This window comes from Cibotium barometz, chromosome 31 (assembly GCF_041138505.1).
Source record: "Cibotium barometz isolate CiBa-2024 chromosome 31, ASM4113850v1, whole genome shotgun sequence".
Classification (NCBI taxonomy): Eukaryota; Viridiplantae; Streptophyta; class Polypodiopsida; order Cyatheales; family Cibotiaceae; genus Cibotium; species Cibotium barometz.
This window is the reverse complement of record NC_141076.1, coordinates 45,782,024-45,854,112: the sequence shown is the minus strand read 5'-3', so window position 1 is coordinate 45,854,112 and position 72,089 is coordinate 45,782,024. Positions and strand designations below refer to the sequence as shown.

The 72,089-nt window shown below is 42.7% G+C and overlaps 1 protein-coding gene across 4 annotated transcripts; it reads left to right on the top strand.

Annotated features, from left to right (window-relative positions):
* The first annotated feature begins 24,063 nt into the window (after positions 1–24,063).
* Positions 24,064–71,417, top strand: LOC147620929 (putative methyl-CpG-binding domain protein 12). 4 transcript variants are annotated; one of them, XR_015270029.1, is made up of 4 exons: positions 24,064–25,507; positions 69,398–69,661; positions 69,756–69,809; positions 69,987–70,069. XR_015270029.1 is itself a non-coding variant. In XM_086825202.1 (4 exons), the coding sequence occupies exons 2-4, from the start codon at positions 24,996–24,998 to the stop codon at positions 70,156–70,158; spliced, it is 738 nt and encodes a 245-aa protein (XP_086681328.1). In that variant the 5' UTR covers positions 24,066–24,412; positions 24,524–24,995; the 3' UTR covers positions 70,159–71,417. The 4 variants fall into 4 exon arrangements, 2 of the variants coding, with proteins under 2 accessions (XP_086681327.1, XP_086681328.1); XM_086825202.1 differs by lacking the exon at positions 69,398–69,661 and having other exon boundaries at positions 24,066–24,412; positions 24,524–25,507; positions 69,987–71,417; XR_015270030.1 differs by lacking the exon at positions 69,987–70,069 and having other exon boundaries at positions 69,756–69,971.
* Positions 71,418–72,089: the final 672 nt, after the last annotated feature.

The window sequence follows — 72,089 nt, the reverse complement described above, 5'->3', positions numbered from 1 at the left end:
AATTACATATGTAAACCGCATATCTCTATCTAACACAATGGATTTGGGCAAGCTATGTAATCTAAACACATTGGCAATAGCGGAGCTTCAACTTTGTTCATGTAGGAACAAAATGTGCCATCTTAAATAATCTATCTAGAATGACAAAGATAGCATTATAGTCTTTCTTGGTTCTGGGTAATCCCATAATGAAATCCATAAAAATACTCTACCATTTTCTCTCTAGAATAGGCAATGGATGTAACAATCCCAGCAACTTCACACGCTCGAATTCAATAACCTGACATGGTAAACAATGTCACATGTATGTTTCTTTAACTGTGGCCCCATCAATAGAAACGTTTAATAAGCTCAATTGTTTTCTTAATTCCTGAGTGTCCCAACACATGGACGATCATGACATTCTCATGCCACTTATATCCTCAGATCTGGAAAGCATATTTTGCCATTCCTCTTGAGAATTCCATTCTCAATAATAAATCTACGTTTACTAGACAATAAATCAGACGGGGCTGATTCCTCATCTACGTGGCTAGCCTTATTCCATAACGATTGAACATACGGAATAGTCTTTTAAGCTTCATGTATTCTATGAATTATCTCATTCTCGACTATAGTGAAACTCATATGATACATTATACAAGACAATGCATCGGTAACAACATTCTCTTTTCCTTGTCGATACAAGATTTTCATACGAAACTCTTGCATCGATTTGGCCCATCTTGCTTTGACGACCTCTTAAATCCGACTGGTTACAAAAAAATACTTCAGTGTATCATGATCTATTTATACCTTAAACTCAGCTCCATACAAGTAATGCCTCCACATCTTGAGTGCATGTATAATTGCATACAATTCAAGCTCATGTGTGGGCCACTTGCATCGCAAACTATTGAGTTTCTTACTCTAAAAAGCCATTGGTTGGCCTTCTTGGCTCAACACAACTCCTATGGCAATGCTACTAGCATTTGTCTAACGACAAAAGGTACTGATGTGATGACCAATCCACGACTTTAACATAGGTGTGGTTTTGCAACCGCCTGCTTTACTTTATCAAAACTTTGCTATTGAATGTCGGTCTAGGCATAAACAATGGTAACTTGCAAAAAGTCAATCAATGGAACTGCTATTTTAGAATAGAAAATAATAAACTTTCTATAAAAACCACATAGTCCTAAGAAAGATATGAGTGCAGTAATGTCCTATGGAATAGGCCAAGCCAAGATTATTGCTACTTCTTTGGATCCATCTTTACGCTTAGCGTCAATATAATGTGGCCCAAATATTCAAGTTTCTCTTGGCATAGGAAACCCTTTTGTTTATTGGCATATAACACATTTTCCCTAAGTATGCCAAACATAGTAAACAAGTGTGGTTCATGCTCCAGTAAAAATTTACTATAAACCAAAATACTATCAATAAAATCCATCATAAATTTACCCATGAATGGCATAAATACATCATTCATTAACATCATAAATGTGGCTGGTGCATTAGTAAGTCCAAATGGCATTACAATGTACTTATAAATGACCAACACGAGTACAAAACGTAGTCTTAGATACATCTTCATCTTTAATATGAATCTGATGATATCCACTTTTTAAATCTATCTTACTAAAGACTTTATCTCCACTTTTTAAATCTATCTTACTAAAGACTTTATCTCCACTTAGAGCATCTATCAAATCATCGATCCTTGGCATTGGATATCAATGTTTTATAGTAAGTTTATTTAAGGCTCTATAATCTATACACATTCAATAAGAACCATCTTTCTTCTTAACGAGCAACTGGAGAAGCAAACGGTGAGAAACTTAGGTGAATGATTTCTTTCGCTAGGTACTCCTCAATTGCCTTCAACAACTCATTCTCCTCGACCAAACTCATACGGTACAAAGGTCTATTGATGCTTCACATTTTTGCACGGAGGCAAAGAAGAGGGCAGGTCAAATTTGAAAACATTAGAAATTTGTGTCAGAACTTTCTATTACAAAGATTTTGTGACATTACAAGTTGAAGTTCCACTTTCATGCCTTCTTGTTCTTCTTAGGCACAATCACTATAAAAAATAGCCATGCGTTACTGGTGGGCTTCTAAGATAAACCCCACTTCCTCATCTTGTGTGGTGTTTATGAATGATAAGGGAAATGAGTTCTTAAATGGTATGGGCATTGAGCTTCCTTACCTTATGTGATGTTTATGAATGATAAACGATTTTCTAGAGGTGCCAAGATATGAAAATTTCCCTTAAATCCTTTCAAATATGTATTTTTATATATACAAAGGCGAGTTGTTGGGGAATATCATTTCACAAAGGCAAGTTGTTGGGGCATATTGTTTCACAAAAGGGTATTTGTATAACCTTGAAAAAGGTAATTCATAACATGATTGCTCCTACTGGCCTAACACAATTGAGATCATATGTTGGATATGTAAGTTTATACATAACATTTATACATAATTTTTCCAAGATAGCTACATGTGTTTGAGCTAACAAAGCAAGATCTAAATTTCTTATGGGGACTAGCCAACAAAGAAGCCTTCCAAACCTTTAAGGAGTTAGCTATAGATGATCCTATTTTGAGGGAGCCAAGATGGGGCTAAGTTTAGGAATTATCATAGCATAGCCCAAGAGGAATGTAGAATTTCTAATGTATTTTACTAATAGGAGGTTCTTGGTAGCTAATAAGTCATACATGACCAAAAGTGAGAAAAGCGCTCATAATGGTATATAGTGTGGATAAGTTTAGGCACGACCTATGATGAAATTTCTTCTTGTTCTGTATAGATCATTAAACATTACTACATATGATCAATATGGTGGTGGTTCAAGGGTAGTTGATGAGATGGATGTTCTACTTTATAAACTCAAGAAAGCCCATTTTGGAGTAGACTACTTCTCTCCATCAATCTCATCAAACCTAAAAGAAAAACAAGTATTAAAACCAACTTTTTGATGCCAAGCTATTGTAGTAGTGGGGAAAATGGACTCCAAGTGGTAGGAGGTAATGGAACACCTATCCAAGTTACCAAGCTAAAGTCATAGAGGTATACCCATCCATTAGGGAGTTGCCAAGATAAATCATAGAGGTATGCCTATCCATTATTGGGGAGTTACCAAGCTCAAGTCATATAGGTATACCTATCCATTATTGGGGAGTTATTACGCTAAAGTCATAGTGCCATAGTGCTCTACTATCTCAAAGTAGACATGCTACTCTAGAGGTGTTAATCTAAAGGTGTGTATTAGGCAAGGAATGATCCTTAGTAGCAAGGCTCAATGTATACGGTCACTAGAGCCAAGCAAATTTCAAGGCATGTGCTGCAAAGGAGGGTTATGGTGGAGCATCATCCATGAAGATGCCTTGAACTTCTACAATAAGTGTGACCACTAGTACCAAAGATTATACCAAGTGACATAATGCCATTACATCCAATTCAAGCTTTTGAATAATTCCATGAAGTGGGATTAGAATTTATGAGCTCTTTTAAGAAGATTAATCCTAGAAAAAATTAATGCAATGTGGTGGTGAGCACAGATTATGTGATGAAGTGGGGGTTGGATTTTATGAACTCTTTTAAGAAGGTTAATCCTAGAAAAAATAAATTCAATGTGATGTGGGCACATATTATGTGATGAAGTGTTAAGAAGAATGCAGGGGAGAGGGTGAGCTTAAGCTCCTTTGCAAGAAATCTTCTTTACACCCACACACAAGATAGTGAGCTTAAGCTCCTTATACAATAAATCTTCTTTACATTCTCACAAGATGGTGAGCTTAAGATCCTTATACAATAAATCTTCTTTACATTCTCACAAATAAGAGGGTGAGCTTAAGCTCCTTGGAAGAAATTTTCTTCACACTCACACATAAGATTAGACAATCACACAAGAGAGAGATGGATGGCTAAATTTTCTTCTATCTTCTTCACTTCTCTATAACCATAGCATGAAGATAAGATTACTATAAGGAAAAGTAGTCTACCCTAAAACAACATATAAGGTCCATTGTGTGAACCCCACTATATGAGTTGGTACTATAACTATTCCATAACTTTACTAAACTAAAGTGGCTATCATACAACATATAGACCACTGCTGGTGGCACATTAACCATAATATCACCAATTGTGCTATGTGGAGATGTCATCTTGGCATACATCCTAGCATGTAATCCATATACACACTAGTTGAGCTTGATATCTAAACACTCCCTCTCAATCTCAACTCCATATTCTTCACTCCAAGTAAGCTTCTAAACATGTGATGTAGCCATGGACGTAGGCTAATTATGGGTCGAGATACTTTTTCCCACCTTAGGAGGTTTTTTCCTCAAGCATGTGTACACACTCTTATGTGTGTACCTGACCTCATCATGTCACTTCACTTATACTTCGCTCATTCTTATCAATCTATTTTGAGTGTTGTCCTTCTCTCTATCTCTACTTGCTTGTTGCGTATATGTGTGTGTGTTGCTAACTTTATCTCCACTCCAACAATTGGTATTAGAGTAGGTTCTCTTGGCTCTCAACCCATTTTTATCATCTTCTCCTTGAGTTTCTCTTTTAAATATCTCAAATTGTCGCCCTTAGTGAGCGGGCCCTCCCCTCATTTAACTCCTCTCTCTCTCTCTCTACATCGCTTTTAGTAAGGGGGCCCTCCCCTCACTTAAGGCCAATGCCCCCCCCTCTCTCTCTCTCTCTCTCTCTCTCTCTCTCTCTCTCTCATTCTCGTGCCCGTGCCCATGCCTCTCTCTCTCTCTCTCTCTCTCTCTCTCCAACACCTCTCTTTCTTTTTGTTCATTCTTTTTCTCAAACTCTAAAATTTTTCAAACCCTAAACTTTATTTTCTTTATATTTTTTCTCTCTATTTTTAGCTCTTTCTCTATTTAAGCTTTCTCTCTATTTATAGCTTTCTTTCTATTTAGATCTTTTCTTCTTTTGTTTATATCTCCCTAGTTTCTTTCTTCTTTTTTTTCATTCTATTTGTTTGGTCTCTTTCTCTCCTCTTCCAATCTCCTTTCGAGCTCCTCTTGTTTACATGGTGCCTTCTCAACTTGAACGAGGGACACAAGTGTTCTTAATGTTCAATGGCACCAAAGTAGCTACTGGGACCGTTTTGCACGTCAACCCTTTTGTGGATACTGTCCATGGAATTCCTTTGCTCGTTGGTCATATTGGCATGTTGATTGAGGATGTCAAAGTGGAAGAAGTACCTCTTCCTTTTCCTCTAAAAGATGGTGATATGATCACATTAAATCAAACCATAGGCTATATCATTGTATGGCCAAAAAATAATTGCGTAAGACTTATTATATCTCTCGCGCTTTTGCAATTATGCTCTCTTTTAGTGGTGATTCTAAAAATTGTTTGTAGCAAATGATTGCGTTAGTGGTTTTATATCTCTCTCCCACCTTTGCAATTATGCTCTTTTTTTGTGATTTTGTTGAGAGTAATTTATAGCACGCGATTGAGTAATTTGTCTTGTATATGTTGATGTGTTTAGATTGATCCAAACACATCAAAGGAAACCCCACATCCAAAGCATGCACAACGCTTAAAGAGCACACCTGCCACATAAGCAAGCCAAGAAGTGACAAGTACGAAGAAGAGGAGGAAACTAGTGCAAGAAGATGATGAAGATTATTCTCCTCCTCGAAGAAATCCACCATGCTCTTTCAAAAAATGTACTTCTTCAAAATCCATGAAAGAAACAAAGTAAGTAGGAGAGGTGGAGGAGGGAACTAAAAAAGAAGGTGATAATAAAGACCACTTCATGGTGACACATGCAACTCATTTGCAACTAGAAATCCTACAGAACATCCTAAATAAAGATAATTATTATCCACTTTTTACCAAATCTCACATAAGGTATTTGTATGGCTCCCAAGAACAACCTGTGTGTGTATGCATTGTAGGTGCAAAAATCCACTCCTTTGCCACCTATTCTGTGCATACTTGTGCCTAACCCCTCTACAAGAAGACTGCAGTTTAGTTGGCAAAAAGGGAATTCTATACAAATGGCTATATTACCGAATTGATACAGGTTTATTTGTTCTATCTTCTCATCCCATAATCCTGTTATAGAAGTGACATAACATGATATTAGTACATGGGATGACATATGGCGAATGAGAAACGAGGAGTTCAAGAATGTGATCAAAGGCACGGAGTGGGAATTTATGAGCAACAAGATGTTTTATGTGTGAGATGGCAATCATCGCCTTGCAACATGGATGGAAGAGATTAGTAAATGTTAGTCATCTTAAATTGCTTACTTTTTCTACATGGTGTTAAGTTTTTTAAAACAAATTTGGGACTAATTAGATTCACACTGATGGTAGCATTCAAGAATGTTGTATCAGGAATCTTCTGACACTTGCAATATATGATTAACATTTACATATTATCAACTAATGTTGTAACATGTGAATAATAGGATGAGTACCTCACAACCACATGCGATATTGAACCCCTAGTAGATAGCTTGCTTGCATACGAGTTCGAAGAGAAATGGAGAACTGCATTTTATAAAGGTGAAAGAAAGTGGAGGCATGCTATAAGGCGGCTGGTGGTGATTGCAAACCCTACACAAGGGGAAGGTTTCTTTGAGTAAGAAAGCCTACACTCTTCCCTTTGTGTATTTGGTAGGCAACGACATTTTATGGTTTTAATATTGTGGTTTAATTTTGGTGTTGTGTTGTAGACGACTAGTGCAAGTTAATTGGGACGAGAAACCAAATTGTTTGACAAAGGATAGGCTATACAGCTTGGCATCTAGCTCATTGCCAAATGACCAAAAAGTATAGATTTTAGATATTTTGATTGATGGGAGTCCGTAGAGGCTGAATGCATAAATCCCTAAAAGTAAGTAATAACTACTTTCCCTTTCTTCTTGATATATACAAAGCACTGTATTTTGTTTGAATAACAATTTCAATGGCAACGCAACAAATTCAAGTTTATTTAAGGATTGACTTCGAAGAGGCTATATGGCATGAGATTGGAGCACAGAGTGTGGCCGTCCTTGCAAAAATATTAGAAGTACAAGATAATTTTTTCCAAATACATTTCAAGAGGACCTTGCCAGTCTTAAGAGACTATATTTTGGGAAGCTATTTGAGGAAATGGTGGGATCCCTGAAGAAACAAGACATTGTAGCTTCAAACCTTGTTGTCGTCGTCAAGGCTACCAAGCATGCTATGTTCAGGTGCGTAACATTCTACAAAGCTTATCGTCGTCAAGGCTACCAAGCATGCTATGTTCAGGTGCGTAACATTCTACAAAGCTTACTTACTACTTAATTGCGCTCTTATATTCGTAAACTGAATGGAAATAATAATGTGTAGATGGATTTGTAAGTGCCATGTGGAGAGATATATTGCAGATGTGCTTGCAATCTTAAAAGATTGGCGTAATCCATAACATGAGAGCACTATGTATACACAGTCGCTTCGAGACCTTTGGGATGCAGGGATATACAAGAGATTCCCATTGTTCCTTAACTTTCCAAGTGGCAAATTTCCCAAGAGCAAGAAAGAGATGTATACTCGAGCTTGTAAATCGAAGCAATCAACCATGGTATGAACTATACAATTAGATATTTCAGTTCTTTTTTAATATTGTTTCTTATATCTTTTTGAATCGTGATTTCTATTGTGAAACCTACAATCACAATTTCAAGGCAAGGGCAAAGGTCTTATGAAAGATGAAGGGGATGATGAAGATGGAGAGGATGATGATGAGATGAAGGGACAAAAGTGCCAAAGAAGGATGCAACAAAGGAAAAGAAAAAAGGAAAGGCATTAGAGGAAGAGGACAACTCTGATATCTCTACATCAGAATACGACAAAAGCAATTCTGATGATAGCAATCGCAAGATCGAGGTAACCCCAAAAGTTGAAGAAGTGGGTCATGCAGCAACACAGGCATGGCACTCTTTTACTTGTGGTTCATTGGTTTTATTGTTACATTATTTAAATACTAACATAGATGATTAAGTTATGGATCCAGATAAGCTTGTAAGAGGTGAAGCACCAAATGCACCATTGTGACATAATAATCCTCCTAGCCTGGGTGTTTTGACCCTAATCTAAATGAATTTGCTACGTATGATTTTACTCATTGTTTGGTAATAATAATGTAATGTATATGTATGGTGCATGCTTTTACAAAATGTACACTTTGTAGGAGTGTCTTATCGTATAGCCTCTACAGTAGTCCTTGGCATTCCGAGTGAACATCGCTAATTCCTCTACTATTATAGAATCCTCGGTGTGCTAACAAGTGTAATAATCAATTGTGACCACATGTGAAAGGATTGTAAAGGTGTGTCTTTTATATCCTGTAAATGACAATTAATGTGTAACTCTTCTCAACATGGTATGGCAAGACATGATTCTACAAAGTTGAGGTTATTTGTTGGGGATCCTTTGAAGATAGGTCATGCAATTTGAACTCCTTCATCGAGACCTTAAGTGTTGTTGTGTATATGTCATTCTTACATTTTTTTATGTATGCCACATAGATGGAGAGGAGCCTTTATTGCTTCAGATTTACCAGACCATCCTAGACGACAATGGCTCTATTATTGTTATCGGTACTATGTATTAAGTGGCAACCATTATAGTGCAGGTTGAGCAATCTAGCTTCTCCTTAGACACCCTCGTGAATGTGCAATGTACAACGCAGATTGGAAAGGAGTTTGGACAAGAGGTGAGCAACACTAACCATAGAGGTTGTCATTGAACATCACTTTTTGCTACAAAAAATCATCTCATACTCTTGTGTAGATACATACCCTCGTCGTCTCGTTACTACCTTCACGAGCATAGTTGGAGTAAACCATACACAACCTTTCTCACCTGATTATGTCTTTGATCCTTGCAACATGATGCACTGGGGTAGAAGCCTAGATAGGATAACATGGTGAGGTATGGAACAAACATTTTTGTGCTCCAAAATAGGGGGTGTTACGTTTTTGTGGAATTAAGAGAAATGTTTTCTTTGCAAGTGGATGTCAGCATGAATATGACTTTTGGGATATCTTATTGAAGTGTCATGTAAAAAAAGGGCAAGTGATAATAGAGCTTTATGTAGGATATAGAGATTGTGCTATGGTAGCACAAAAATTAGGATTGAACATTTTTTGTATTGATCCCGAAGAGGATATTATGGAGGGTGTCTTGATGAAGATTTCATTCTAGTGCAATAAACATATTTGTTTGTGAATATTCAAGCAACTGGGTTTAACAATTGTTTATGATTATGTCATGATCTTATTTTTCATATGAAAAAAGAAAGAAAGAGGACAAGAGCAACGCATGGGGGGGTTTTGCAAAATGATATCATTGACAATTGAAATGTTGTTTATATGCACCATGTCTTACAAAGAACCCCATCCGGCCCATAGGTTAGCCACCACCCAACCACTGGAATTGGTAGAACCAGACAATTTCTCACCCGCCCATAATTGAATGCCTTTCTTACCTTTTGCTTTCGAATACAGATACGCACACACTCCTCTTTAAACTTTAACTTATAAAACAATCCACTAACAAATAGTTATTGATTACAGATGTCATAACTCAAAATTTCCATCCAATCCTTGTTTCTTAAAAAAACCAGTATCACTTTGGACTCTTCGTTGAGGCCAGCTGGTCAGCAAACGAGATCCAGTAACAGAATACAATAATCATTGGTCCATCATACGATATCTTCCACCCACGACATACGCATATCTTCCACGACATACGATATCTTCCACGACATACGCATGGGTGTCCTAAGCACCGCAAGCCCATGCATCGCCTGGTCAAAACCCTCCAGGATCCTCCTTAGGTGTCCTGGCACTTCACTCAGGGCCCGCTTCGTCGGCCCTCGTCCATACTGGAAGCGTACCATTTTAACCGTACCGAGGCTGGTCAAGACCTGGATAGGCTTTGCCGCGTGAGCTGTCCTTTGAACACTCCCCGCCAGCTTTGCAACCGAACTTCCCTTAGAAAAACACATATACCAAATGCTCCCTCCAGTATTCTGGCATAAGACAATCCTTTAAGAAAACAGGATTTCTCTGCAAATTTTCAGTTTGATTTTCTTTTGAATACAATGAGTATATCTTAAATCAGTATCCCCAAAACTTCATAATTGTAATACTGAATTTCAAAATAGAATTTCTCAAATTTCATGAGTGTATTTTCCTCAAATTTCGTAACCTTGATCCTCAGATCAATTTGAAGGGTCTTAACGTAGTTTCAGATTTGGTGGGAGATTTGAGTGTATTTTCCTGAACTGGTCATATCTTTTTTCCTCGAAACTGACGAAAGAGTTTGGTCTTGGTCATAGTCTGATTCAGGGTACGAGTCTGATAAGCTTCTTCTTTATCTATTTTTCTCAAAAAGGGGTATGATATTTCAGTTACTATTGTACTGAATTTCATTCATTGAATATTCACTTAACTGATTTCTAATTTAATCACGAATTTTGATGAGGAATAAATTAATCATTCATCTGAATATTTTGACTTTGATAGATTTCTTGAATTTTCTCTTTACAATCCGAGTGAATATAAAACGATAGGAATTCCTCTCTCAGAGTATTTACTTATTCACTTTATCAATTACTCGTAGAATTTAAACATAAAATTAAGGAGAATCTAATTTTGATATAAACACTCTTTATGCATAAAATCCAACTTCAATGGAAATAACACTTTTATATAAAAGAAAAATCCTTTTATGCAAAAACAAAATAGGAATAACTCTTTTAAAATAAAAAGAATTTCTTTATACATCGTTTTATGCATAGAAAGTAAATTCAATAAAAATAACACTTTTATAATTAAAAAATTTCTATTATGCATCTTTCCATGCATAGAAATTGAATTCAATGAAAATAACACTTTATAATAAAAAAATTTCTATTATGCATCTTTCCATGCATAGAAATTGAATTCAATGAAAATAACACTTTTATAATAAAAATTTTCTATTATGCATCTTTCCATGCATAGAAATTGAATTCAATGAAAACACACTTTTATAATAAAAAATTTGCTCTTATGCATCTTTCCATGCATAGAAATTTAATTCAATGAAAATAACACTTTTATAGTTAAAAAAATTCTAATATGCATCTTTCTATGCATAGAATTTAAATTCAATAAAAATAACACTTTTATAATAATAAAAATTTCCAATATGCATCTTTCTATGCATAGAATTTAAATTCAATAAAAACAACACTTTTATAATTAAAAAAATTTCAATATGCATCTTTTTATGTATAGAAATTAATTTTAATAATTAATATCAATGATATCCATGCATATTCATAGGTGAATATGTACATGGAGTAAATAAAAATATTTCTTTTAGAATGCACAAACAGTGGGAATTACTCTTTTAGAATAACATAAAGATAAACTTTATTTTCCACAAAATTTAAGAAAATTTTTGCCATAACCTCCTTTGTATGGCTGACCTTTTCTCAATTTTTACATTCTAATATCAATTTAAAATTAATCCCAATTTGAAGTAAAGTACTCTAATCTACTCAATTTTCACTTTCTAAAGAGAGTAAACAATAAGAAAAGTTTAAATCAATTTATTGGTTAGTCATTTTAGGATAAAGAAAGGCTGAATTCTTAAGGAAGAGAAGAGGGTGGCCTTTTCATCAAGGCATGACATCAAGATTCACTTCAATCAACTAAAAAAAGCAAAGAAATCAGAAAACCATAGATTAAAAATTAAAAAGTAGAATTTTTAGCTTACATGGAGTTTTGTGAGCTTTCCTTTTTTTGAGGGATTGAGGGTTCTGCTCTTGTTTGGATCAAGAGTGTGGCCACCAATTCTTTTGGAGAGGATTTAGTCAAAAACAATTGAATTATCAAGTGAATTCAATGTATTTGGCTCTGGGAAGGAGTAGAGTAACAGTGCATAAACACTATTAAGCGTTTACGAAGGGGGGAGGCTTCTATTTATAGGAAAAAGTGAGCCTCAAACCAAGCAAACTGATTCTAGAATTTTCCAGATCAGTTTGGTCAAATTTTGACCATTTTTGGGTCAGTTCAGCTTACTTTTTGGAACTAGGCTTGAAATAGGAGAGAGGAGAGATAAAATATCTCATTTTATTGATTTAAAATAGAGAGCAATGATGAGAAAAAAGGTGCCTCCTTCATGAGGGGGAATCCCCACTATGAGGTGTCAAAAATCAGTTTTTTAACTATTTTCTTTGGTCCTTAGTCCACTCTTCATCTTATGTGAGTATTTACTCATTTTTAGGGGGTTTTTCTTTATTTCATCAATTTATCTTCTCCCTACATTTGGATTAATCTAATTGGTCCCTCAGAACCTTAATCCAAAATTTTCAGAAAATCTGGACCCTTAGGCTAATGTCTTTTGAGTAGATTATAATTTATTTCTAATGCACCTTAGGAAATTCTTTTTAAACTTCTATTTCGGGGGGATTTAGTTTTATAAGAAATGATATTTTTCCTTTCAAAGATATCTAAAAACATAGTTACCTCTCTTTAGAACATTTTCTCTCTCTAGGCCAAAATAGGTAGAAACAAGATCTTTTATTATTCTGAAAAGGGGATTGATTACAAGGGAAGAAACTGGACATCTTGAGGGGCTGGGGAGAAATCTTACAAAAGAGAAGGATAGAAAGAGTGAGAGAGAGGGGGAGAGAGAGAGGGAGCGAGAGCAAAGAGAAGGGTAGAAAGAGAGAGAGGAGGAGAATAGAGAGAGTGAGTAATTTAAGTGTGATATTATATTCTTATTAATGTAATTTAAGTGTTATAATAATTTCTTAATTAATTATAGATGTCAATCCTTCATAGATCCAAGTTTTTGACTAAAACACACCAACAAACCTACACACCTAGATAATTGCATTTTATGCTTGGCATCAAGATCTACTAGTTAATTAATATGATGTTTTTTCTTCTTCTTTTGCTAAACCATAGATTTAGCTCAAGATTGATATGGTCTTTTTGATATGTATTATCTCATAGGTTTTTTTTCCATTCTGTAAATGTTAATATAACTCTCTCTCTCTCTCTCTCTCTCTCTCTCACACACACACACACACACACACACACATGTATGCACACATGCACATGGAGACACATACATGTACGCAGACACACACACACACATACACACACACACACACACACACACGATTCCATGAAGACAATCTAAGGTAGATTTAAGTGGGTTGTTCACTTGTTTATTAATAAGAAGACACATACATGCACGCAGACACACACACACACACACACACACACACACGATTCCATGAAGACGATCTAAGGTAGATTTAAGTGGGTTGTTCACTTGTTTATTAATAAGAAGACACATACATGCACGCGCGCACGCACACACACACACACACACACACACACACACACACACACACACGATTCCATGAAGATAATCTAAGGTAGATTTAAGTGGGTTGTTCACTTGTTTATTAATAAGAAGAACATATATTCTTACCACTTAAAGAGAAGATACCATGATATGCAATGTAGATAATGATTCTATCTCTCTTATTTTTTAAGTATACTTGAAAATCTATTGAAACTAATGGTTGCTCCTTGTAAACATGAAAATTTACTTTAAATGAACCAAACAATGGTGGGTACTTTATCTAAATAAAAAATAAAAATTCAACCATGGATCTAGAGTAGCAGGTTACGGGTTGACAGTGAGTCAAGCAATGACTTTTCCTATATGGAATCTATGTGTATGCATGATTAGGTTTGGTTTTCTAGATCAAAGTGGATCAAGATGTGGTTTTGTGAGGATGTAACACTAGGAAACTCTTCCTATAGATTGTTTGATAGTGTACTTTTAGGTCTCGTAGGCCATTTGGCCTTTGCACACACGATAATACTTATAATAATAATAACTCTCTCTCTCTCTCTCTCTCTCTCTCTCTCTCTCTCTCTCTCTCTCTCTCCATTCATACATCTATCCATATTTAAATACACACACTTGCATGCACAAACACTTGTATAGACAATACTCAATAAAGAACATACATACCGTCATAAGGCCAGATGAATTTGAACTTACAAATAATTTTAAAAGAAAGAAGAGAATCACCAAAAACAAACAAACAAACTTTTTTTCAAGATTAATAAAGACACCTAAGAAAAAAAATAGTAATAATAACTTGCAAAAATAGACAAATCTATAACTAAATCACACACGCCCACATACACACAAACAAATTCTTTATTGACTCACAATAGCTAAGGGCATTGTAACAAGTATTGCATTAATAGATACAGGGTCAAGTCATAACTTGATCTCATATGATACTTCCGTAAAATGCAAAAAGGCATGATACATGTCAACATGGCTTCCGTAACCCTTGTGGACGAAGGGGATCTAAACATTCAGCCAGCACGACTTAAGTTGGGACTCACAATAGCTAAGGGCGTTGCAACAAGTATTGCATTAATAGATACAGGGTCAAGTCATAACTTGATCTCATATGATACTTGGGTAGCCTTAGAAAAACCACACCTTGAACCCACGGATGTGCAAGTTTGTAGTGTGCACCTGACAACCACAAAGGCCGAGGGGTATTTAAATGATGTTAATATTTCCATCAGTAATAATTCCTTGGTCGGAAAGGTGTTTGTGATGCCTGCAGGTACAATGGAGGAAGAGATGATCCTAGGACGATCTTGGATCTATGCCAACAAATGCAATAATGCAGAGACAACACCTCAGAAAACAAAACCCGCACCCACTCTGCAGAGAGCTTGCCTACACAATACCCAACATACAAGGGTACACATAAATGGGTGCTCAAGAATCAACTTAAGGTCAACCAGATCGGAAGCTCACAACAATGAGTAATGTAAGGATTGAGGAGAAAACACAATTCAAAAGTCTATTATTGCCAACACCTACCAAGTGGCAGAACAAGCATTCGAAAAGGCCTCATGAATTTCATAAGCAATGGGTCCGAAAGGACCTACTGCGAGCATAAGGCTACTATCAAGGCAATGGAGCAAAATATGGGTACCCAAACCCAATTCCATGGCCAAAACCACAAACGGTTCGAATCACCAACCAAAGAGATGTGATGGCTTACAACATCAACTTCCCGATCGAGCTAGCACCACACCTACTCTTGTGTGGAGGAGAAAGAGAAATCAACCAACTGAATTAAGAATGACCAAGGCAACAATAGTACCCACTCTGACTTCAAAATTGAACAAGAAATCTGAAGACAAAAGCAAGGAGTTCCAAATGGAAGCCATCCACAACCAGACACAGCAACCAAATTGTTCACTTGGGTAGAAGGAACAATAAAGAGCTCCCACATAGAGCTTAAACGACTACAAGCAACCCAAAAGTACCCAGGTGAACCCTTGGTTTTCATGGTGATAACAGAAGGTATAAGGTAAGCGATGCTAAAACGACTACAAGCAACCCAAAAGTACCCAGGTGAACCCTTGGTTTTCATGGTGATAACAGAAGGTATAAGGTAAGCGATGCTGCATCATCATATGCATGATTGATTGTTTGAGCACAGTAAATTCGTTCGTCGGCACTCCACATGAAATTGTAGAAAAAATGGTTCACGTCGTGAACCACACTACAGCCGTTCACGCCGTTTATTAGCGTTTCACGTCGTGAAAGAGTTTTGAGGAGTTTCATGCCATGAAACGGTAAATTTTCGATAGCCAATTATACAGTGACACATGGCATTCTTCATTAAACATAGCCGCCCTATCTGATAGTTACGTTATAAAATCAAATTTTCTTCTTTTTCGTGGTCATTTTGCATCGTGTGTGAGCTGTGTTCATTCATTGCGCATCTTCGAAACTCTTTCATCGTACAACCACCCAACCGATCCCTTTCGAGGTGGGAGATTAACTTCTTTCTTTTCTTTTCTTTCCTTTTTTCTCTTTTTTATGATATCAATCAATTGTATGACTGAATTCCTATCCTCTTGCGTTTGATATCAATCAATTGTATGAATGAATTCCTATCTTGTTGCGTTTGATATCAATCAATTCCTATTGTCTTGCAATATATGTAAAAATCCATCCTTATAAACCATACACCATAAGCATGCATAAACACATGGAGATGGAGAGGAAATTGTTTTTTTTCCTCTCCCATCTTTTCTACGCGCAGGCGGGAGGGGGGGCTGCACTGCAGCCACGGCGAAAAATCGCCCCCCCCCAAAAAAAATCAAAAGGCCAAAAGCTTAATTAAAGCTTATTTAATTTTTTTTATTTTTTTAAAAAAGATTTTTATTATTAAAACAAAAAGCTTTTGAAATCTTTTTCAAAAAAAGCTTGGAAAAAGCCAGAAAATGTGAAATTTGAGATAAAAATTATCTGAAAAATTTCTGAAAATTTCTTCTTGAAACTTTTTGACTATTCATCTTTCGGAAAACCTTTGGCTTTCCATTTTTCCGAAACCTTTTGGCTTTCCAAATTCCAGAAAAACTTTTGACCTTCCGTATTCCGGAAACCTTTGACCTTTCACATTCTGATTTTTTTTGTCTTTTCATTTTCCCAAAACTTTTGGCTTTCCGTATTCCGAGAAAACCGTTGGAATTTTGAAATTTTTTTGACCGTTCGTATTCTAAAATGCGTTCGGGGTAATTTATTTTTTTTTAAAAATTCTTAAAATTAGTGGAAAACTAGACAAAGCTTATTTTAAATTTTGAGAAAATGTGGGGTTGGTGTTTGGCATGTGGTGTGTCCATTCGGGCGTCCGTGACCATTCAAATTCCTTTAAAATATATTTTTTGACCCAGAAAATTAAAAAATCCATTAAAATTAAAAAATTTTCATTGGATTTGAGAATTGTTGAGCGGAATTGGAAATTTCGTGAACGATGGGATTCTCAATAAAAATTAGGAATATTCTAGATATTATTTTTAAAAATCCTAAAAAATTGGTATTTTTAAAATATCAATGGTATTTTGGTAAATTTAATTGCTAATTTTTTTTTGAAAAAATATAGGTTTGGAATACCATAAGATAGGTTTGGTGGAATTCAAAATTATCATATTTTGAGGCCCTATAAAATTAGAAAAAATTAGGAAAAAATCATGATAATTTTATTTCTCAAGAATTTAATATTTTCGAGGATTATTTAATGTTGAAGTACATTTTCTCGTGCTGACATTAGATAGATGCGAGTTATTCACATATTATTAATACGATTATATCTCGTATTAATGGATATTTATGTTTGGATTAATTCTAAACGATGTATTCATGATTTTTTACCATTATTTAGCCATTCTTTTTTGACATGTTCCTTAATTTCTTTTGATGGCTATAATTTGCGTTCAAAGTGTGTTTCACCTTTGACACTTTTCCATGATAATTTATTTTGCACTTATTTAAGTGTAGATTGTGCTTAATTTCTTAAGCCTAAGACAAATTCTATCATGGGTTAGTTGATTGGTTTGTTTTGGTGGATTTTTATTGGATGTTTTCCAAGTTTTATATGGACTCATCAGGTTATGCCTAGATCACTTGTGTCTAGGGGTTTTTTATTGAGTACTACACACATGTGTTTCACTTGCTTACTTTGGAGTTTTGCTTGAATGACACAATGTTCATATACTCCGGATTGATGAGTTGGCCACCAATTTTAATGCTTCTTTTGGCATGATTAATGTCCATTAGATAGTATGCATTGATTTTTATGATCAACTATGGTCTTTATGGATTCAAGGAGCTTCTATGCTTTTATCCATGGTTTTATAAGGATCTTTTGATCTTTTGAATAATTACATGTGCTTTGAAGGTAGCATTTGCCTTCGTTTTTTGCACGTAATTTTGGAGTATATTTCTTGTACTCTTGTACATATTCCAACTCGGATACCTAGTTACTTATATATCTAGGTGAGTTATTTTTCTACCCTAACTTTATTGTGTTTTGGATAGTTATCATTAGAAAGGCGCCAATAATTCAATTTCTTTTTTAATGATGTACTAGAACAAGCTCTAGTGGAGCATGGGTTAGGACTAACCTTAAGGGTTAAGGTTAGGGTCAGACATCCAAGGGTCACACATGGAAAATGGAAAGTCAAGAGTCGCTTGAGGGCCCTCCTATATAATAGGGACATGGGGCTCACTCAAGAGAGGCTTGGGGGCTTGGAGGCTTATGCTATGGTCTCTTGTGTAGAGGTCCATATCTACTCACCTACCATTTCACACTATAACTACATGCTATTGGATTGTGTTATACCTCTTGATGGTATGGGACATCAAGGTAGAGGTATGATGTATTTCATTTATGATTCATGTGTGCATCCCTTGGGTGGTTGGGTGGTTGAGTTTATGCCTGATTTATGCATGTTTATGCATAACAATTATCTAGAGAGATCTTAGGGTTTTAACACTAACCCCCCTCTCCGGGAACAAGGCAACAATTGATCATCTATCAACCTTTCCTAAAGTTTTCACCTTGAATTTAAGTGCTTCAGACGAGAGACATAGTCTCTCATTGACTCGTCTTCCTTTTGTTTGATGTTATGTAACTATGTGCCACAGGGCTCCATCTGTCACCACTACGAGCAAAACTGGGCACAAAAATATTCTTTAACCTTGTAAAGTTAACCTTATCCTTAGGCATAAGGGTTTGGAACCACTGATGAGCTTTTCCCTCTAAGGTCAGTGAGAAGGCATGTATCATTGTCACATCACTGACCGGTCCGTAGGTTTCACATGTGGACTAAAAAATCTCTACATGTTGGATAGGATCCCTGTCCCTATAGAACTTTTGCACAAGTTTTGAAATGATATGGGGTTTCATCTGGGAAGGTCAGGGTTCTAGAGTAGAGCTTAGTTCCCTGACCATCCCCCGGCACATCTCTGCTGCTGCCATATTTAACAGGTCTGCCCTTGTGGCCACATTAAGGTCCATGGCTAGATGGTTCCTAGGCCTTTGGGGAATTACTCCCCCCCTTCCTAGACCTCGTCCCCTGCGTGTATTGGCTCTTCTAGGTATCTCGGGTTCATGGAATGGTCTAGTTACCGCATCGTTGGTGGAATTCCCCATTAGTCGCCTCTGTGCGTCTTTGTGTAATTAAGAGCTCCATGTCTTGTAGGAATGTAGGGTTATTTATCATTAGCTCAATATCCTTTTTGGTATAGAGTCGGTCCTCTATTTCTACTGTCATGTTAGCTAGGTTACCCTCTTCTTCCCTGGTTGTAAACCCTTCCTCCGTTCTGGATTCCTCGTCGATGGGTTCCAAGTTCGAAATTTCTCCCTCACTTCTACCTGTAACTATTTCAGGTTCCTTTCCTCGTAGTTGGAGTGGGTTAACACTTCCTATCTCCTTTCTCTCAGCTCTCTCTTGTCCTATGAGTATCAAGCTCTTGTTTCCTTAAGCTCAATTCTCAAAGTTGTCGTTCTGTCTCACTTCATTGGAGGTCTAATTCCACTTCCTCGGTGGTAGGGAAGAAGATTTGACCCGTCCTAGCCGCACTTTCCACATCTCGTCTAATTCAAGGGTGCCAGTATTCAACAGATTAGAATTCAACATTTAGAATGGCACTTCTTGTCTTGGACTAAGTCCAGCACTAGTTAATGGACCCATGCCCGCATATTGCGCTTCTTCATCATGATTGGTTTGGAGACCGAAAAATCTCCGGGCGATATCAATGATCCCACTAGACTTGGTCGGGGAGTGTGGTTTATCCTCTTCCCCAAATCCAGCGTATCTCAATCCTTCTTCCATGGATTCTTCGCTACTAGTTTCAACGGGTCAGGTTTCTCAAAACACTCAGGTGTGTGCTTTGGAAAGTCCTGATCCCACACTTATTTGGTAGGAAGTTCCTGGGTGATTCGATGCACTATCATCAGGCGTAAGATCGTCTCCGATGAGTTTTCCAGATCTTAAGTGCATGTATATATGATTTGATAAGCTATTAATACCCTGAAATTGATTTCACTTCTAATTCTATCGCTCTGTTCAGGAGCTATGAAACTGCAGGAAATGTTTCATGTTGTGAAACTGCAGGAAAAGGTTCACGTCGTGAATGGTTTTCCTGCACTTTCACGTGCTTAAAAATTTTCCACCTTAGGGTTAAATTTCTTCTTTTAGTCGAAGTCACTTTCCTTAGCCGACGCCAACAGCCTTAGTATTGTCTATCCGTTGGTTTGGCCTTCACGTGAATCTAAAGGAAATATTTCATGTCGTGAAACAGTAAGTGTTTCACGCCGTGAACCGCTTCAAAAATGGTTCACGCCGTGAAACGGTTTACTAAACTTTCACGTGCTCAAAATTTCGGTGGATTGCACCGTGTCAGAGATGTCAGGATAGGGTTTTCTATTTTTGGAAGGTAATCCCGTGATTTTCGATGATAATCACGCCACACTGATTACGTGAGCGATTCGCGGCATGAAACTGTAAAAAATGGTTCACGGCATGAACGACTTCGCTGCTGCAATTTCGTGAGATGAGAAACTTCCTGCGTCGGCAATCTGTGATTTTGGGTGCATAATACTTATCCAAATGATGAAAATTAGATTGTGCCTTTCCTAAGAAATGATATGCAAGTTCCTGGCTCAATCAATGGTCCTTTATGTTTTTTATTTTTATGAATTTTTTGAAAAAGGAAGAAAACCATAACCAACCTGCTCCTTCACGTTGGTGTTTTCAGTGATGCGAAAATCAAAATTATCAAGAATAACTAGTGAATCCTTTCCTAAACTACTCCACCACAACATACACAGCATCATAAACCATATCTTTTTTCTACCACACATACCTTATCTCTTCATTTTCCACACAATGCACTACCAGAATGCAAAGGGTATAATGAATCCTATGCAATGGGAGCTGAAACTCAAAGAGGATGGAAGAAACAAAGGCATTTTCCCAAAGCGACGCCAAAAATGTTATGGGCTACCACACCTCCTAGAGAGAACTCTACACATTCACCTAATGGATGAGCAATAGATCACAACCGTCATGGGTACTTACCAAAGAGCTTTTACTATAAACTCTTCTAGCTTCTCTAACGTGCTCTTGGAAATGAATAAAAGAAGTTCTAAAAATTTGACCAACATACATTAAGAAACTATCATAAATATTATAAATAACATAAATCACTTGAGAGGTATGAATAGAGCTTAAAGGATGATTATGCTAAGATGTTTACTTTTTAAACGCTGAAGACGTTTGAGAGCTTTTAAGTGATTGTTAGTGTAGTGTGTACTAACTAATGTAGATTTAAACTTAGACCAACAAATAGGACCTTCACCAAAATTATGTAAAGAATTCAAATTAGACCTTGCTAAAAATTTAAGTCTTTCTCTAAAAGAATTATAAAAGTTTCTAGCAACAAAATTTAAAGAAGAGTTAGGAACGCGTACCTCCGAATCATTGAAATTAGAAGATACACCAATGTGATTTTCATTTTCAAAAGTAGTAAGGTCAATATTGAAGATCAATGTCCGCTTGAAGGCTAAAGATCCGACATTCGAAAAGTGCTAACCACACTCCTCATTTGTGTATCAGGGCTGCTGCCAAGCAGTGAGGTCCTTAAAAAAGGCTGCTTGTTACATTTGAAAGATCATCGACAATAGCATGTAATCAAATGCCCGTGGCTCCTTGCTTAAATCACTACTCTATTTCCTTTCTCATCATAGGAAATATTTCAAGAAACTGCACAAGAAACCCTTGATCCTAAAGGACCCAAGAAGGTAAATCCCCACCTCTACAAGTAAACTATTCACACACACACACACAAAACAAAACAAAACAAAACAAAACAAAAACAAAGAGCAAAAAACACACATACACACACCTGAAGTAATAATACTAATAATAATAAAGTTTAAAGATGCGTAGCTGTTAGGGTATTCACACCCTCAAAGAATATAACTATGAAGTACAATAGCTGGTCACCACTTGGATGAAAATCATAAGATTTGCATGTCCGCTAAAGTGACAAAAAGATATACCGTCATAAGGCTAAATGAATCTGAACTTTAATTGTAAGGCATTCATATATGACACATTGAAAGTTGTTTCCTTATGCCCACTCCTCTTTACTTCATTGTCTTAGGAGACATATATACTATGGAAGCCATTTTTTAGCTCCACATAAAGTGAGCCCCTCTACCTTTGATGTTCTAGAAGGTGACTAAGTGGATTAGTTTTAAAATCTAGATTAAGGAACAATAGCATACTCATAGCATTTATGGTGCTAGGTTGAGGTTCTCCTAAATCCTACTTTACACCTACCCCAAGTATATATAGGATTTTGAATCATTCATTAGTTTTATAGCTTTTTCCAAGTGGATGGCTCATTTTGGTCACCTTTTACACATATAATTTGTATTTTTGGAATCATGTTCTAACGGTTATAACTATAGGCATTACCAACTACATGCATACTTATTCTGTAATCACATAATTCCTTTAAAACATATCTCACATTCTCTTTCTAATTTGCATGCCCATAAAAAGGTCGTAGATCTCTTTGATGCAAAAAAAGTAACATACATGCATATATGTATGCACAACACTTATGCTCCATACCATATGAAAGTCTCATACCTATACTTAGAAGTTGTTTCTCCTAGAAGGCTAAAGTAGTGGTTCATCTTAAGTGATCTATAGGTGAATGTAGCATGTATCCTAAAGCTTTGGTTGTGTAGATCTCACCCTCATCGATGTCGCTTTTCCAGGGACTTGGGCATGGCCTATTCGTAGAGGGGACGCCCCTCTCCAGACTACTTGGGTGCATGTGTGCATGGGCGTCGTATGTGCAAGTGTAAAATACATGCACACATGCATATGAAAAAAACGTGGTGTACTTTACACGTCGACTATTGTTCACACATTTTATGCATCATACTTGATGTTCTTAACTTGTATGTGTATGTGATAACAATGAAGTAAAGTTAGGAAGAGGTTTTAAGTAAAGTGTATCATTACCATTGTTCTTTGTACAGCTATTGTGTAATGTACAACTATGCATTATTTGAAGGACATGCAATTGTTTTTTGTATTGTATTGCGAGAGCCTGGTATTGAAAGTATGTTTTACAACTCATGAAACAGGTAGGACTCAAACCCACGTCCTTCTTGGGAACTTTAACCACTTCACTATAATGCGCGTGGTTATGGTGGTGGAATGTCCCCTTTGATTTGGGACCAACAAGCAAGGTACAAGTGGATATCTTTGGCTTTCATTGCTGGATGGCACAAACGTGTGGTTCTATAAACCCCTAGTTACATATGACCAAGAACACTCATGTCAGTTGTTGGAAACCCATGAAGAGTGCTCCACAAGGTGATAAGGTGCCCCTCCCTCATTTATCAATCATCCACGCGTAGGTGGGTCTAATGAATCTCAAGCCCCTTGGGGATGTTTCAAACTTGCAAACACCCAAAGTAAGATGGGTGGTTGCAATCACATGCCTGTTGGACAAGCCCCAATTTATCTAACAAAGGAGATGCTCTTGTAATTTGAAACCCTTTAAAGGCACATTTCACACGAGGGTGGGCACCATGTATACATCCCAAATGAATGATGTGAACTTCATGCTAGGATCCTTTAAGAGCTTGAATTATTCCATCTTGCAAAGGTGTTAGAACTAGGCTCCATGTAATAGATAAAATTTTTGAGTTTGAAGCACCCCTGAAAGTGTAACAACCCCCTCCTCTCCCTTTCTCCAAAAAAAAAAAAAAGTGCTTTTGGAAAGTGGTCCGCACAATATGCAACCTTGAAGGAGAGGAATAACTAGTGATGGTACCAAGACTTATGAAAAGGATTTTCTTGCATCAAGATTTGTAAAGATTTGGCCTCCTCAAAACAATGAAATTTGATCGCCTGCTTTGCTGGTCATGGATTATTTTCTCGCCCACGATAAACTTTGGTGGGGTCACAGTGTTTGAAAAGCCATGGAGGAATCCTCTTAATGTGAAATGCCTCTTAAAATAGAGGTGGTCCCACCATGCTCATGGTAGGACCTAGCATTTACCATGCTCATGGTAGGACCTAGCATTTTGGACATTATAGGGCCTACCATGCTCATGGTTAGCCCAGAGCAAAGGATCATCAATGTGAGAAGAGGAGGTGGAAAACCTTGAGACAACCAGACCTTTGCCGCTTCCGATCTAAGATAGACCCGATATTGTAAGGGAACAGCAGCCCATTACCTGCAAATGTGGTGTTTAGGGTTTAGGATTCGCAATTTCAAGAGCTTTTATCTCTGGCCTTCATCCAAAGCTCTCTCTTCAAGAGCTTGTAATTGTGCCTGCGTGTGCTCCTATCTCTTAGCTGCTTGGCTTGCATCTTCAAGAGCTTGTTACTGTGGCTTCAACAATGCAAAGCACTTTAATCTCACATTTTGGGTTACATTTTTAGGGTTTGCAGCTTCAAAATCTTGTGAGTACTGCTCCGTCCCAAAGCATGCCATCAGTGTTTAGCCTCGTATGATTTTGCCTTCGGGTAAAAACCATGAAGGGTTTCGTGACTTAAACTGGTCCGGTGTTTCAGACACGAGGCATTCAGTGACCATTGGCAGTGTACTGCTTCACACTCAGTTCACGGACCACTGAAGCACATCGCTCATCTAGACTGGATCTGGCTCCCTTTTAGCAACTTAACCCATCCCTGTGGAGATGGCTCATTCTTTAAGACTGTATTGGACCATAGACTCTTGAACCACGTCTCCGAAATGTGGATTATCTGAAGTTAGAATTGAGCCTGAGAGTTTTGCAACTACAAGATTTTGACCCCTGGTGCTCAGTGATAAGGTATTGCTTCACACTTGGTTCGGGATGTTTGTCATGGATCAGTAAAGCAAATTCCTTCTCTCAACTAGATCTGGAACCCTAGCAGCAACTTAATGCCCTGTGGGGAGGGCTCATATCTGTGTTGGACCGTAGATTCTGAAATGATGGCACAGGGGTCTCCAATGTAAAGCATTTAGCTTGGAAACGTGCAAAACCAGACACCAGCTTTTACCATGAGGGGTCTTTTGACGAGTTGCCCTTCAACCACCTCCTCCTTCCCGCAAGTGGAGAATGCACAATGGAAAAGTAGCCAGGAGGCCATGGTCAGAATGGAACTATCTGGAGAAGCTGCACGAATTGGTTATGCTGTTGCACCAGAAGCCATGCGCGAGCCGATCTGCAGAAGTAGTACAGACAGAGATGATGGTAACTTGGATGATGCCTCTGGTCGAATATTGCCTACGATCAAGGCGTTTTGTGTGCAGTGCTCTTCATGCCTGAAATGGAGGTTGATTCCTACCAAGGAGATGTATGAAGAAATCCGACAAGTTGTTACAGAGAATCCCTTCTTTTGTAGCCGTACCTCCACTTGGCGCCCCCATGCTTCTTGTAACGACCCATCAGACTTGTCACAAGACACAAGCCTCCTGTGGGCAATTGATAAACCTGATATTCCATTAGCTCCAGCTGGATGGGAGCGTTTGCTGGTGTTCAGGGGAGAAGGATCTTCAAAGTTTGCAGACGTGTAAGTCTTTACTACTTTCCTTGATGACTTACTTTATGATATACCTGTTCTTGAAAATGAATTTTCCTTTTTGTTTTACATTGTGGTTGACGTGTTCGCAGGCTTGTAGCTTAACATGGTTTCTTGGATATAGTCTTCTTCTAATGTGTTGAGAAGCACCTTTGTTTACCTACGTGGACTTTTCAAAAGCTGGTCCTAACTCCCATGGCATAGTAAACTTGAGCTGCAAATCTCAATGCAATGCTGCATACACTTGGGGCAAACCTTACGGTAGGCCGACCAATAGGACAACAGTTGTGGGCAACATCTAGGCGGTTGCTAAGGAGTGTGTGACATGCGGAAGAACTGCCTGTAAGAACTATGCAAAAATGCAAATATGACTAGAGAGAAGAGAGAGATATGTTGCTGTAACAATGTTTTCTGTATATATGTATCAATATGTACATAGATCCTAGCCAATCATGGCCTCCAAAAGGAATCTCCTATGCCTATGACCTGTCCCACCTATGAGGGATCAGATAACTAAACAATGAACTGCTCTAGCCTATTTATAGGCTCATGGATCTGCCCATACCTGGGAGAGATATGTTGCACTAACAATGTTTTCTGTATATATGTATCAATATGTACATAGATCCTACCTAGGCAATCATGGCCTCCAAAAGGAATCCCTTATGCCTATGATTTGTCCTACCTATGAGGGATCAGATAACTAAACAATGAACTGCTCTAGCCTATTTATAGGCTCATGGATCTGCCTCTACTTGTATCCGACTGCCGTCACCCAAGTCCTTGACAACAAATACCCAAAAATCCCATAAAATAGCTGGTTAATGCCTTAAAAATGCTCCTAATTCATAGCCAAAATAGAGGGTTAAGTATGTCCACATCCGTACATGCGACAGAGTGACCAATGGTGGGCATCAGTTAGCAGCCAACAGGATGGCTGGGTGGGCAGTCTGATACGTGCACACAGCCAGGTAAGTTGGCAAATATTGTTGCCAGTTAGGGCTTGTGTGAGGCAACCAAAAGCCAGGCAAAGCTGCTTGGAGGGGCCAGATTGGATGCACGTAGGTAGTCTAGATGTGTAGGCTGATCAGCATGGCTTATCATCATGCTATGGAGACTACCCTCCGACTGGATGTATGTGCACAAACTGGGCTCGGGCTTGGTTTGATAGAGATTATTTGGCACTGATACAAGTCCTTAAATTGGAGAGATCACGGCCATAAGATATGAGTGAGCAGGGGATCATGGTGGAAAGAGACGGCCAAGTGTACAGCCATCCTTTAACCAGCATGCTAGTTATGGAAGAGACTTTGTATCGTGTGAGTACCAGGACTGAACTCTTGAGGCTGCCTTGGTAAGGAGAGCATCTGCCCTATCTCTAGTGCAACTTTGCAACTGCTATTGGCTAAAGAATAGAAAACTCTCCAAATCTGGATAGAGAGAGTGTTTGTGATTGTGTCATTTTTTCAGATTTTTGGTGGAAAACTTCTTGAAATGGAGTAGTGGGCAATGTAGAGGCTTTGATCCCATGCAAGAAAAGAAACGGTGGTGTTGTGACACCTACGACTATGCAGGACACAGCCAGACATCAGATAGTAGCCGATAGGTAGAGGGTGACATGTGACATTGCCATGTGGCAGTGATGACATGGCGGTGGTGACATGGTGTTGATGAAGTGGCAGTTCGGGTAGATAAATCATCATATTCATATGCTTTCCTATGTGTTGGACTTCACAGAGCGTTACTGTGTAGGCAAAGTGCTAGCCAAGAGTGTATAGTAGGTTACATGGCTATGATTTGCTATCTCCATTCTGAGCCACATCTCGTACTTGAATTTCACTTGTATTACTTATTTCTTGTACATAATACAAAGCAAGCATTTAGTACTCTTGTGTGTTGTATGTGTGATTGTGCTGCACTCTTCTTTCTCTCTTTGGAAAACCCTAGCATGTAAGTGCTCTACAATTGGTATCAGAGCCTAGGGGACCTGCAATTCTTTTTCCTTTTTTGGCACCCATGCTCGTTGATTGCTTGGATAGAGTAGAGCACTTACATTCCAAGAGTGCACGAGTTTGGGTTTGGGAAAAGTGAATATCTGGGTTCATTGCACCTAGGTTAATTGGGCTATACTATGCTTCCCTACCCCACCCAATCTGTACATCATCGTGCAGTGTTGAAATCCCTCACTTGGTCCTTGATCACTTAATATTTGTCATGGATTCACAACTCACTGATTTGTTTCTCAGCATGAAGGCATCCATGGACATACATGCGGCTTAAATGGATGCTATATCTGTCTGTCTCGACAAGATGGGGTTGGCACCTCAGGCACCTAGTATTCTGGATCTGGAATCTATAAGGGCCCGTGCTTTGGAGCAAGTGTTGGATGATTCCGAGGACGAAGTGGCAAATCTTTTGGAGGAGGATTTTTCACTTCTTTGGATGATGCAGGCAAGGATGTACTAGATGAGCTTTGCTCCCAGTCCGGTAGCCATCATCATACACTTGCGTGTAGTTGGCAGATGTCATTCGCGTCATCGACGGTCTCCTTCGCGGAGCCTTTACCGGATTCTCCGGACAGTTCATGCTTATCTTCATCGGCTTGATGTCAGGGGGTTGCCGGTTTGCCGAGTTCTTTCTCCATGCCTCGTGAGGGATGAGCTCAATTATTGAACCTTATGAAGCCTCTCAAGCTCAACGAGAAGATGGACAGAGAAGTCGCTTCACCGATTGGACCCGCCGCGAGATGGCTGCCACATTGGCAGTAGGTGGTTTATACATTTTTTAGCTCCATTTGGTGGGTATGGCTTTGACGGGTGCCACTCTCTTGTAGTGGGAAGACCACCTTAGGCACCACTCCATGCTTGCTGGGAGATGGTGGGAGATGGGGTCGTCCGATGAAAATGTCGTGTTGGAGGAGGTTAAGGCAGAGGGCACGGTGTTGGAGGTCGAGGATTTGGTTGGGGTTTTGCGAAGGAGTGGCAAGGCAAGGTAGCTCCATGGTGGAGTCCATCAATGCATTGACTTTGTGCTCGACTATTGTTGGTACTAGCCTAGAGGGTGGGCGTGAAGGGTGAGTGATGCGGGCCTCTACGACTTGCAATTGGATATCCTTTTTGGCAAAGGGTGTCCTCAGTCACTTGCCAATATGTGTGGAAGGAGAGGCGGAGGCGGTTGGTTTCTTCCTCAGTGTGTGTAGCTCACTATTTGAATTCGTAGATTACCAGTACAAGGTGGTCTTGAAAGAGTTTATTCTTGTAGATTACCAATGTGAATTGAAGAAACAGTGGGAGCGTTTTATGCAGAAACATGGTGAATTAATAACCGACTATTTTGCTCGTTTCTAGAAGTTTTTGCTCATGCTCCCAAGGACCATCTGGCGGTCGGAGCACGTTGAGCGATGAGTTCCAAGTCCGGGACCCAACAATAGGTGCAATAGAAAGGCAAAGACAAGGGTAGCCAGTCCAAAGCCAAGGATGGGAAGGACAAGGCAAGTGGGGGAGTCTTGGTGACTCGCCTCACCCTTGAAGAGCATCATGCCAAGATGGCTACTGGAGAGTGCTTTTACTATGACCCCACCGAGCACATCGCGAAGGATTGTCCAAGGACCTTGGAGGAGCAATCCAAGGAGGAGGCTTTTTTAAAACCGGAGTAGTCCGAAGAGGAGGCTTCTTTAGAATTGGACGATGAGTGTGAAGGAGATGCATGCGTGCACATCTCAGCTTTTTTCATTTCTTGGGTCGAGCACATACCCAAGGTGCTTCATTGCATCAGGCTATAGGCATAAACAGAGGAAGTTTTCAGCTAGGACTCTAAGAGATTCTTAACAGTTGCTGTGTGCACTCAGTGGAGAATCTTTGGGCGGTGGTGACGTGGTGCTGATGAAGTGGCAGTGGCAGTCGGGTACAAGTATATATACGTGGGTAGCAGCTGCTATCCTTAGCATTGACAGAGCCTTTCTCTGTAGGCAAAGTGCTAGCCAGGAGTGTACAAAAGGTCACAGGGCTGTGATTTGACATCTTCATTTTGAGCCACATCCTCTTTCTTGTACATAATAGAGAGCAATCTTTTAGGACTCTTGTGTGTGCTGATGTGTGATTCCATCGCTTCATTTTGTCTCTCGAAAACCCTAGCACATAGGCGCATGTGTTCTACAAGCGCCTATAGCTCAAGAGTACAAGCAAGGATCATTTTAGATGCTGAGGTCATTAAAGACAATTAAGAATATAACTTTTGTTGTTGAAGGCTTGGAAGAGAGGAGAAATTATCTCCACATGTGTGCTCTGTCAAGGAAGAGAGCTGAAATGGTTGCTGAAATCTGCCGATGGATTTGTGTAGCATGAGGGGAGAGAAGGCTGCTGCTACTTGGCAGTTGGTGCTGTGCTGGCTCATCCATCGTTGCCCCAGTGCCCTGTCGTTGTCGTCACTGAGATCTAGTATGTCGTTGCCATTCTGAAAGGCATTTCCAAGGTTGAAGGAGTGGTCAAGCTAGTGCAGGAGGCGATGTTTCTGTCAGAATACGCAGCGGAGATGATGACCAGATCTGGGAACACGAGCAAAAAACGCATGCAGAAAAACAGCACAAGAGAGAGAGAGATGTAGGCGTTTAACTCTGCTCTGATATACACAAGAAAATCCCGGTATTGGTACAATGAGTGGTATGGGGCTGGGGGCCTATTTATATGCCCGCACATCAGTAGTCGGCCTGCTGTAGGCAGCCGACTGGCCCTGAGAACTCCACGACCAGCATCACATCCAGTCGGCCAGATCATCAGCAGTTGGCCAGCTCTGGCATGGAGTCGTGGACCAGTTCAGCAGTCGGCCAGCAAATGGGCTGCCTCCCAAGCCACAGAAAAATGGGAAAAAATAAGGGAAAAATGCGGGGAGTGAGGAAAAATGATAAAACACGTGATAAGGGCAGGCACACCCACAACAAAGGCCCTGGTGTATAAATCTAGACAGGAGATGACTTCTAACACCCCCTCTCAGTTCCTGGTTGTGTAACCAACCACAGGGAGCTGGGGTGCCGCCTGACCAAATCCTGAGAGAGCGACTTCGTGAAGAGGTCCACCATACTATCCTCCGTCGAACAGAACTCTAGCAAGATGTCATCAGCAACGATCTGTTCACGAACAAAGTGCCTCTGGATGACCATGGGTTCCTCCAGTGGAAGCCCAAACCTGCCATGCAACCTCTGCATCCTCACCACCTCACAAGCAACATCACAAACAGCGCGGTACTCTGCCTCTATTCTCGACAAGGCAAAAGATGACTGTCTCCGACTACTCTGTAAAACTGCTCCTGGGCCTGAAGTAGATCTCCTTGTGTCCGGATCTCCTCCCCAAACCGAGTCACTCCAACCGTGGAGTCAGACTCCATCCAACAATCCCCCTCCTGTGTACAAGAGTCCCTGATCCTTTGCATGCCGCAGAAACCACAGGAAACGCAATCTTGCCTCCCAAAGAGTCATCTGCAACCACGAGCTCAACCGCCTCATCAGGAAGCTCCCGTCCAATCTGGTGTCCATCAACCAGATCCATGAACCATACAGCTTCTGAGTCAAAAAGGCATCACACTGCTCACAAGGATCAACACCTGTTACGGTGCATAAACAAGTCCTAGAAACCTCCTAAAGACCACGCAAGGCCTTCTGAAACTTGTCAATCACCCAATATTTTTGTATACATGGCATCACACGATTGGCCCTTTTCCTTAATAACCTTTTAATCACATGGCATCTTAAAGGGCCCCTATAGACCTCAACCTTCCCCTAATGTTTAGACTTTGACTTGTTAGAGTAATTCCCCCGTTAGAAGATTTTCCCATGGCAAAATTGCCCGTGCCCGTGGAAAGAACTTCCTCAACTACTGGAGGTTCTTTGTTTTGAATACTACGAGACATCAGAGCATAAGTGACCTGTTCAGCTTCCTCTGACTGACGAACACAAGAACTACCAACATCAGTATTGGAAAGTTCCTGCCAACTGCTGCCATCTACTGGCAAGCTATCCTCCATCTAGTCCCGGAAAGCCCGCATCTGCAGCGTATCCACACTTAAGTGGCCATTACTAGACTGCCACTCATCACAAACTTGAGGACCTGGGAGAGAGTGCTGAAAGCCTGTAAACTCCATTCTCCACTCCACCTTCCCAAACCACTTGACTTGTTGCTTTGTCCCGGAGAGCAACAAAATGCTCATCAAACTCCACCCGTACGCCAGTCTTGCAAACTTGATGCACTGACAACAGATGAAAACCAAGTGCCGGAACATACAACACCTGGGAGGAATGCTCCCCCCTGTGCCATCGGGAACTATCTCCATCCTGCCCTCACTGTGAACTGGGATAGTGGACGTATCCCTAGTAAGAATGTGACCAGAAAGCCTACAGAGATCCTGTAAACCGGAATGGGAAGGAGTCACGTGCCTGGTGGCACCACTATCTAGAATCCACTCCCGAGTATCCGTAGCGGAGAATCCTCCAATCTCCACCTTGCCTGAAGGAAATGAAACATCAGTGTCCACCACCTCCAGGTGCATAAAAGTCGGAGTCTTCATGATTGCTGTTGAGGAATCTTCACCCTTCTCGGTCTTCCGCTTGGGACACTGCCTCCAATAGTGGCCTTTCTCGCCACAATCATTGCAGGTCCTCTCTGCCTTCAGTTTCTCGCGGTCAGCGTCAGACTTCTTCTCAGAAGACTTCTCCGATGAAGCTTTCCCTTTGCCCGAGTTACGGCCTTTCGACCGTTGGCCAGTTAAGGCCTCCGAACCTCCACCCTGAGGAGGGTTCGTGAATCGTTCCTCCTGGTCCAGGACCATGGGCACAAGCTCCTCCCACGTGATGGTGCTGAGCCTGCCACTAGTAATCAAAGATGAGTAAAATGCTGAGTACGAGGAGGGAAAATGTGACAGCAACGTTATGGCCATGTCCTCTAACGATATCTTCTTCCCAGCCTGAAGAACTTCCTGCTGAAGAGCTTGCAGCTTGTTAATATGCTCCCGCATTGTCGACGACTTTGCAGGGCTCATAACCCGTATTTGTATTTCCAAGAAAATCCTCTTCATGGGCGATACCTGATGGGAGAATACAGAATTAGGGTTAGAGTTCATTCATGGGAGACATACACAGAGAAGCAAGGGAGAGAGAGAGAGAGAGAGTTGTGGGGATAAGTCAACTCATGAGGCATGAGTGTGTGACTCCCCTGTCACACATGTATATTGCACTAGTACACATAGTGCACTTAGTACATTAAAAGTACTAAGTGTACTATGTACTATAACTTATGGGCTTGTACACACTATAAGGGTGGGCATAACGCCTTTACCCCAACAACCTCCCACTTAAAGGCAAAGTGCCCTTAAGTAAAGGAAAAGAAAAAATCAGCATGTACATGATAATATACAAGGCCATATCAAGGCTGAAACTGGCCTCATCCAATGCCCATCAAGTGTCTGCAATGAGCAAACCGCTCCGGAGGCAAACTCTTTGTCAACAGATCAGCCGGGTTGTCATCCGTATGAATCTTAACAAGCTGAATTTGCTTGTTCTCTATCACCTCTCTGATGAAGTGATACTTCACATCCACATGCTTCGTCTTTGCATGAAAAACAGGGTTCTTTGCCAACTGAATGGCACTCTGACTGTCACAATGCAACAATGGAATATCCCCTGTATAACCCAAATCAACCACTAACCGAGATAGCCATAATGCCTCCTTGCAAGCCTCTGTGGCTGCAATATACTCGGCCTCTGTAGTAGATAAGGCAGTGCACTTCTGCATCCTGGATATCCATGACACAGCACCTCCTGTGAATGTAAATACATAACCGGTAGTAGACTTCCGGTTATCTGGATGACCGGCATAATCCGAATCCGTGTAACCATGCACTAATGCATCCTGTTTGCCAAAGCAAATGCACATATCCTGTGTGCCCTTCAGGTATCTCATGACACCTTTCACTGCTTCCCAATGCTTCTTGCCAGGATTGGCCATGTACCTAGAAACCACTCCCACTGCAAATGCAATGTCCGGCCTAGTAGCAACCATGGCATACATGAGACTGCCACAAGCTGAAGCATACGGAATCTTGGCCATATCAGCCCTGTCTCTATCTGACTGTGGGCTGTCCATAGCACTGAGTTTCACATATGGAGGCAAAGGAGTACTAGCTTTCTTCCCCCCGTCCATATTGAACCTCTGCAAGACTTTGCCAATGTATTCCTTCTGAGACAAATACAACACATGCTGATTTCTGTCCCGAAGTATCCGCATACCCAAAATGTGATTTGCATCACCCAAATCCTTCATATCAAAGGTTTGATGCAGCCTCTGCTTCAAGGTATCCATCTCCTTACGAGATTTCCCGGCAATCAACATATCATCAACATACAAGATGAGAATCAATAGACTGCCATCCAAAAGCTTTCTTGGTGTACAAGCAGTGATCTATGTCACTTCTCCTGAATTTCTGAGATTTCATGAATGTATCAAATTTATGATACCATTCCCTTGGTGCCTGTTTGAGTCCATAAAGACTCTTTTTCAGCTTGCATACAAGCTTCTCCTTTCCACTCACTGCATAACCCTCTGGCTGCTGCATATATATCTCCTCATGGAGATCACCGTGAAGAAAAGCAGTCTTCACATCCATCTGAATCAAGTCCAGATCATCATGCGCAACCAAAGCCAACACAGCTCTAAGTGTGGTCATTTTGACCACTGGAGAGAAGATCTCCTCAAAGTCCACACCATATTCCTGCTTGAAGCCCTTAGCCACTAACCTGGCTTTGTATCTTGGCTTTGCATCTGGTGCAACTTTGAGCCTGTAAACCCACTTGCATGGCAAAACCTTCTTGCCTGCAGGCAAATGCACCAACTTCCAAGTTCCATTTTTATGCAGAGAATCCATCTCTGACTTCATGGCACGCTCCCATAGAACCTTGTCTGCCCTTTGTAAAGCCTCTTTATAACATGAGGGCTCCCCACAGTCAGTGAGCATCAAGTAGTCAACCCCTGGAACAAACCTGTCAGGGGCTCTGGAGGGTCTTGTGGACCTCCGTACCCAATGACCATCATTTGCAGGTTGCTGTCCAGCCTGCATATCACCAATTGGCGGCTCCTGTTCCATGCCATAAGGCTGAAATATCATGCCCGGTATCTCCTCTAACTGTGGTATATCCATAGGGATATCTTCTGCCATCTCTGGCTGTCCATTTGGACCATTTTCAGCACCATTTAAGGGCTGGTTTTCCTGCTGTAATGGCTGATTTACAGCCCTTTGTTGTTGTCCATGATGTCCATCATCATCAAAGATGACTCTGCCATGCTCCTGTTGCCTTGCAGGCTCCTTATACATGCATGTTTCATCAAAAATGACATCATTGCTGCGTATGATCTTTCTATTCATGGGATCCCAAAGTCTATACCCCATTTCACCTCTGTCACCATATCCTAGGAATATGCATTTGTGAGACTTAGGATCAAGTTTGGTGCGCATTTCCCTGCGTATGTGCACGTACGCAACGCAACCAAACACTCTCAAGTGCTTGTATGACGGAGGCTTCCCTGTCCATACTTCTTCTGGCACTTTCCCACCAAGCCTCGTGTTAGGTGACCTGTTTATAAGGTGAACGGCTGTCATAACAGCTTCAGCTCCCTCTTGATGCCTTTAGCATCACAAAAGTCCTGAAACTGTTTGGACATGTACTCTCCACCATTGTCGGAACGCAAAGCCTTCAGTGTTTTGCCAGTTTGATTCTCAACAAGAGCAACAAACTTCTCAAACACTGAGAATGTATCACTCTTCAAACGAAGAGGATAAACCCACACCTTGCGTGTGGCATCATCAATAAAAGACACAAAGTATTTTGCCCCTCCCAAAGAAAGCTGAGGCATCTCACATACATCTGTATGCACAAGCTCTAACTGAGCATCTTTCTGTCCAAGAGCTTTCTTGTGGGGGCACTGTAGTTGCCTACCATATATACAATGCTCACAAAACTGAAAACTTGAAAACTTTAGAGAAGGCAAGTAACCCAAACGAGACAATTGCTCCATTCCCTTGACACTCATGTGTCCCAACCGGCTATGCCACATAGAAATTTCCGGCAGCTCGGTTGCATTTACATTAGCATGGTGACAAACACCTGCATGCATGAAGTAAAGAGTGTCCACCTTAGAGCCTCTGGCAACAACCAGTGAGCCCTTACTAATTTTCCACTTTCCACGACCAAATGTGGTAACATAATCAGCATCATCAAGCTGTCCAGTAGAAAGTAGATTCTTCTTGATCTCAGGCACATGCCTGACATCATGGAGCATAAGCTGTGAGCCATCTGAAAATACAAGCCTTACATCACCTTTGCCAAGAATCTTGCATGCATGGTTATCACCCAAATAAACCACTCCTTCATTGCCAGCAGTATACCTGACAAACAAGTCTCTGCAACCTGTGACATGAAAGGAGGCACCTGAATCAATGATCCATGAGTGCATACCATGACCACCTGTAAGAAGTGAATGGGCATCAAGTGAAGACGTAAAGAGGACCTCATCCTCACTGCCACCTGCATGTGACACATTGATTTCTTCAATCTTGACTCCACTTTTGACCTTTGGCTTTACATCTTTGGCTTCATCCTTCTCTTTGTCTTTGCCTTTTCCCTTTTCTTTTTGATCATTTTTCCATTTGTAGCATTGCTTTTTAATGTGTCCCTTCTTGCCACAATAATGGCATTCCAAATCCTTTTTGGAGCGAGACTTGCTCCTTCCCCTTTCTTGGCTTTTCCCCCTTTGTTGGGATCTCCCACGTGCATTCATTGCATTGGACTTTCCAACAGAGTTGTTTTTCCTGTTCATCTCTTCTTGAAGAAGAGCACCCTCAACATCTGCATATGACAGCATAGCATTCGAATTGCTAGTGGCTGTCCTGAATGTGTCCCAACTCTCTGGCAAAGTGCATAACAGAAAAGTGGCTTTGAACTCATCGTCCATTGCCAACTTTTGATTTATAACTTGGCTGACAATACCATTAAACTCATTTAGATGGGCTGTCATAGAAGCCCCTTCCTTCATCTGAAGACCTATGAGTTTCTTCAACCAATACACTTTGCTTGAGGCACTTTGTTGGGCATACAAGTCCTGCAATCTCTGCCACATTCCCCAAGCTGTCTTCTCTTCACGAATGCTGAAAAGTAATGAATCTGACACAGACAACATGATAGTAGATCTTGCCAGCTCATCCATATCTTCCCACTCTTCAGCAGTAAGAGAAGCGGGCATTACACCCCTTTCTTTGATAGGCTTGTGCTGCTTTTTCTGGAGCAACACATTGTAGCACTGGGTTTGCCAAATATCATAATTATGCGAGCCTTCAAGCTTCTTGATGTGAAGCAATGAAGAGCTCTCACCTGTGGTTGCCATAGCAAAATGCAACCTGTAAATGCCTGACTCCCTGCAAAATGTGCAAACACTACACCAAAAGCACACAAAGTGCTCACAGTTTTTCTCCCAAGGTTTATCTCCCACTGCGGAAGCAAGAATGCAACTTTTCTCCCACTTTATGTGATGAAAACACCAAAATCTGGTTGCTGCAGATTTTGGACAGCACCTTAAATGTGCTCTTTTGCCCTTCCAAAGTACTGTACAGCAGTACTAAGTGCTCACCAATGATGTACCAAACCTGTACCGGCAAGTTCAGCAGCTGAAATTGAACCTTTTGGTCACTCAAAACAGTGTACAGCCATGCCAAAACATGCACAAAGCTGTGCCAAATCTGTACCAGCAGGTACAATAGCAATAAATGCTCTCTTGGCTGTCCAAATGAGTGAAAATCAGACTTTTACAGTCCTGTACACTGCATAAAACAGTCCCGAACAGAAATTGGGCAAAAGCCCCTTGACTGCAAGCTGATTTTTGAGGATTCAAGGCATAAATGTCTTGCCTGCTGCTTTGCCAAGCTCAACAAGCATGAAAACTTGAAAAGCCCCTTGATTTAAGATCAATTTCTGATCATACATGGTACATTGACGCACATGAAGGCATCCAGAGTGTTCACGATGCTTCCCCCTGGCCACATATACATCAAATACATGAAAGCCCCTTGATTTACAGGCACATTGAGTGCTTGTAAGGCATCAACACATTTTCCACAGCATCAAATGCGATTGCCTGCATGCAAATCAACCAAATCGGCACAAAAGCCCCTTGATTTGCACTGCAATTTGCTGCAATTTTGCCCAAATGTGCGATTTTTCACATCATACAGCATGTATGAGTGCTTAATTGCACAATTACATCAAAAGCCCCAAATTTCGACATTCAATTTCCTGCAAATTGATCCTGATTGTGACCAATGTCCTGCAAATTTATCCTGATTGTGACCAATGTCACCCAATTTTGCCAATTTTGCTCAAAAATTGAGCAATTGGGCACCTGTACCTGCTCAATTGCTTGAATTGATAAGAAATTTCCAAAATATTGAAGGCAAATACCTCTGAAATTTCTGATTTTTCTGAGTTTCTTGACTTGCAGGCTGAGATGGAGGCGGTGGTGGCGGCGACTTCGGTGCTGGGCAGCTTCTGGAGTAGCTGGGCAGCCCTGTGTGCTGGCTGTGGGCAGCCTGGGCAGCCACGTGGGCTGGCTGCGTGGATTATCCTGGGCAGCCTGGTTGGTTGGGGCAGCCTGGTTGGTTGGGCTGCGTGGGCTGTTCGAAGGCGATTGCTTCAGCCACCACAGCAATGACTCGAAGGCATCGACTGCGTCAGCCACCAGTTCCCAAGCGAGCGAAAGGGCCCCCTGCGGTTGTTGTGTGTGTCGTCGGTTGTGATACGCAGCCTTCTCCGCCTGCGTATACACACCCGCGTATACCAATGATGCTTTTACACACCCGCTTACAAGCTCGCCTCCAGCTTCGCCTTCGCTTAACGCCCGCCTGACGTATTCGCCTAGCGCCTACACGATTAGAGTCGCTCACGTAGCTGCTTACGCTTTGCTTCGCCGTGCGCCTTCTACACGCCTGAAGTCGACGGGCTCCTCTTCTGATGTGACTGTCATCAGAGGTTGCCACAGCAGCCCCTGCCTTGTCTTGGGCGTCAGTCAACCTGCTTCGGCTCCTGCTGCTGCACTACTGCCGGGATGCCTCCTCTGAACTGCGCTACTACCTGGCTGACTCCTCTGAACTGCGCTAGTGAGTAGCTGCAGCTTGCTTGCCCTCAGCAACACCTGAAGAAAATCCTACTTCTTTCTCCTCGAAGGAACTGAAGGCTCTGATACCAGTTGATGGGAGAATACAGAATTAGGGTTAGAGTTCATTCATGGGAGACATACACAGAGAAGCAAGGGAGAGAGAGAGAGAGAGAGTTGTGGGGATAAGTCAACTCATGAGGCATGAGTGTGTGACTCCCCTATCACACATGTATATTGCACTAGTACACATAGTGCACTTAGTACATTAAAAGTACTAAGTGTACTATGTACTATAACTTATGGGCTTGTACACACTATAAGGGTGGGCATAACGCCTTTACCCCAACAATACCCTGTTGTAAAGTGAGGCCAAATGCTGCCATGTACCTCTGGCCAGCGTCATATGCTTTACATGATTGATTACCTGCGGTGTGCAGTTGAGGAAAATAAACGAACGAACCCTGGCGTTGACACGATCCCACATCTGTGTCTGAGCCTCCCGGTCCTTTCAGGTTGACGGTAACTCCCCTTCCTCTACTTCCGGCCGTGGAACACCAACAACGACGAATCCAGAATAGATTCCATCATGACCTTCCATATGCCGTAGTTGCTCCCGTCCAACTGACGGTCCACCGAGAACGTGGGGATGTCGGGATCTTCACATGTCTCTTGGCCATCTCAAACAGATCTGCGATTGCGGGGATGTACTCTGAAAAGGGTGGGTGGGTGGGAACAAAGAAGAACTAATACCTGCAAGTGGCTGTCCAGCAAATCAGCCCGCCTTCCTCTTGCACCTTCTCTTCCCAATCAGCCCAAAACAGTCCACCAATCAACAACACAGCAGTCCCCCTCTTGCTCACACAAATCCCAAGAACTATCTAGAGCCTAGGCTCTGATACCATGTTAGAATACGCAGCGGAGATGATGACCAGATCTGGGAATACAAGAGCAAAAAACGCATGTAGAAAAACAGCACAAGAGAGAGAGAGATGTAGGCGTGTAACTCTGCTGTGATATACACAAGAAAATCCCGGTATTGGTACAATGAGTGGTATGGGGCTGGGGGCCTATTTATATGCCCCCACATCAGCAGTCGGCCTGTTGTAGGCAGCCGATTGGCCCTGAGAACTCCACGACCAGCATCACATCCAGTCGGCCAGATCATCAGCAGTCGGCCAGCTCTGGCATGGAGTCGTGGACCAGTTCAGCAGTCGGCCAGCAAATGGGCTGCCTCCCAAGCCACAGAAAAATGGGAAAAAATAAGGGAAAAATGCGGGGAGTGAGGAAAAATGATAAAGCACCTGATAAGGGCGGGCACACCCACAACCCTGGTGTATAAATCTAGACAAGAGATGACTTCTAACGTTGATTGGGGCAAACACTTCGATCTTCATAAGTTCGGATATTAACAATTGTGTGAATATCACCGGGCTTACACCCGACAAACAGGCGATAAGTATACATTTAATGTGAGTCTATGAGGTAGATGATCCTCTAAGGCTATAAAAGCAATGTACTTCTGAAGAAAATGAATTTAATCATCGTTGATGCAATATCCTCTCTTTCTATCTCCCTACGCAGTGCGCGCACACATGCAATGAATATTTTCCATCACCTTAGCTTAGCTTGATCTTGCAATCGTAATACCAACAATTGGTATCAGAGCTAGGTTAGGCTCTTTGTCCTCGCTACATCAGCCACTACCGTTGCCGAGCTGTACGGCTGGAGCTAGGCTCTTTGTCCTCGCTACATCAGCCACTACCGTTGCCGAGCTGTACTGCTGGAGCTGTCTCTTGGAGCTGTCTCTGCTCGCCGCCATCAATGACTTGTCACTGTTGCCCCTGGTCGTTGCCAATGACTTGCTGACAACTGCCGTGTTGCTGTTGCTGTTGCTGTTGACAACTGCTGCAACAATCTTTTGCTGCTATACTTGCAGCGCTGCTCAGCTTTGCCGTTGCCTTTTGCTCTTGCTGTCACACCTGCATCGTCGCTCAGCTTCGCTGCCGCCTTCTGCTCCTACTGCTGCACCTGCAGCACTGCTCAGCTATGCCTCCTCCTGCCTGAGCTAGCAGCACTTGCAAAATGCCACGTCAACAGAACATCTAGGGATTTTCAGAAATCATCACATTCGATCTCCTGCACTCACAAAAATTTGGGGTTTTGCAAAAAATAGCCCCCTGCGTAAAAAATTCGGTAGTTTTTCAAATTGAACCTTCTGCAAGCACCATGGATATCACTAGAAACGACATGGTAGTCCATAAATTCACCGGCTCGAACTTCCCTACTTGCCAAACAAAAATCCGACAACTCTTAATTTAGGGTGGAGTATGTGACCGAGAAGAAGCCTGAAGCAAAAGAGGAAACCCATAAGCTTTCAGCTTGGGAGGACAAAAATGACAGCACTCCCTAACAGTGTTAAGGGTGGCCTGAGAGATGGGGTTTGAAGAGATGACTGCAGTGCTCATAGATGAGGACTGCCGTGCAAAGGAATTGAATGAAGCCTCAATGGAAGCAGACAAAGCCTCAAAGATGAAAGCAAAGAAAGAAGGCAGACCATTCAAATACAACTTCTGCAGACAAAGCCTCAAAGATGAAAGCAAAGAAAGAAGGCAGACCATTCAAATACACGGAGGACAGGTGCTTCAAGAAGTTGGCTCGGTCGTCACACTGAGGATAGGTGCTTCAAGAAGTTGGCTCAGTCACACGGAGGACAGGTGCTTCAAAAAGTTGGCTTGAGATCAAGCATAGATACATGCAAATCTAGTAGGAGGAGGAGGTGAAAATGAAGAGGAATCATAAACATCTACGGCAATAGAAGATGTAGGCTGTCGTGTGTTCAAGTTCTCATATCATGCTTGACATGAGTTTTAGGTGTTGGCATCATTGTGTTCTTTCATATCACATGATTGCAGTCTTGAGCCCAAATCACCATTAACTATTGAAGGTTTCTCAGAGAACACCCACTCTTGCTCCGAAGGGGGTTTGTTGGTATTGAGAGCTATATGTACGTGTGTCCCTATACGTGTGCCCTATGAGTATGTGTGTGTGAACCCATGGTGCGTGTGAGCATTCGAATCGAACAGCCCTGCGTAATAGTGTGTAGCTCCAACTCAAATCGAATAGGAGTTCACTTGTGGTCTTGGAGAGAGGGCTGTCTTGGCTTCTTGCTGGAGAGGGGGTGTGTAAAGTGTTTTCTGTGCTCCTGGAGTGAAGGCTTTTGCCTGTTCCTGTTGTGGTCGATGTGGAGGGATTCGGCCGTCGTCTGTTACTGCTGTAGAGTGGGACGTCGCTTGTACTTGCAGAGCGCCGTTTGTGTGGGAGAGAGAAGAATTAGGGTTAGGTTAATTCATGTGGGAGACATACACAGAGAAACAACAAGGGAGAGAGAGAGAGTTGTGGGGATAAGTCAACTCATGGGAATAGCATGAGTGTGTGACTCCACTATCACACATGTATATTGCACTAGTACACATAGTGCACTTAGTACATTAAAAGTACTAAGTGTACTATGTACTATAACTTATGGGCTTGTACACACTATAAGGGTGGTGTCATGAACCTGTGTTTTTCTCTGGACAAGATGCAGATGTGCACGGGGACATGGTGGACAGTGTGAATGGCATCAGGTTGGAGTGAAGATGGAAGCCCATGTGTGGATAACCCCATGTGTGGATAACCCCATGTGTGAAAGGTTTTATAACCTTTGGTGGGGAAAAATTAAAGTTATGAAGGTTTCAAAGCCTTGAGAGACCCCAAGGCAATTTTTAGAGATTACTCCACTTTTGGAGGCTCTGGTCTCTCTCTTGCTTCTCTCTCTTGCTTTTTGGGAGGCGTGCAACTTCTCATAGCGTGGAAGGGAGGAGAAGTGGGTCGACTGCATGTTTGCTGCAGGTACAGGCTGCGCATATCAGGCTGTTGCTGGTACAGGCGGCGCAGGCAGGTCTGTACGGACAGCTGTACGGACAGGACAGAAACTGGCGTTGGACAGTTCTGCTACAGGCGGCGCTGGCCAGATTTGGTTGTGCAGGTACAGGCGCATACAGGCAGGTGTACGATTGCAAGTACAGCTGTACGATTGCAGGTACAGCTGTACGACTGCATGCACAGGTGTACGGGCAGGTACAGCTGGTACAGGCGGCTGCTGTACGACAGCTAATACAGGTGGTAGTTGCACACTATTGGGTACGGGTGGCTGCTGATGTTGACCTGTTCGGAAAGGTGGCTGCAGGCGTGTGCTTTTTGGAGGACACTGTGTTTCTACAGAAAGCAAGTGCTGTTTTTCCATGAACATTGACATCATGACGATGGCGTTCATCAGATGGAACTTTCAGCCTTTCTATGCTTTGATTCAGGACTGTTTTGGGACAGTTTATGGGCTGTTTTTGTTTGGTCGCAAATTCAGCTATGTGCTTGGGTCTTTGGCTGCAAGTACAAGGTTATTTGGTTATGTTTCTTGGCATGGAAGTGATGCAAGCTCGCATGGCTGCGTGCTCATGGAGCAGATTGTGTTCTTCCTGCTAGAAAGGAACAGTGGGAACAACAGTTATGGACATCTCTATGTTGCCAGATGTTTCATGAGGGAACAGGTAACTAGATGTATGGAAACAGGACAGAAGTTTCAAAGGGGAACAGGCCTAAGGGTTTCATGTGGAAACAGGTCGTAGGTTTTCTCAAAGAGACATGTTTTTGGGTTTCTCCAGGAGATAGGTCACATGCAGGCAGAAGGTACAGGAGTGGACACATGTTTGGTACAGCCTTGCTACTGATAGGACAAGGGACAGGGAATCCATGACAGAGATGGATAGTACCCTTGGATGGTAGAGAGGGTTTGTACAGGTGTGTCAACTGTATGGTATGCTGTGCTGTGATACTCTTTTGAGAGACAGTTCGGGAGTCTGTGTTGTGATGCAGAAGCACTGGATGTGTCAGGGTGTGATGCTGTTCATAGTGTGAGAGGCTATGGATGGTTGTGGCAGCCTTGATCATGGGAGAAAACTTCTGTATGCAGACTCAATGTGAGAAGAGTCTTTTGATGTGAACAATGGCTGGACTTGTTTGTGGAGGCCGTGTGGACAAGAAGCCAGATGCAGGTTCTTTGCAGGCTTCAAAAGTTCTACTGGGACGGCTGAGTTCCCAGCCTTATATTGTAATCAAAGCTCTTATAATCAATTAAAGAAATACCGCAAGGGGCGCCACTGCGATTTGGGGCCAATCGGTGTCCGTGTACTATTTGCAGGAGCACTCTAGCTCCCCCTGTTTGTTTTCCTTTTCTAGGTCCTCAATGGTGTTGAAGTGTTTTATGTGCAAATGTTTGTTCCACCGCCCTTTGCTTTATCTGAAGGCCGGTTTACAAGGTTCTGTTGCCGGGACACATCGTCGACTTTCTCAAGGAGGCGAGTCCGTGGTTGCTTTGGTCGGGACAATCGCCAACTTTCCTAAGGGGGCGAGCTCGTGGTTGTCTCATGAGAGTCACATCAAAAGCTTCAACATGAGGAAAGTGAAAAGGAAGTGCAGGACACAGTACAGGATTGTGTCTTTGCCTATATGAGGTAAAGAGCAAGAGCAGAAGATGAAGTTTAGGAGAAAAGACACCTCAGGAGAAAAGACACCAAGGACAAGAAGTAGTCGGCCAGGAGCAAGAAGCAGTTGAAGTGGTATGGTGCAGGAGATGCGTTGAAGGCTATGGCTTTCGACAGTTTGTCACCGGTGGTATCTTCATAGAGGCTTCATGGGTTCGGAAGACAGTTTCCTTCTATGTTTAGCAGTGGTGATCTACTATGCTTCATCAAGGACTTGTGCTTACCACTTGGGTGGAGTGCAAGCAGGTTTTGGGTGCCTGAGGATGTATCAGATGAGGCTCAGATGGAAGTGGAGGAACTTGACGAGGTTCTTATTCCTGAGCATATACTGGCACATAAGGAAAGAAAGGTACAGGGTAAGGTTTCCCGTCGCTATCCTGTGAAGTTCAAGAGCTGTTTACTGATGGATACGAAGTGGATGGAGGAGGTTCACTGATGGATGCGAAGTGGATGGAGGAGGGTGACTTAGCAGATTCACCTCAGGAGTTGCAGCTTTATCTTGATGCCTATGAGTTGGAGTCGACTCTTGTTACGGCTCATTCAGGTTCAGCAGAGCATAGGTCTGGAGCATTGCCTGATGCTCAAGAGGGGGGTAGCACCTCCGCTCCCTTGTTGTTACAGACAGGCTCAGTTGTCATCTAGGAGTCGCTTGGTGACATCTTTGTATTCACCCGAAGGTACTGAGGCTGACAGTACATCTGCTTATGGGACTTCTATGATCTTGTGTTCTAGACACATGAGATGGAAAAGTTGGGTATGGTTCACAGTCGCGCGCACCTTGAACTCTAATTGCAACTATGGATAACTCTATGGAGGGCATAAGTCTTGCGAGCGGTCCTAGAGTTGGTTTGGTTCATGGATATATGGATCGAACTCCGTTTGTGCATGTATGCATTCACTTTTTGAGGTAGAGGTATTTTTGTATTCTGGTGCCATTGGATCCTGGTACCATTGAGAATACATTGGGAAATACTCTGCATTGTGTTGAGTGCTGCATGTATGTTGGTATGATACATCAAGTGCTTTATTATGTCATGGATGCACCATTGGGTGTAACTCCTGTGGGATGGCCATGAGAACATATGTGGGAAAGTACTTGGTAGATGTAGTGTTTGGATGCATTGAGTGCTTTCATATGCTCATGTTTTACCTTCAGTCGTGGGTCCTGCGGGATGCCCATGGGCGTAAGGCTTGCGAGCAGCCCTTAGACTGTTACTTTGGAGTAGGTAGAGCATTTTGAGGAGCATATTGTTTGCGAATGCATGTGTGTCATGCATATGTGTGTCATATGTAGAATGATGCATGGTTTTGTTTTTGGCTAACACAGTTAACGTGTTTCCATTTGGTTTTAGACTTTTGCTGTAGGTTCTGAAGGAACAAGCAAGAGGACAGTGTGGCTTATTGTGCAGGATGATTGTTCTATCATCCAGATGCATTGGAAGGCCATTGTTTTTGCCATACGGGGTGTCTTTGCTCATAAGATGCTTTACTGTGCCATTGAGTGCAATCGAGGACGCTTGCCATTTTTCAAGAGGGGGGTATGTCATGAACCTGTGTTTTTCTCTGGACAAGATGCAGATGTGCACGGGGACATGGTGGACAGTGTGAATGGCATCAGGTTGGAGTGAAGATGGAAGCCCATGTGTGGATAACCCCATGTGTGAAAGGGGGCAAAAGAGACTTCAATTTAGAAAGGTTTTATAACCTTTGGTGGGGCAAAATTAAAGTTATGAAGGTTTCAAAGCCTTGAGAGACCCCAAGGCAATTTTTAGAGATTACTCCACTTTTGGAGGCTCTGGTCTCTCTCTTGCTTTTTGGGAGGCGTGCAACTTCTCATAGCGTGGAAGGGAGGAGAAGTGGGTCGACTGCATGTTTGCTGTAGGTACAGGCTGCGCATATCAGGCTGTTGCTGGTACAGGCGGCGCAGGCAGGTCTGTACGACTGTACGGACAGCTGTACGGACAGCTGTACGGACAGGACAGAAACTGGCGTTGGACAGTTCTGCTACAGGCGGCGCTGGCCAGATTTGGTTGTGCAGGTACAGGCGCATACAGGCAGGTGTACGATTGCAAGTACAGCTGTACGATTGCAGGTACAGCTGTACGACTGCATGCACAGGTGTACGGGCAGGTACAGCTGGTACAGGCGGCTGCTGTACGACAGCTAATACAGGTGGTAGTTGCACACTATTGGGTACGGGTGGCGGCTGATGTTGACCTGTTCGGAAAGGTGGCTGCAGGCGTGTGCTTTTTGGAGGACACTGTGTTTCTACAGAAAGCAAGTGCTGTTTTTCCATGAACATTGACATCATGACGATGGCGTTCATCAGATGGAACTTTCAGCCTTTCTATGCTTTGATTCAGGACTGTTTTGGGACAGTTTATGGGCTGTTTTTGTTTGGTCGCAAATTCAGCTATGTGCTTGGGTCTTTGGCTGCAAGTACAAGGTTATTTGGTTATGTTTCTTGGCATGGAAGTGATGCAAGCTCGCATGGCTGCGTGCTCATGGAGCAGATTGTGTTCTTCCTGCTAGAAAGGAACAGTGGGAACAACAGTTATGGACATCTCTATGTTGCCAGATGTTTCATGAGGGAACAGGTAACTAGATGTATGGAAACAGGACAGAAGTTTCAAAGGGGAACAGGCCTAAGGGTTTCATGTGGAAACAGGTCGTAGGTTTTCTCAAAGAGACATGTTTTTGGGTTTCTCCAGGAGATAGGTCACATGCAGGCAGAAGGTACAGGAGTGGACACATGTTTGGTACAGCCTTGCTACTGATAGGACAAGGGACAGGGAATCCATGACAGAGATGGATAGTACCCTTGGATGGTAGAGAGGGTTTGTACAGGTGTGTCAACTGTATGGTATGCTGTGCTGTGATACTCTTTTGAGAGACAGTTCGGGAGTCTGTGTTGTGATGCAGAAGCACTGGATGTGTCAGGGTGTGATGCTGTTCATAGTGTGAGAGGCTATGGATGGTTGTGGCAGCCTTGATCATGGGAGAAAACTTCTGTATGCAGACTCAATGTGAGAAGAGTCTTTTGATGTGAACAATGGCTGGACTTGTTTGTGGAGGCCGTGTGGACAAGAAGCCAGATGCAGGTTCTTTGCAGGCTTCAAAAGTTCTACTGGGACGGCTGAGTTCCCAGCCTTATATTGTAATCAAAGCTCTTATAATCAATTAAAGAAATACCGCAAGGGGCGCCACTGCGATTTGGGGCCAATCGGTGTCCGTGTACTATTTGCAGGAGCACTCTAGCTCCCCCTGTTTGTTTTCCTTTTCTAGGTCCTCAATGGTGTTGAAGTGTTTTATGTGCAAATGTTTGTTCCACCGCCCTTTGCTTTATCTGAAGGCCGGTTTACAGGTGGGCATAACGCCTTTAACCCAACAACCTCCCACTTAAAGGCAAAGTGCCCTTAAATGAAGGAAAACAAAAAAATCAGCATGTACATGATAATATACAAGACCATATCAAGGCTGAAAATGGCCTCATCCAATGCCCATCAAGTGTCTGCAATGAGCAAACCGCTCCGGAGGCAAACTCTTTGTCAACAGATCAGCCGGGTTGTCATCCGTGTGAATCTTAACAAGCTGAATTTGCTTGTTCTCTATCACCTCTCTGTTGAAGTGATACTTCACATCCACATGCTTCGTCTTTGCATGAAAAACAGGGTTCTTTGCCAACTGAATGGCACTCTGACTGTCACAATGCAACAATGGAATATCCCCTGTATAGCCCAAATCAACTACTAACCGAGATAGCCATAATGCCACCTTGCAAGCCTCTGTGGCTGCAATATACTCGGCCTCTGTAGTAGATAAGGCTGTGCACTTCTGCATCCTGGATATCCATGACACAGCACCTCCTGTGAATGTAAACACATAACCGGTAGTAGACTTCCGGTTATCTGGATGACCGGCATAATCCGAATCCGTGTAACCATGCTCTAATGCATCCTGTTTGCCAAAGCAAATGCACAAATCCTGTGTGCCCTTCAGGTATCTCATGACACCTTTCACTGCTTCCCAATGCTTCTTGCCAGGGTTGGCCATGTATCTAGAAACCACTCCCACTGCAAATGCAATGTCCGGCCTAGTAGCAACCATGGCATACATGAGACTGCCACAAGCTGAAGCATACGGAATCTTGGCCATATCAGCCCTGTCACTATCCGACTGTGGGCTGTCCATAGCACTGAGTTTCACATATGGAGGCAAAGGAGTACTAGTCTTCTTCCCCCCGTCCATATTGAACCTCTGCAAGACTTTGCCAATGTATTCCTTCTGAGACAAATACAACACATGCTGATTTCTGTCCCGAAGTATCCGCATACCCAAGATGTGATTTGCATCACCCAAATCCTTCATATCAAAGGTTTGATGCAACCTCTGCTTCAAGGTATCCATCTCCTTACGAGATTTCCTGGCAATCAACATATCATCAACATACAAGATGAGGATCAATAGACTGCCATCCAAAGCTTTCTTGGTGTACAAGCAGTGATCTATGTCACTTCTCCTGAATTTCTGAGATTTCATGAATGTATCAAATTTATGATACCATTCCCTTGGTGCCTGTTTGAGCCCATAAAGACTCTTTTTCAGCTTGCATACAAGCTTCTCCTTTCCACTTACTGCATAACCCTCTGGCTGCTGCATATATATCTCCTCATGGAGATCACCGTGAAGAAGAGTAGTCTTCACATCCATCTGAATCAAGTCCAGATCATCATGCGCGACCAAAGCCAACACAGCTCTAAGTGTGGTCATTTTGACCACTGGAGAGAAGATCTCATCAAAGTCCACACCATATTCCTGCTTGAAGCCCTTAGCCACTAACCTGGCTTTGTATCTTGGCTTTGCATCTGATGCAACTTTGAGCCTGTAAACCCACTTGCATGGCAAAACCTTCTTGCCTGCAGGCAAATGCACCAACTTCCAAGTTTCATTTTTATGCAGAGAATCCATCTCTGACTTCATGGCACGCTCCCAAAGAGCCTTGTCTGCCCTCTGTAAAGCCTCCTTGTAACATGAGGGCTCCCCACAATCAGTGAGCATCAAGTAGTCAACCCCTGGAACAAACCTGTCAGGGGCTCTGGAGGGTCTTGTGGACCTCCGTACCCAATGACCATCATTTGCAGGTTGCTGTCCAGCCTGCATATCACCCATTGGTGGCTCCTGTTCCATGCCATAAGGCTGAAAAATCATGCCCGGTATCTCCTCTAACTGTGGTATATCCATAGGGATATCTTCTGCCATCTCTGGCTGTCCATTTGGACCATTTTCAGCACCATTTAAGGGCTGGTTTTCCTGCTGTAATGGCTGATTTACAGCCCTTTGTTGTTGTCCATGATGTCCATCATCATCAAAGATGACTCTGCCAGGCTGCTGTTGCCTTGCAGGCTCCTTATACATGCATGTTTCATAAAAAATGACATCATTGCTGCGTATGAGCTTTCTATTCATGGGATCCCAAAGTCTATACCCCATTTCACCTCTGTCACCATATCCTAGGAATATGCATTTGTGAGACTTAGGATCAAGTTTGGTGCGCATTTCCCTGCGTATGTGCACGTACGCAACGCAACCAAACACTCTCAAGTGCTTGTATGACGGAGGCTTCCCTGTCCATACTTCTTCTGGCACTTTCCCACCAAGCCTCGTGTTAGGTGACCTATTTACAAGATGAACGGCTGTCATAACAGCTTCAGCCCAAAAACCATGAGGTAATGCAGCATGTGACAACATAGAACGGACCTTCTCCTGAATGGTCCTGTTCATCCTCTCTGCTGTCCCGTTTTGTGGAGGATCATAAGGAGTAGAGAGCTCCCTCTTGATGCCTTTAGCATCACAAAAGTCCTGAAACTGTTTGGACATATACTCTCCACCATTGTCGGAACGCAAAGCCTTCAGTGTTTTGCCAGTTTGATTCTCAACATGAGCAACAAACTTCTGAAACACTGAGAATGTATCACTCTTCAAACGAAGAGGATAGACCCACACCTTGCGTGTGGCATCATCAATAAAAGACACAAAATATTTTGCCCCTCCCAAAGAAAGCCGAGGCATCTCACATACATCTGTATGCACAAGCTCTAACTGAGTATCTTTCTGTCCAAGAGCTTTCTTGTGGGGGCACTGTAGTTGCCTACCATATATACAATGCTCACAAAATTGAAAACTTGAAAACTTTAGAGAAGGCAAGTAACCCAAACGAGACAATTGCTCCATTCCTTTGACACTCATGTGTCCCAACCGGCTATGCCACATAGAGATTTCCGGCAGCTCGGTTGCATTTACATTAGCATGGTGACAAACACCTGCATGCATGAAGTAAAGAGTGTCCACCTTAGAGCCTCTGGCAACAACCAGTGAGCCCTTACTAATCTTCCACTTTCCACTACCAAATGTGGTAACATAATCAGCATCATCAAGCTGTCCAGTAGAAAGCAAATTCTTCTTGATCTCAGGCACATGCCTGACATCATGGAGCATAAGTTGTGAGCCATCTGAAAACACAAGCCTCACATCACCTCTGCCAAGAATCTTGCATGCATGGTTATCACCCAAATAAACTACTCCTTCATTGCCAGCAGTATACTTGACAAACAAGTCTCTGCAACCTGTGACATGAAAGGAGGCACCTGAATCAATGATCCATGAGTGCATACCATGACCACCTGTAAGAAGTGAATGGGCATCAAGTGAAGACGTAAATAGGACCTCATCCTCACTGCCACCTGCATGTGACACATTGATTTCTTCAATCTTGACTCCACTTTTGCCCTTTGGCTTCATCTTTCTCTTTGTCTTTGCCTTTTCCCTTTTCCTTTTGATCATTTTTCCATTTGTAGCATTGCTTTTTAATGTATCCCTTCTTGCCACAATAATGGCATTCCAAATCCTTTTTGGAGCGAGACTTGCTCCTTCCCCTTTCTTGGCTTTTTCCCCTTTGTTGGGATCTCCCACGTGCATTCATTGCATTGGACTTTCCAACAAAGTTGTTTTTCCTGTTCATCTCTTCTTGAAGAAGAGCACCCTCAACATCTGCATATGACAGCATAGCATGCGAATTGCTAGTGGCTGTCCTGAATGTGTCCCAACTCTCTGGCAAAGTGCATAACAGAAAAGTGGCTTTGAACTCATCGTCCATTGCCAACTTTTGATTAATGACCTGGCTGACAATACCATTAAACTCATTTAGATGGGCTGTCATAGACGCCCCTTCCTTCATCTGAAGACCTATGAGTTTCTTCAACCAATACACTTTGCTTGAGGCACTTTGTTGGGCATACAAGTCCTGCAATCTCTGCCACATTCCCCAAGCTGTCTTCTCTTCACGAATGCTGAAAAGTAATGAGTCTGACACAGACAACATGATAGTAGATCTTGCCAGCTCATCCATATCTTCCCACTCTTCAGCAGTAAGAGAAGCGGGCATTACACCCCTTTCTTTGATAGGCTTGTGCTGCTTTTTCTGGAGCAACACATTGTAGCACTGGGTTTGCCAAATATCATAATTATGCGAGCCTTCAAGCTTCTTGATGTGAAGCAATGAAGAGCTCTCACCTGTGGTTGCCATAGCAATATGCAACCTGTCAATGCCTTACTCCCTGCAAAAATGTGCAAACACTGCACCAAAAAGCACACAAAGTGCTCACAGTTGTTCTCCCAAGCTTTATCTCCCACTGCGGAAGCAAGAATGCAACTTTTCTCCCACTTTATGTGATGAAATCACCAAAATCTGGTTGCTGCAGATTTTGGACAGCACCTTAAATGTGCTCTTTTGCCCTTCCAAAGTACTGTACAGCAGTACCAAGTGCTCACCAATGATGTACCAAACCTGTACCGGCAAGTACAACAGCTGAAATTGAACCTTTTGGTCACTCAAAACAGTGTACAGCCATGCCAAAACTTGTACAAAACTGTACCAAATCTGTACCAGTAGGTACAGTAGCAATAAATGCTATCTTGGCTGTCCAAATGAGTGAAAATCAGACTTTTAGAGTCCTGTACACTGCATACAACAGTCCCGAACAGAAATTGGGCAAAAGCCCCTTGACTGCAAGCTGATTTTTGAGGATTCAAGGCATAAATGTCTTGCCTGCTGCTTTGCCAAGCTCAACAAGCATACAAACTTGAAAAACCCCTTGATTTAAGATCAATTGCTGATCATACATGGTACATTGACACACATGAAGGCATCCAGAGTGTTCACGATGCTTCCCCCTGGCCACATATACATCAAATACATGAAACCCCCTTGATTTACAGGCACATTGAGTCCTTGTAAGGCATCAACACATTTTCCACAGCATCAAATGCGATTGCCTGCATGCAAATCAACCAAATCGACACAAAAGCCCCTTGATTTGCACTACAATTTGCTGCAATTTTGCCCAAATGTGCGATTTTTCACATCATACAGCATGTATGAGTGCTTAATTGCACAATTACATCAAAAGCCCCAAATTTCGACATCCAATTTCCTGCAAATTGATCCTGATTGTGACCAATGTCACCCAATTTTGCCAATTTTGCTCAGAAATTGAGCAATTCGGCACCTGTATCTGCTCAATTGTTGATTGTACTTGCTCAATTGCAAATCCCAAAAAAAAAATTGAAGAAAATACCTTGTAATTTTTTGATTTTTCTTTGATTTGCAGGCGGGTTGATGAATTTGGTGCTGCTGCAGAAAGATTGTGCTGATGAAAACTCCTCACTGTGGGGTTGGCGATGGGCAAATGCAGAATTTTGCTGAAAAGCTCTCAAAAAATCTCATGCAGAGGAGTGGTGGAGCTTTTCTCCCACGTGCGGGCCTTCTGGATGTGAATGGTGGCATCCGTGTCGACTTGGGTTCCCCAAGAACACGCGTAAGGCTGTAAGTGCGCTAGGCGAAGACAGGCGGTCGTAGGCTGACTGCTGGACGTGAGCGAAGGCGAGCTTTGGTAAAGGTGACGAGCAGCGCCGTCTTCGCCTGTAGCCTAGTGGTGCTACACACTCGACGCCTCTTGTGCCTGCCTTTTGTACTGCCGAAACGCTGACACGACTGCGTATGAAAAAACGCAGAAATGGCTGCCCGACTCCTCCAGCTACGCTCGACGTGCCTGCCTTTTGTACTGCCGAAACGCTGACACGACTGCGTATGAAAAAACGCAGAAATGGTTGCCCGACTCCTCCAGCTACGCTCGACGCCTACAAGGTTGAATGCACTGGCTTTTTATTCGCTCACGCCTGATTGCTGCCCAGCTTCTTGTTGCCGCCGACTGGACCTCCTCCAGCCTCACTCACTGTCGCCTATTACGCCCAGCACAGTTTTTGCACGCCTCACCACGTCCAAGTGCTCCATGCCATCGCTGAGCAACCAACGCCCTTCACAAAGCTTCAAGGGCGCCCTTCTCAACACCTACAGGCTCCGAATGAACCAGGCAAACCTCCCTCTAGCTCTGATACCAGTTGTGTGGGAAAGAGAAGAATTAGGGTTAGGTTAATTCATGTGGGAGACATACACAGAGAAACAACAAGGGAGAGAGAGAGAGTTGTGGGGATAAGTCAACTCATGGGAATAGCATGAGTGTGTGACTCCCCTATCACACATGTATATTGCACTAGTACACATAGTGCACTTAGTACATTAAAAGTACTAAGTGTACTATGTACTATAACTTATGGGCTTGTACACACTATAAGGGTGGGCATAACGCCTTTACCCCAACACCATTGACTGTTCTTGCTGGCTGTTCTCTGTACTTGCTGCTCGTCGTCGTTCTTTTCCTGCTCGCTGGTAGCCGTCGCTTATTCCTGCTCGCTGTCATCTTTCTTCTCTGCAGATGATCTCTTCCTGTCTACTGCCTCTGGTTCTCCATAGCCTCTAGGCTTGTCTACGTGTGTGCATGTAAGAGCGTGTGGTTGTGTAAGGACACTCGGGAGTGAGAGTTTGCCAGAGTGTGGGATTCTCTCTATTTTTTCCTCATGGGTGATTCTAGCAATCAACTTAACTCTTGTCGTTGTGAAGGAGAACACAAGAATAAGTAGCTATGTAGAGTCAATATAGAAGTGGCTCTTTCTCAGTTTGTTTATGATGCGCTTGTTAGATTTGGCGGATAATAGAAAGCAGTGGAAACATCCGGTGCTTGAGCTTCACTATGACATCCCGGTGCCTTTGATTGTCAACCCTCTCAAGCGTTTTTCTGAAAATGTAAAACGCTTGAAAATGTAGTGGTGGTTTTCTTCCTTGGGAAAATGCCTTAGGCTCAAGAAGTGGCGCAGTGGTTGAAATTAGTCTTGCAAGGGGGTTTTGTTGATGGGGTGTACTGGGTCTCGCGTGGTTTTTTTGAAGTGCTTCTCTTAGATAGCATACATTGTACTACGCTTTTGGAAATGTTGTCATTTGTGTATGGCACACAGATGGTGCATGTATTGACTTGGTCACCTAATAAGGACTATCACAATGTGATCAAGCATAAATGCCTAGTGTGGATGGAAGTGCTGCACTTCCCGCAAGAATTCAAGGCTCCTAGGCATAGTAACATCATTGGGTAAGGTTATATGCCCTCCTCGACCCAGAGGAAATGGAAATCGTTTTTGTATTTTGTGGGATGGTGATAAACCCACTATCCCTCACATTTCTATTGGGGTGAGCTATTGGCAGAAAATATTATGAGCTTAATTGGTGCGTGTTTGGTGGAGCTTGTTTCCAATGTCGTAAATTTGGGCACATAATACACCAACCCCCTGTAGAAGCTGTATCTCCACCTCAGCCAACAGGAAGTTGTGCAACTTGTAAACAAGGTGGTTAACACAGAAGCTGGGGTTAAGATGCAGGAAAAGTTAAAGAGTAAGCCCTCGATGCATACTAGAACTCTGGCAAATAATAACTGGAAAGGAAAAAGTAAAAGGGAAGGTTGACAAAGATGGATTTGTGACTCCAAAGAAAACAGCTAAGAAGCTGTCCCACTCTACATATCATATCCAGATTCGGACTGAGCCACAAACTGTACGAGGTCAGAATCAAAATCCTTTTACAGATGTTGTGTCTACAAACTTGGCGGAAGTTTGTAAAGGAGGCACACAAATTGTAGATAAAAATGATGTTATATGGCATGTATTAAAGGATGCTGGTGGTGACCACAACATGGATGTGAATTAGTTTTCTTTTACTTTTTTGGATAGATATGTCAATGTTTCCAGTAGAGTGTGTGACCTACAATGTTCAGGGCCTCTGTCATCCAAATAAATGGAGGCGTTTTTTGCACTATGTAAATAGAATGAAGCCTGATGTGTTGTGTATCCATGAACATAATCGACATGAGTTTGGTGGGCATTCTGGGCACTTCGCTGGTTATGATATATTTTATGCAAGAAACAATAGTTATTCAAGGGTTGATTTCCTTGTAAGGCATGAGTTGTAGCCAGTGCTTAAATTCAATGATCCTCATGGGAGATGGATGGTTATGCAATGTATGTTGCAGGGAGAAGTATATCAATTTGCAGGATTTTATGCTTCTCAATTGTCTTCTGTGAGACAAAGGTTGTGGCAAACTTTTGCCTCCTATCCTTGGCTAACACATGCTTTTGTGTGGGGATTTCAATAACTCCCCCAATGATGAAACAATATGCATCTCAAATGCTGGTGAATGAAAGACACGAATGGCAAAATTTCATCCTTCGGATAGATGCTAGTGATATGTGGTTGGCCAATATGGTACATGTGCTTGGATTTACTTTCAAACATAATGATGTCAATCACTATTGAGCATGTCTTAATAGATGGTACATGCTAAATGCTCAGATAGACATGCAAGTATGGGTGGATTATGCTGCTCAACTGTCTGATCATGTACCTTTGTGGATGGGCTTGTATTTTCAATTGTTAACAACAACTATCTTACACAGCATATTTCAGGCAATGGTGAAGGATACTACTGCACCACTTTGGGGTCAACTGTTAGAAGATTTGGATGTAGCTTGGTATCCCTATCACGTGCAGGCCCGTGCCATGGCTAATCTCTAGCATGAACATCATCAATCCTTGATTAGGACATCATTTAGGGCATCATTAGTAGTAGAAGCATTACAATCATCATCAGTATTAGAATCACCACCACCACCACCACCACCACCATCATCATCATCATCATTATCATCGTCATCATCATCATCAACAACATCATCACCATCAACAACAACATAAGCATAGGAGGGCATGGGAACCCAGTTAGCAGCCACCATTTGACAGTCCGTGGTGGACCCTAGCAGCAGCGAGTCGGCTATCATTAGTACGAAGGCCAGCATAAGTGACAGCAGAGAAGTAAAGCGCAACATATTAAAAAGGATTTATTGCCTATTATTTGTCCAACAGCAGGCCGACAACTTTTGGGCTAGCTGACTAGTAACCTTAGCATCTATAAAAGCATCATTCAACAATTCAGTCATTAATCAAGTCATTCATCCTTTTAGTAGTAGAAGTCAACATTAATCATGTAGAAGGGGTGAGAGGTCACCCTTCACAAGCATTCAACAAACTTTTTGTACCGAATGAAATACAAGAAAACTTGACACCAACTCTCTCTTCTTCTTCTCTCTCCTCTGTCTTAATCATGTATAGATCAACATCTTGTTTTTAATCAAGCTTAGGGCTGTGGATCAGTACAACAAGGCTTTCGTGCATGCAACATTGGTATTAGAGCATTCAGGCTCAGCCACTAAGCAAAGTCCCAAGGAGGTGCACAGATCCGGCAGAAGAATGCAACAAGGTAGCATATGGAGTGGTCTGCAATAGGCAAAGCTAGAGGAAGCATTCCCCGAGGGTATGTACTGAGAACCAGTACATCATTAAGCTCTCAGATCAGTTCCAAAGGCCTAGCAATAGGCATGGTCAGCTCCGCACCGTTGTGTTAAGGGAAAGGGATAGTAGGCATGGGGACAATAATGGAACAGATGCTCAATTCTTCAACAAGACTTGGAAGTGGAGATTAGAAGTGGAAGGTGTTCAGACAAAAAAAGAATCAGAGTTAAAGTAGAAGGTCAAAGTCAGTAGTCCATGGAGGAAGGATGAGAGAGTGTCCACCCCGTCATCGAGTTTGGCAGGAGGGGATGTCCCGTGCATGCCCATGCCATGGCTAATCTCGAGCATGAACATCATCAATCCTTGATTAGGACAGCATCTAGGGTGTCATTAGCAGTAGAAGCATTACCATCAGCAATAGCATCAACATTAGCAGTAGAAGCATTACCATCAATCCTTGATTAGGACAGCATCTAGGGTATCATTAGCAGGAGAAGCATTACCATCAGCAATATCATCAACATTAGTATTAGAGCCATCATCATCAGCATCATCAATAACATCATCACCATCAAAAGCATCAAAAGCATAGGAGGGCATGGGAACTGAGTCGGCAGCCATCAGGAGCTCTCAGTTGGCAGTCGGCAGCCCATGGGTGACCCTAGCAGTGAGTCGGCTATCAACAGTATGAAGTCCAGCATAAGGGACAATGGAGAAGTAAAGCGCAACATATTAAAAAGGATTTATTGCCTATTATTTGTCCAGTAGTAGCAGGCTTTTGGGCTAGGCGACCAACAACCTTAGCAGCATAAAGTCTAACATTTCATTCAACAATTCAGTCATTAATCAAGTCGTTCATCCTTTCAGTAGTAGAAGTCAGCTTTAATCATATAGAAGAGGCGAGAGGTCACCCTTTGGGGTTGACCAAGGGCCTAACCATGTATGAGCATTCTTGCACGCAAACTATCGTTGTAGACTATGGTAGATGGTACATGGGAGAACAAAGACAAAGGGTGGATGATGCAAAACAAACAGTACAATCATTGACAGAACTTAGCCATTGTCATGCATTATCAGATGTCCAGTAAATGGTATTGTGTGGCCAAAACCTGTATCACTATGGATGGCCAAAGGAAGATACAAAAATGGCAGGTAAGGGCACGCTACAAACAAATAATAAACAAAGGTTGCTTCTTCAAATGAAACACTGAATGAATGGTGCCCGATTACTCTAATGCCTGTGATATATAAGCTAGCCATCAAAATGATAGCCAACCGCCTGAAAGGTGTTTTGTATGACGGAATGTATCCTCAACAATATGATTTTGTGTCTACGCTAATCGTGCAGGTGGATGTGGCAAATGCATTTGATGTAGTGCAATGGGTTGATTACATAGTTGTTGATATAATGGTTGTCAAAGTCACACAGCAGCACAGCAGCAGCACGCACACCACCCTAGGGCACTGAGCAACGTCGGTGGCTGGGCTCCCATCTCCTAGCTGTTGCTCCCTCCTCCCAAAAACCCGGCCGGAGGAGATATCTATGACAAGGTGCCACCACACCCTATATATGGCTCTTTGACTTCCCATGCTCTTGCATATGGGATAATCCGCCACAGCTTCTAGTCATGCGATAACCCGAGAGTAGCACGAGAATTGCCACCTCCAACACCCTCCTTCAATTTGAGCACCTCGATCAAACAGAGGTTAGGACCGCCTAGGACCACACAGGCCGAGCTCTGATACCATGTCAAAGTCACGCAGCAGCAGCTCGCACACCACCCCAGGGCGCTGAGCAACGTTGGTGGTTGGGCTCCCATCTCCTAGCCGTTGCCCCCCCCCCCCCGCCCCCAAAAAAAAAAACCGGTCGGAGGAGATATCTATGACAAGGTGCCACCACACTCTATATATGGTTCTTTGACTTCCCATGCTCTTGCGATAATCCACCACAACTTTTTGTCATGCGATAACGCGAGACTAGCTACGAGAATCGCCACCTCCAACAATGGTTGCTTTGGGATTCGGGACAAAAATGCATTATGTAATATATTGGTTGTATAGGGATAACAATGTATTCTGGGTAAGGATCTCTCTAGATATTGGACATTGGGAAGATCGATAAGACAAGGTTGTCCTTTGAGTGCATTGCTATATGCAATTGCTACGGATCCTTTTCTCTTATACATTGACAAATTGTTGCAAATAGGACAGCTTCATGGCCTGCAAAAATTGGATGGAACTCACTTTATGACACAGGCCTATGCAGATGACTCTTTCTTCAGTCTAAAAATGATCCAACTCATCTCACATTCATCATGAGTGTCTTAGAGTTGTTTGGTAATGTTGCGGGACTTTATATAGATTTTGAGAAGTCAAAGTGGATTCCGTTATGCTGTATGGATTGGCACCGACTTCTATGGCGAGGTCAAATAGTTCAGCCAAATCAAATGGTCAAGCATCTTGGATACCTGTTAGGATGGGGATATGATGGTTGAGAAGGTGGCACAATGGGTACTACAGAGGCTCAAAGCGAAACTTGCTTATTGGAAGCTATCTATGTGGCCCTTGCATGTGAGATTATACATTGTACAATTAGTGATCATTGCTTATGTTCAATTCCATTTGCCAGTGCTTGTTTGGAGAAAGAAAGATTTGCACGCTTTCATGTCTAAAGCTTTGGAATTGTTCTGGAAGACCAAGGCAAATAAAAAAGCCTTGAGACTGTTGCGACGCAATTGTGTTTGCTCGCCGAATGAATATTCTTAATATTCACTGCCATGTTTTAGCTTGAAAAGCTACCATGATTCCAGTTCTTTTTCGGCAAGAGTAGCCTTGGGCAATCATGCTTGCAACTATGTGTACAGGCATGAAAAGTATGGCTTATGAAATTTGGGTGAATTCACACTGGGAATCGGTGTTAGGCTGTTTTGAGGGCTGCATTGTGGGTTGTTCATATGCTACAAGAATGGTGCAAGATTGGAAGAGTGCATTGAAAGACCTCAAATGGGTGGGACATGATTCTGCAATTGGTAACTCTATGCGGCTGGAAAGTTTGCACTGGTCCTCTTTGTTTGCAGAACCGCTAGCTATGCAAGGGCCACGTAAAGCATGCTTTTTGGCATCCTTGGGTATATGCACGCTATAGGATGTTGTGGATGATATAGGGAATGTGCTATCCTTTCCGTAGGTGTGTAGTAAGCATAACTTGGTTTGCATCATAGTTTGACTTGGAGAAAGATTAAAAGGTTATTGTAGCCATATGAACCATTGCCCCCACCACTGGTTGAAAATGACAGGTTGCATGTGTTGGGTAGGAGGAAAGCTAGCCTGCACACACACACACACACACACACACAACCTCAAGCACAGAGAAACGTGAGAGTGCTGGAAAAGATGTACTCAATAATGATATTAAATGAAAGCACTAGTGAGTACTAAAAGGCCTAGGGCAAAGTGCCCAACACACATAAGTGTGTTCACACGGGGAAAAAACCTATGTCCAGTCATAGGGAAAAAGTGCCCATGAGTAAGCTGGGTTCAAACTTGAACTAGCCAGGAGTGGACATGACCAACAAACCCCCCTCAAGTGAATGCTGTGAACGGGTAGCAGCAGGGTGATAAAGGTGTGAATGCTGCCCTGCACTATGCTCCACAGTAAGAGTGAACTGCAATGCCAATGGAAAAAGCAAGCACTATATGATGGGAAAAAGGAGAATCCCCAATGTCATAGTGCTAATGCTAGAGCACAGTAGTACATAAATGCATCACTAGAAATGCATGGCAAAGATCATGTGGACATCAACTGCGTCAAATCAAGAGGCATCGCATAATACCCCCCTGAAGGCAAGTACCAAATGCCAAGCTGAGCTGCATGTAATCCATATCAATGCTTTGTAACTGCACCAGTGATAAGCATAAGAAGAGGTAGCAGATATACGCTTGTGTAAAGGCAACGGGATCCAGAAGTCATGCCTAAGAGACATGCAATGTAAGCTGCAGAAGTGATACTCATCAATGGAGGATCCGATGAGGAAAAAAAATCAGCAATGGTAGGGCTGATAAAAGTAAAAATTCAGCAATGGGAAAAGCTGAAAATGGGGAGAAAAAGTGGGGGCTCGAGGCGAGCATCAGCCAATGCTATGAGAGGATAGGTAAACTCTCAGCGATGCCATGATCAGTGGCATGTATGGCAAATGTAAAGATGCATAATCCCACAATGAATAATATACATGTGACATGTCAAAACCATGAGGGCAAGCCAACACTGGCCAAGTGTGTAAAAGGCAGTCCCAGTAAACATCACATGTGAGAAAGTGACAATGTCAACACTGTAGAAACAATCCCACTGCAAGGGAAAACATCATAAAAGGCATTTCCAGTAGACATCACATAAGAGAAAGCGTCTAGCATAGACCAGCATAAGGGTCAACAAGCATAAGTGACCATGAGGCATCACCAGTTGCATGTGGGCAAGTTGAATCCCCCTCTGAAATGCATCTGCCAGACAATGCATACCATGGAGTACAGACTATAAAGCATAGTCATCAAAACCAATGGCATCAAAAGACATCTCTGCAGGCAATGAAGATGTAAGTGTCAAGGTTGATGTTGGGGTAAAGGCGTTATGCCCACCCTTATAGTGTGTACAAGCCCATAAGTTATAGTACATAGTACACTTAGTACTTTTAATGTACTAAGTGCACTATGTGTACTAGTGCAATATACATGTGTGATAGGGGAGTCACACACTCACACTTGATGAGTTGACTTATCCCCACAACTCTCTCTCTCTCTCTCCCTTGTTCTCTCTGTGTATGTCTCCCACATGAATTAACCTAACCCTAATTCTTCATACTCCCACACAACTGGTATCAGAGCCATTCTGCTGGTCGTACCCTGTGCTGGTCGTACCCTGTGACTGCTATCAGCTGGCTTAAGCAGTGCTGCTCTCCCAGGCGCAGGTGGAGAAGAAGGCGAATGCAGGGGTGTCAGCGCTGGGCAGCATACGTCCATACAGCAGCAAGCGTTGGTCGCTAATCGTGTAGCGAGCCACTGAAGTGAGCGAAGAAGAAGCGTTGGGCGAAGGCGTTGGCGAACAAGCGCTGAATCCAAGAAGCGTGTAGCGCTGGGTGTAGACTGGTGCTAGGCGAAGCAGGCAAACACAAGCGAAGGCAGCATGGCGATTTGGCCGACGGCTGGCTACGTGAGCGAGTACGTGTAGCGTTGGACCCGACGAAGCAAGAGTACCTGCGACTACTGCGAGCGCTGCTGTCTCGTAGACTTTGCCACCTTCACATCGGCGTCGAAGGTGCCAAGCATGGAGTCATAAGCGCCCAGCTCAGCAGCAGTAGCGGCCTCGTGTGAACGCCATGGTTAAGCTTCCCTCGCAAGTAATTCTTGTGTCGGATCACCTCCTCCCATCCAACATTTCAGGCGCGCTTAATTGCACAATTACATCAAAAGCCCCAAATTTTGACATCCAATTTCTTGCAAATTGATCCTGATTGTGACCAATTTCCTGCAAATTGATCCTGATTGTGACCAATGTCACCCAATTTTGCCAATTTTGCTCAAAAATTGAGCAATTCGACACGTGTACCTGCTCAATTGTTGATTGTACTTGCTCAATTGCAAATCCCAAAAAAAAATTGAGGAAAATACCTTGTAATTTTTTGATTTTTTTGTTTTTGTTGCAGGAAAAGGAGGGTTTGCTGATGCTGCTGCAGAATTAGTGCAGATGAAGGACTCCTTTGCAGCAGCCCGTGCGAATCTCTACAGTTCTCTGATGAGACCCTTTTCTGTGCCAAAGTGTACTGTAGAAACGAGGGAATACGAGGATCAATCTTCTTGAAGCTCTTCAAACAAAAGGAGGTCTTCCTTCTCTGCGGAGAGTGGCTTCGAACAAGATAGCTATTTGTCAAAACCTCATCAATGTTAATGAGCTGCTCTCGTAGGTCCTTCACTTGCGTAAGGTACTGATCGATAGAGTCACCTTCAAGCATGCGGTCAGTCTCAAGCTTGCCCGGAAGGTGAGCTACACGAGCCTCATTGCGACCTGAATACAATGCCGCCAGGGTATCCCAAGCACCCTTTGCAGTGGTGCAAGATCGAATGTGCGGAATGATATGCCTGCGGCACGAGAGAGCAATCAATGCATGGGCCTGAGCATCCCTAGCATCCCAAGTACGTTGCTGCCGAGTAGGAGGAAGACGAGGAGGTGGACCTGTAGGAGGATGAGCGGGAATCACTTCACCTTCCGTTGGAGCAGGTGCAAGAGGACGCTCCTCAGTGCCATCCACATACAACCATACATTTTTGGCAACCAAAACATGATGTATCATATAAGCCCACATAGGGTAGTTGTCCCCATTGAGCTTGTCCTCTTGAGATAGCATTCCAAAGAGGTCATTATTACTGTTGGCCATGATAGGACAGCAAATTTGTCACAAGTCACCACGAGTATGCAATGTCCAGCAAAACCGTAAGAATGCGGGAGATAAATAGCAGGATAACCAATGGACTGAAAGGGAACTCCTTCACTAGGAGAACTACATACGCATGTCCCAAATATGCAAGTGTACTGCACGATGATGCAAATCTGTCAAAGTGTCCATAATGGCATACATATACTGCAGCAACCACAAATGTATACATGTGCCGTGAAAAACACAATCAGCTGACACCTGTAAGAGCTGCAAGTGCTCAAATCCTGGCAGATCAAATGTAAATTGGTCGAATGCTCCAAAAATGGGCTCAATGTAGAAAAGCCCTAATTTTTAGGCAACCAATTAGACCACATCTGAACCGGATCTGCATCTGTAAATTTGCTAATGCGATTGTCACTTGTACCAAGTGCTGCAATGCCCGAAAATTGGGGGAAATGGTCCAATGCCAACCAAATGTGCCTGCAATACCCAAAAATTTGGGAGAAATGCTCCAATGCCAACCAAATGTACCTGCAATATCCGAAATTGCCCGCAAATAGTGCCAATTTTTGCAAAATCCCCAAATTTCTAGTGCAATTATGCACACCAAATCTGCTGAAATCAATGCCAATGTGTGCCAATGTTGCAATTGCAAGCTCAATGGTGAAAAGCCCCAAATTTCAATAGCAATTTGTGCAATTTCAGGTCAAAAATTTACAATTTTGAGCGCAATGTTGAAAAGTCCCAAAAATAATGCTGTATTTAGCAATTTCTGAGTATTTGAAAAAATTTGCAAAAATATCCCAAATTGTGAGCAGCTACAATTGTGCAGGTAGATTTGAGGCAGGGGCATGCAGATCTGACAGATTTGAGGCAAGAGCGTGGAGATCTAAAGCGGCAGAACAGGGCGGCGGTGGCGCAGGTACAGGTCGGCGGCAGATCTGAAGTGGATCAACACCGTACAGGCGATGGCGGGCAGGTGACCGCGATGCAGGCGGCGACTGGCAGATCTGAAAGCGGGGATAGCTGCGAACGCAGATCTGTTGGGCGACACGGTTTTGAGCGATGGCGGCGGCAGTGGTGCACGCGGATCTGACAGGCAGCGGCGCACAGCGGACCTGAGGCAGCTACGGCTCACGACGGTGACAGCAACTGTGAGGGCGACGGTACACAGAGTGGCAGCGGCGGCGAACACAGGGCGGCGCAGGTTTGAGCGGTGGCGGCAGCGCACACAGAGGGCGTACGGTCGTGGGCACACGTGTACGGAGCAGAGAGTACACGCAGATCTAGAGAGAGAGTGTGGTGTCTAAAGTGTGCAATAGGCTGCAGCAAGGGGCAAACCCTAACCCTAATGTTTGGGAGCAACAGGGTGTAACCCTAACCCTAACCAGGCTCTGATACCAATGTTGGGTAGGAAGGAAGCTAGCCTACACACACACACACACACACACACACAACCTCAAGCACAGAGAAACGTGAGTGCTGGAAAAGATGTACTCAATAATGATATTAAATGAAAGTACAAGTGAGTACTAAAAGGCCTGCAAAGTGCCCAACACACATAAGTGTGTTCACACGGGGAAAAAACCTGTGTCCAGTCACTAACAGGGAAAAAGTGCCCGTGAGTAAGCTGGGTTCACACCTGAACTAGTCGGGAGTGGACATGACCAACAGCATGACTAGAAAGTGAAAGGGCAAACCGACTATGCTCGGGGATTACATTTGGGCTGCTAGCATGCATAATCATTTGCTTCCACCACCTTGGATTCACGCACATGGCAACACTCTATGGGGTATGCAAAAGAGTGAAAGATGGTGGAAAAAAACCCTCTTGGGACGTGGAAAAGTAAGTTGCCTTTAAAGCAAAGATTGTTTCTTTGGCACTGTTTAGTGGGTGTCCTCCCTGTTGGGGAGTTGCTTGCTGAAAGAGGGATAGCTGGAGCCACCTACTACAGATGTGGAGCTCGTTCTGAAACTGTACCACATCTGATATGGCATTGTTTGGAGACAAGGGAGTTTCTTCGATGATTGGCCGATGATATCTCAAGTTGCTTTCTAGGCATGCGATATCGAAAGCATTTCTGGATATTTGGGACTGGTGTGCCCAACTCTCTTGATTTTGATGTTTTCTTTCTATGGACTAGATATTGAGGCTCTATGGACAATACGGAAGATGAGAAACAATGCTATGTTTGGGCAGACGCCTCTAGAAGCATTTGCTTACTTCAAGAAGTGCGACAATCCCTCCATGATTGCTTACAGTTGGAGGGCATTGCTTTTAGCCACTTTGAGGTGTTTTTCCACTGCTTCTGAAGTTCTTTGAAGATGGACTTATCTTGAGTCCATCTCCTATATTGTACATAAGTCATTGTTAATAGAAGCATGGTTTTCACAAAAAAAAGTGTGTAAACCCACCCTAAGGAGAGTGGGTAAGTATGCATGTTAATGTGAGTGTGTGAGATAGATGAACCACTAAGGCTATAAAAGCAATGTACTTGGTGAAAATCTCAATCTAATCATCATTGAGTTGTGCAATATCCTCTCTCTCTCTCTCTCTCTCTCTCTCTCTCTCTCTCTCTCTCTCTTTTTTCGTGAAATGGTGTTTTATATTATATGTAAAAATGTACATCAGCCACATGGCTCACACAGAACCTATGGCCCCAAAAAAACCCCCCACAAAAGATCCTCTAAAGGATCATGACCATGCAAACCTGTACACTAATAAGAAAGCAGAAGACAATTTGATGTCTCTTCACCTTTTGGGAGGCGACCGCATTGGCTAGGATGCGGTAGCAAGATCTGATTGTGCTCCTCGATTTCGAGAATTGGGACTTTTTGGAGGGGACGATGTGCGGGATGGGTTTCTCTAAGGAGTGGGTCCGAGGTCTATCGAGACTCTACTCGGCTTCTCATAATCATGTTCTTATCCAGGGTGCTAGAGGTGACAGATTTTTGCTTTCACAGTCAGTCCAGCAAGGGTGCCCTCTAGCACCTTATCTCTTCGCGTTTGTTGAGGCCACGAGCAATTTTCTCTCCACCCAAGAGACCGGACTCCAAGGACTGCATCTTCCCATTCGAGTGTCGGAGGTGCTTCTTAATTCCGAGTTTGCTAACGACACAGCAACATACGTGTCAGGGGCCAAGGAAAACCTCTAAAGATTCACCGAGGCAATAGAGATTTTTTGTCGTGCATCCGGAGCACAGATCAACTAGCACAAGTTGTGTGGATTTTGGGTTGGCTCATCGCTTTCCTTGACTTGACGTCTAGTTGAGGCTTTTCCAAGGGGAACTCCAGTTCGTTATCTTGGATGCCAGGTTGGCATTGACATCTTCTTTGAGCAGCAGCTCGCCCCCTTCTTCTGAGCATTCAGAAGAAGTTGTTATATTGGAGTTTGGTGAGGCTTTCCCTAGATGGCTGGGTAGTGGTGGCGAACGATTTTCTTCTTGCCACCATGTGGTACATTACCTCATGCTAGTCCTTCTCTTGGACATGTATTGGTTAGGTTCAACATTTGATCTGAAACTTTCTATGGGTTGGAAGTGATGGGAGACTGGCGAGGGCCAAGGTGGCCTGGAGAGTGATCATCGAGCCGTGACGCAAAGGGGGCCTAGGGCATCATCGCTCAATTCAGAGCATGTCCTGTTGGGCAAGTTGATTGTTCGTGGTCTTCTTTTGGGCGGTGAGCCTTGGAAGGACTTCCTCCTAGCTAGGGTCTCCACCCGCACTCCGACCCTAGGAGGCCTTGGCCTCAGAGCACGAGATGGATCTTCACAGAGATGTGGGCACGTGGCTTTAGCCCAGTATTTGAGGACAGATTTGCAGCTAGTCTCTTGCGTGCTTGGGATCATCTCAGACCGGCCCTGCAATAGTCAGCTCTAGTAGCCTTCGAGGGCTTAGCAACCTCTGAGCTGGAATCCTTCGGTCCATCTGGCTAGTGGTCACATGCTCGGGCTCGCCCACACGTATCATGGGGAGCCTTGAGTAAAGCCCCACTAGGTCACTTGAATATTGGCTTGCATTTAGACAGCTAACCCCAGAGGCTTAGGAGAGAGGCCTTCTTGGGATCCAGGGCATAGACCGACTTAGCCTCGACATTGACTCTTCCATCCCTCTGGAGTGGCTGGGAGTATTCACTAGGCGCAGTATACCCCTAGCAGTTCATGGTGCGCACAAGTGCTCCATTGTATTCACCTTCTTTATTGGGCTTCATGGTAGACTGGAGAGATCAAAGAAACCCTTGGAGGACCTCAAGGGATGCACCTTGTAGAGGGTGAGGGTGGTGACGGCCTCCAGTGGAACCCGAGAGAGTGGACATGGTAGGATCTAGAGGATAGATAGGAGTTGCCTGTTGGTACCCCCTTCTTTGCTTACACCGCACGATTGGGCCACAGGATTCAGATGTCAGAGGTGGAGGGTACTCTAGCAGCAGCAGCAGCGCATTGGCAGTCCTAGGGCCTCCTATTGCATTTTCTCATAGATCTCTGGAAGCGGCTGTGGGACATCTTTCAGCCGCGGAAGATCACTCTTATCAGCTAGCACATAGGAGCTTAGCAGTTGGCACTTGGTTGGCCATTGGGGGAAGACTAGCATTATGTTAGACTGGCAAAGGATCCTATGCATTTTCACTATGGATCGGGCTCCCACCCGTATTGTTACATGGGGCACTGGTGCTTGGGCCATTGATGCTGTGATCATCATGCCATATGAGGAAGGTGGGGGACTAGACCTTCAGGTCTCTCACTGTCATATTTCTGTTGTGCCAAGTCCAGCTCCGCCTATTGGTCATTGGACCTTGGGTTCTTGCTAGAGAAGGGAGATTTGCAGTACTATAGCCGTGTGGCATCTAATGCGAGCTTATTGAAGGTACCGCTTCCACGCATGCAACATTGGTATCAGAGCGTTCAGGCTCAGCCACTAAGCATAGTCCCAAGGAGGTGTATAGATCTACATAAGAATGTAGTCAAGGTAGCATATGGAGTGGTTTGCAACAGGCAGAGCTAGAGGAAAGCATTCTCTGGGGGTATGTACTCCAAACCAGTACATCATTAGCTCTAAGATTAGTTCCAAAGGCCTAGTAACATGCATGATCAGATCCGGCTGGTGACCCACTGTTGTGTTAAGGGAAAGGGATAACAGGCATGGGGAAAACGGTGGAATAGATGCTCAGTTCTTCAACAAGACTTGGAAGTGGAGATCAGAAGTGGAAGGTGTTCAGACAAAGTGTCAAAGTCAGAGTCAAAGTAGAAGGTCAAAGTCAGAATTCCAGGGAGGAAGGATGATAGTGTCCACCCCGTCGTCAAGTTTAGCAGGAGGGGATGTCACGTGCACACCTGTGCCATGGCCCGAACCTCAGCATGAACAGCATAATCCGTGTTTAGGACAGTAGTTAAGGCTTATCATCATCATCATCATCAACATCGACATCAACATCAACATCATGGAGGGCATGGGAACCTAGTCGGCAGCCATGAGAAGGCTCTCAACAGCAGTAAGCAGGCATTTGGGGCTCAGGCAGGCCGTCGGCCAGGTGCTAGTGAGTCGGCCAGCAGTGTGGGCAAGCATTGAATTAACGCAGTATTTATAAAAATATTTTAAGCAATATCATGTGTCTATAGCAGGCCAGCAGCAGCACCATAGACCTACCAGCACCTCTAGATCATATACAAGCATAAAGTCAACATTTGCATTCATTCATTAACCTTTTGAAGAAGTTACAAGGCAGTAGAAGCATGTAGAAGGCCAGAGGTTACCCCTACGGGGTAGATCAAGGGCCTTGATGATATACAGACTTTCATGTCACCTTTTTGTACCATAATACAAGAAAACCCTGACACCAACTCTCTGTCTCTTCTCTCCTTTGTCTTAATCATGTTTATTGAACATTTTGTTCTTAATCAAGATTCAGGCTTACGGATGTGGATCAGTACACTAAGGCTTCCGTGCATGCAACAAGGCTTCCACGCATGCAACAGGCGGCCAGCCGGAGGAGAAGTGCATCCTCCTTCGGGGACGGATTTGTACGTGGCCATTTTGGCTGTTTTCTTGGTAACTAATAGAAGGATCTTTTTCGTGGGAAAAAAGGAGGCGATTTGATCTCAAAGAGAATGAAAATATCCTGGCCCATCTTTACTCTCTTTTCCTTAGTGTCCTTAGTGGTGAGTGGTGACAGGTATGCGACAACGATGAGGTCAAAAGCTTTGATAATTGATGGTTTGCTTTTGAGGAACTAAATGTTCTGACTTTTTCTTGTTTATTGATTGCAGGTACTATAGATCCCCAACAGGTAGGAGATTACGCTCGATGCCGGATGTTGAACGGTATGTTTACTGTGTTTACGGATGCCACATTATGTGGTCTAACCACCTACATTAATTTGGAAAGTTTTTGTTTCCATCTAAAATGCCACCTAGTGTACATAGATGCTTTATAATCCATGTAAAATTTGAAAGTGTATTCCAAATAGTATGCAACTTTTCCAACTTGCATGGCCTCAGTTTTCTGGCAGAGCATCCCGAGTACGTCAATGCGGGTGTCAGTAAAAGCCAGTTTTCTTTTGTCAAACCAAAGCCTCTAGATCCAAGCTATGTGAAGAAAAGGAACTTGGATGCCCCTCAGTTAATGAGGGGCAGCATTACACATAAGAAACCCTGCACCAATAAGGAGTGAAGTTTCCGTCTTCATGGCGAAATTTTTTCCGCTCTGCAGGGCACACTTTCTTGCACATACAACAAATTTACACAGAATATATACCTTCTTATTAGGACTTGTTAAAGGGTTCATGCTTAGACTGTGTGGATGTTGCGGATTGTAAAGTCTGCACCATGATATGATTAGGGAGAAAACATTGCCATGTCAGAGTAAATTGACTTTTATAGCTTACTAGGCTTTGTCCCTTCAGACTCACTGTTTTTGTGCTCTTTGGATGAAGGCCAAAAAGAATAAGACTTACGATCATTGCTTGTATGCTATCTGACCTCTTGATCTTTTTGCTTAACCTCGGCTTGTTTTTTTTCTCATTTTTCTTCAGCCTTGCTAAACACAACAGGTGATGGACATACCAAGATTTGTCTTGCTTTTCTTATGTTGTTTGCCTTTTTCTCATGGGGTTGCATGTTATCCATTTGATTCATGACCTGCTACATGTGCCCCTGATGCATCTTTGCTTGAAAAGCAGTATGATCTAGTGGGATGATTGCACGATTATTGAACCAAGGAAGAGGCATGTTCTGACACTAGCTAGAAAATGAGATCCAAGTTTTGTGCATGAGTTGGAAGTCCTTAGGCACCGTCTAGATGAGGCACACTATACTATACATCATGTATAAGAGGCATACCAAAATAATGTTTCACTTACTATGAAACATAGGATGCACACATGAATCACCAATATGTAAGATGGGCAAGGAAGAAGATGGGATGGATTGAGATGAAGAAGCTCACACTTGAAAATGAGATTTAAAGATAGCATGTAGCATATGGAGATGCTATAGAATGTCAATGGGTACGACAATTAATGGTGGTAATGCTGAAGACTCAAGGAAATTGAATGGAAGGAGCTGATGAAGAAACGATCTGATCCGTCGATGACACATTTGGGTGAGTGATGCCATGCGTTTAAAATTGTACAATGCTTCATTTGTGAGCCTTGAGGCATAAGGTAGCTACTAAAATGAAGGATGGATGAGCCACATAAATGAAGTATACTAGCCATAGGAGAGCTACCTAAAAGTTGGTGTGCCCTTGGTCTAATAATATCAAGTGGTGAGAGGTTTTTGGGTATTTGGTTTTTTTTTTTTTTGCAAACATGAAGTCTATAATTGAAAGCCTTATTACAGGTGATGCCTTGCCATCACACTGGTCTTGATGTCCCTCAACTTGTAATTGACAGATTGTGAATAAAGAGAGATGGAAATTAAAATGAAAAATTTGGTCTTTTTTGAAGTAGTCATGGAGAACCTTGATATTTGGGTCAAAATTGGAATTTCTGGGCAATATTAAAGAGGCCATAGAAGGCTTCAAGACTATTATACAGTGGTCTGTATTATAATTATCGTGCTTTTTGCATGTATTTCTTACTATTAGTCTCCTTAGATGTATTAACTCTATAAAGTCATCATCTCGTGACTTTGCTTTCCAAGGAGCTAAATACGTAGATATGGTTTAGCTATGAAGTTGCCTTTTCAAAATGTCAATCTTTCCTCTAGACAAATCCTCATCTTGAATAAATTTTAATTACTAAGCATGAATTAACAAGTCCACCCATCGTTTGGTGCTAGGTTAACATCCTTTTTTCCACAACCCCCCACTTTATGTAGAAAATTAATGGAGGACGAAAGCTCGGCTTGCTACCAAAATAGTGTTGAAGAATACATAGCCTTTTGCACTTTTACAAGGGTACACTATGCCAAATTGCACAATGCATGACCAAAAAAAGCCTATGATTTATTGAAAAGATTAGGTAAGTTTTTATTGGTGGCAATCGGCCAAAGTAGAAGGATATGCATGATCTCCAAGGTGGAAAACCGGCAAGAGGTACACGGTGTAATGTATCATAAGCTAGGTGGAACAAAGGACATCTTGCAAGAGAAACTATGTGG

Excerpts from the sequence above, each read along its gene's own strand:
- LOC147620929 (XM_086825201.1), top strand. The coding sequence starts at position 24,996 with ATGAGGGGTCTTTTGACGAGTTGCCCTTCAACCACCTCCTCCTTCCCG. Across the intron at positions 25,508-69,755 it reads TCTTCAAAGTTTGCAGACGT|GTACTATAGATCCCCAACAG; the intron begins GTAAGTCTTTAC and ends TATTGATTGCAG. Across the intron at positions 69,810-69,986 it reads TCGATGCCGGATGTTGAACG|TTTTCTGGCAGAGCATCCCG; the intron begins GTATGTTTACTG and ends GCATGGCCTCAG.